Source organism: Megascapheus bottae, chromosome 13, assembly GCF_031878675.1.
Source record: "Megascapheus bottae isolate mThoBot1 chromosome 13, mThoBot2.hap1, whole genome shotgun sequence".
Classification (NCBI taxonomy): Eukaryota; Metazoa; Chordata; class Mammalia; order Rodentia; family Geomyidae; genus Megascapheus; species Megascapheus bottae.
The window spans coordinates 21,881,281-21,953,369 of record NC_143521.1 but is presented as its reverse complement, the minus strand read 5'-3'; the positions used below and the strand labels follow the sequence as shown (position 1 = coordinate 21,953,369).

At 36.6% G+C, this 72,089-nt stretch overlaps 1 protein-coding gene across 1 annotated transcript; it reads right to left on the bottom strand.

The window, feature by feature from the left end:
• Positions 1 to 21,119: 21,119 nt before the first annotated feature.
• Positions 21,120 to 69,616, bottom strand: Tmprss11a (transmembrane serine protease 11A). The gene is made up of 11 exons (XM_090343151.1): positions 69,609 to 69,616; positions 67,339 to 67,460; positions 63,772 to 63,890; positions 53,838 to 53,905; positions 51,652 to 51,809; positions 45,936 to 45,970; positions 38,402 to 38,405; positions 38,134 to 38,305; positions 34,884 to 35,143; positions 23,892 to 24,034; positions 21,120 to 21,317 (listed from the first exon to the last, which is right to left on the bottom strand). Exons 1-11 carry the CDS (start codon positions 69,614 to 69,616, stop codon positions 21,156 to 21,158), a joined length of 1,251 nt encoding a protein of 416 aa, XP_090199277.1. The 3' UTR covers positions 21,120 to 21,155.
• Between the last annotated feature and the right edge of the window lie 2,473 nt (positions 69,617 to 72,089).

The following is a 72,089-nucleotide window of genomic DNA, read 5'->3' as shown; positions in this document are numbered from 1 at the left end:
AAAATGTTCAGTTAGATTCATCTGCTTCACTAGCTACATTTTGATGGGAAATTTTATTGCACTACATGAATTTATCACACAATGTTGAAGTCATTTTTCTAAAGAAAAGAACTTGGACATTTTCTACTTTATACAGATGTGTATAACTCCTCAGGGCACTCCATTAACACAGTTGATCGCACTGCTGAAGTTTTATTCACAATACATGGAAGAGTCTTATTGGGCCAAATTATTTGTATCTCTAAAATTTTATTTTGTAATACTTTTTCTAGATATTGAAATACTGTCTTCTTGGTTTTTGTTTTGTTTTGTCTCCAGGATGTCTCCTGGAGTACAAAAGCTGTTATTCTCTCAGCTTTACATTTCCTGGAGAAGTTAGTCTCCTCCTTTTCACCAAGTAGATGCTTACTCAATATGTACTGCTCAAACGTCTAATCTATGAGTTCAGATCTATTATTATTTTTATTCCCAAAGAACCTGAAAATGAGTCAAGGGTGTAGTGTGGGGAAAGTTGAATTTAATCTGAAAGTGACTTCCTGCATGACTATGAGCTTAACACAGCAAGGGAGGTGGGGTAGAAATTGTGCCTTGAAAGGCAAAGGAATTGCCTTTTATCTTCAGATCTTCAGGGGGTGGCAGAATCAGCTTTGATCAAGTCTAATTTTAAGGGGCAGTTATTATAAGAAGAAAAGGAATGTAGACTCATATTATACAAAAAATATGGGAATTTGCCTTGACTATTACCGACTTGCTTTTTCCCGAAGACAACTCAGTCTAGGAAGACTGACTGGATTATCTATAAGAAGATAGTAGTGATCACTTACTTTAAAGGAAGGTGAATCTTGCTATATAAGGACAGAGGGAAAGTGGGAGAGAAATATGGGAGGAGTAACAGTGTTTGAGAAGAAATCTACTCACTACCTTATGTATGTAGTTGTAACCCCTCTGTATGTCACCCTGACAATAAAATTAATTAAAAAATAATGTACAAATCACAGGAATATACAAATATAGAACATCTATCAATCAGCTATTAACAACTGACACCTTGATATTGGTGAAGAAGTGAGCACCTCCAAACTCTTAAATCTTACACTCTGGAATATTTATCAGTAAATATATATTAGAAATTCTGTCTTAGAAGGAAGTATGAATCATTCAATGGAGCTTGTCATAACTATATGACTAAAAAACACAACTGAAAAACAGATGATCTAAGAAGGGGTGGATCTAGAGTGTTTTCTTCAGTTTTGAACTCTGTTTATCAATTCCAGGGCAGAACAGGTGTATGGCTACAGTTAGGGATTAATAATTTATTACTTTATAGAGTTAATGTAGAAATGAAAGAATTAATATAGACAGAAAGAGAAAAAAATAATGGATACACTCACTAATAAAAACAGGTATGATGTTTAACTATATATATTTGCTATAAATACAAACTTTAAAATTAGGTAATAAGTGCCCAATATAATTTTCTGGATTATGACTTTTAGGAGACAAGGAATGAACACATGCTACTATATCGCAAAGACTTTGTTCAGAAAATTTAATACAGAAAAAAACTATAAAATTTGTGGCAGTAGAATTTGTCTTGCCCAGAAAGGCTTAAAAATATTATCAACTGGGAGAAAGTGAGGGAAGGGGTGACATTGCTCAAAAAGAAATATGCCCTTCATTTAGGACTCTCCTAGCAGATGATTATGATAGCTCAAAACCTAGGTCCATAAGGTCATATAGGATGAGACTAAATGAAGAGACATTACCCTGACAATAGAAAAAAGAAATATACTGTTTATCTAACTTATGTAACCGTAACTCCTCTGTACATCACCCTTACGATAACAATAAATAAAATTTAAGTGTTAGCTTGGTGGTTTTCTTCTTTCTTTCTTCCTTCCTTTCTTCTTTCTTTCCTTTTTTCTTTCTTTCTTTCTTTCTTTTTCTTTCTATCTTTCCTTCTTTCTTTCTTTCGTGGGTCATGGCGCTTGAACTGAGCCTGGGCGCTGTCCTTGAACTCTTCAGCTCAAAACTACTGCCTTACCCTTGAGCCAAGCCTCACTTCCTGTTTTCTATAGGTTAACTGGAAAAAGGAGTGTCAGGTCCTTTTGTGCCTGGGCTGGCTTTGAACCTTGATCCTCAGATCTCAGCCTCCTAAATAGCTAAGATTACAGGTGTGAGCCACTGCGCCCTGATTGGCGGGTTTTCTTAAAGTATAAAAATATTTTTCATTCTATGTCTTGGTTATTCTTGTCTCTTCCTCCTCCTCCTCTTCCTCCTCTTTCTCCTCTTTCTCCTCTTCCACTTCTTCCTTCTCTTTCTCCTCTTTCTCCTCCTCCTCTTCCATTTCCTTTTCATCCTACTCCTGTTCCTTTCCTGCCCCCCTCCTCCTTTTCCTCTCCCCTTCTCTCCTTACTCCTCTTTTTTCTCTTTTTTTCTCCTCCTCTTCTCCTCTTTTCTTCCTCCTCCTCATTCATCTTATTCTTTTCCACTTTTTTTTGACAGTTCTAGAGTTTGAACAAAGGGTATCTTAACATTTTAAGGCATATGTTCTACACATAAGTCATGCTTCTAGACATCTTTTGCTTGGTTATTTTTCTGATAAGGATATACATTTGTACATTTTCCTCTGGGGCTCTATTTAAACTGTGATTCTTCTAGCTATGACTCCCTGAAGTGGAGATCATAGATGTGCATCACCATAACATGATTATCAGTTGTAAAGTCTCACTATGGTTTTTTCTTCTCTGGCCTAGAATCTCAAAGAACTATGAAAATCAAATTCAGTCAAATAACGTAAAATGAGAAGTAAAAAGCATCGGATGTATTCAGCCATTTGCAAAGTAGTTATTCCTTTAGTACTTATTTTGAAAGTTGTGTGTGCATATATGTTTGGAAGTGTATATATAAGTGGGTGTATGTACATGCATGCATGCAAGTGGATATGAGTGTGTATATGTGAAGGTTTACAGGTCAAAGTTACTGGGAGTGCAGAGCTGCTGTACTGGATATTTCATAAGTGTCACCCCCGTAAAGCTGCATGTCATTTTGCTGCTCAAGCCAGTCTATTTCTCAAGTATTCATACAACATTTGTAAGAATCTGTGATGGCTTCCATGTTGGCAATCAGCTATTTTCTTTTTTAAAAAATAGTTTTATTATAATTAATAGAAGGGTTACATTGTATTTGCCAGATAGAAGGTGCATTACCTCACAAATATTGCTACCCTTTCTCATGTTTTTGTCCTCATTCCCCTCTCTCACTCCTCCCCTCATCTTGCTTCCCTATCCTATTTCAAATAACCAAATAAACATATATACAATATATCAGATAATAAGGTAAAATACTAGAACAATATGCGATAACCAAGGGATAATAAGAGATGAGAGATAACATAATACATTAAGAACAATAATCACAGATTGTATAGCTCTTGTTTCTATATCCTGCAGGTCCTATCATTTAGCCTCATCCTATATGGCCTTATGTAGGTTTTGCCCTATTGTAAACCTCTGCTAGGAGAGTCCAAGGTTTATACTAATTATAACAAATGAGGAAAACCATTGAGCCTATGTTCCTTTGAGTCTGGCTTACTTCAATTCATAAGATTTTTTCTAAGTCTTTCCATTTCCTTACAAATGGGGTGATGCCATTCTTTCTGATGGAAGCATAGAATTCCATTGTGTATAAATACCACATCTGGTTGATCCACTCATCAACTGAGGGGCATCTGGGTTGGTTCCATATCTTTGCTATGGTAAATAGTACTGCAATGAAGATCGTTGTGCTAGTGGCTTTAGTATGTCCTTGTTTCTGGATGATTGGGTAAATGCCAAGTAGTGGAATTGCTGGGTCATAGGGGAGCTATATGTTTAGTCTTTTGAGGAACTGCCATACTGCTTTCCATAGTGGTTGAATGAGTTTACACTCCCACCAACAGTGTAGTAGTGATCTCTCCTGGACACATCCACTCCAGCATCTGTTGTTATTAGATTTCTTGATACTGGCCATTCTACCTGGAGTGAGGTGGAATCTTAGAGTTGTTTTGATTTGCATTTCTTTTATGGCCAGAGATGTCAAGTATTTCTTCATGTGTCTAGAGGCCACTTTTATTTCTTCTTCAGAGAAGACTCTCTTTAATTCTCTGGCCCATCTTTTAATGGGATGGTTGCTTCTTTGAAGATTAGTTTTGGAGAGATTAAATTTTTTGAGCTGCTGACACATTTTAGATGTGAGGCCTTTGTCTGTTGCATGTCTCCCACTCTGTTGGCTTCCTATTTAACTTGCTAGCTATGCCATTTGCAATATAGAAGCTCTGCATTTTAATGTAGTCCCATTTGTCCAAACTTTCTTTAACATTCTGTGTTTCTGGGTCTTTATTAAGAAAGTTTCAACCGGTGCCAAGGAAACCTACTGTATCTCTTATTTCTTCTTGTAAAGTTTTCAGGGTATCTGATTTTACCACGAGGTCTTTGATCCATTTGGAGTTAATCCTAGTGCAGAGTGATATAGAAGGATCCAACATTAGTTTTTTGCAGGTGCTTAACCAGTTCTGCCAACACCACTTGTTGAAGGGGCTGTTTTTTTTCCATTCTATTTTTTTGGCTTTCCTATCAAAAATTAGGTGGACATAGGTCTGTGGGTTGATTTCTGGGTCTTCAGTTCTATTCCATTGGATTTCATGTTGGGAGCTGGCAATTTTCTTTGTGCTTTTTTTTTTTGCCAGTTCTGGGCCTTGAATTCAGTGTCCTTGGGCTTTCTCAAGGCTAGAGCTCTACCACTTGAGGCACAGCATCACTTTTGGCTTTTTCTATCTATGTGGTACCGAGGAATTGAACCCAGGTCTTCGTGCATGCTACGCAAGCACTCTACGACTAGGCCAAACTCCCAGACTCTCTTTGTGCTTTGTTTGTTTGGATTTTAAAACTAGTTTTTCACAATAGGAAATAAAATGGCATCTTGGTTACAGGCCCCTTTTTGTCTTGTTAACATAAATGTCTACTCTTTACTCCACTTCAGATTCTCTTTGAGCTGCAGTTATTTTTTTCTAGAGAGTAGCTTCCACTTTGCTGCATATAGGCTGAGGTGTGATTTTTATATTTTTCATATCCAGAAAAGGGATCAGAGAAAGTGAATATAACACATTTAAAATGTAACACAATAAGATACCTCACCCAATTAAAGATATGATAAATCTAATTCCTGAAAATTTCTAGTATATCCACAAAATGCTGTTAAGTGATCTTTTGTTCGGCCATTGATGAGGGTTTTATAAGCAATAGGAGGTTGTTAAAAGCATATCATATTGAGTGAGATAAATCAAGACCAAAGGAACAACGGGCGCCTGGTATCCTTAATATGTGGATATTAGATCCAAACAGTACTAGAGAGATGACAATACTTGGGTACTCAAGATTATTGACATGAACTTGGAGATATAAATATGAGATATAAATCTATGATGGTATATATACCCTAGACATAATGTTTTATTATATAGATTAATATGATAAACAAACCCTCAGCTTAATTTTAATTATGTCCTAAAATCTAAGTTCCAGTGATTGTATATAGAGATTCCCTTCTTGTTTGTTAAAAATGACATTTAAAATATGATGTAAAAATTAATGTTAAATTCTTTTTTTTTTTGCCAGTCCTGGGCTTAAGCTCAGGGGCTGAGCACTGTCCTTGGATTTTTCTCAAGGCTAGAGCTCTACCACTTGAGCCTCAGCACCATGTCCGGCTTTTTCTAAGTATGTGTTACCAAGGAATCGAACCCGGGTCTTCGTGCATGCTAGGCAAGCACTCTACCACTAGGCCAAACTCCCGGCCCCGGTAAATTCTTTTATTAAGAAAGTAGAACTTTAAAAAATATTGATTTCATTAAAAATGTGTGAGTGTTGGTCAATCTGGCTCTTCGATTTGCATAGCAATTCAACTAGATTTCCATGGTTAGCACCTGGCTTAGTGCTTATGAAAAGCACTCTAAATCTTTTCTCTTCTTCCTCAAGCATTTATTTCCATCCAATTATATATATATATATATATATATATATATATATATATATATATATGACTTTAGGATAAAACAGGACAGAAGACTTGAGATGGACACACCTTCAGTTCCCTATTATCCTGTCTTCACATCTGTACTATATCTGCCCACCTCTTCTTGTTACATTAGAGGAGACTTTCCTGGTTCCATGGGCGGCCATTCCTTTCACCTGTGCTGGGAAGGCACTTCTTCCTTCTTTGTGAACCTGCTTTTTGATGAGTGACCTCTCATTCACCCAGCCTTCCTTGATGCCACTCCTTTGCTCAATGCTCTATGTGTCTTAATGCTTATTTCTTTCCTTGTTTGTATTCCCATCATCCCCCGTGGCCTGACTACAATCCACTGTGCAATCCACAGCCAGATTACTGCCCAGCTCTCATCCACATTATCTCCACTCTGGTTCATCATTCACATCTACATAAGTTATTGCTGTAAATTGAGTGATGTGATTATTCTTTTAAAAACTCCAACAACAACAACAACAACACACACACACACATTACTGCACTTCATGTCAAATTTTTCCTCCTTTGTGTACTTGGCAAAGTCCTATTTCATTTTCTTCTAGACTACCTTTAACTCTTTTCCTTTCCTACTTGTTTCCCAAATGCTACACTCAACCCATTGAACTTCTATCACTTAATAGGATATACCCTTTTTTGGTTCTTGCAGGTCTCTTCACTCAACTAGAATCATCTTTGTTTACATCTTTTAATTAATGTCTTCTTAGTTGCTAAATCATAATCTTTTTGGATTTTTTCTTTTTCAATTTTTTATTAAAATGTATAGAGGGGTTACAGTTTATTCACCATGTTGTAGGTGCATCACTTCTCACACATTGATACCCCTTCTCATGTTTTTGTCCCCATTTCCCTCCTCCACCTCCTCCCGATCATCTTGTTTTCTCCCTTCCCTTTCCTATTTCAAATAAACAAATAAACATATATACAATATGCCAGGTAACAAAGTCAGATACTGTAATAATGTGAGATTAACCAAAGGGCAACAAAACAGAAGAGAAATAACATAGTACATTAAGAACAACAATCACATGATATAAAGTGCTTGTTTCCATATCCTGGAGATCCTTTCATTTAGCCTTATCATGTATGGCCTTATGTATGTAGGTTTTGCACTATTGTAATCCTCTGCTAGGGGAGTCCTAGATATGTACTAATTATTACAAATGAGAGAAAACATTGAGCCAATGTTCCTTTGGGCCTGGCTTACAAATCTTCAAAGAAACAACCATCCCGTTAAAAGATGGGCCAAAGATATAAAGAGAGACTTCTCTGAAGAAATAAGAATGACCTATAGACACATGAAGAAATGCTTGACATCTTTGGCCGTAAAAGAAATGCAAATCAAAAACTCAAAGATTACACCTCATTTCAGTTAGAATAGCCAGTATGAAGAAATGTAATAACAACAGATGCTGGAGGGGATGTGGCCTGAAGGGAACACTACTATACTGTTGGTGGGAGTGTAAACTTGTTCAACATGGTGGAAAGCAGTATAGCAGTTCCTCAAAAAACTAAACATAGAGCTCCCCTATGACCCAGCAATTCCATTGCTTGACATTTACCCAATCATCCAGAAACAAGGACATACTAAATCCACTAGCACAACGATGTTAATTGCAGCACTATTTACCATAGCAAAGATATGGAACCAACCCAGATGTCCCTCAGTTGGTCAAGACGTGGTACTTAAACACAATGGATTTCTATGCTGCCATCAGAAAGAATGACATCAACCCATTTGTAAGGAAATGGAAAGACTTGGAAAATACCAAATCACAATCTTTAAAAAAAATTGGCTTATAGTCTTCTTCCCTTCTGAGGGCTTCTGATTATTCGGATGGACTGCTTGCTCTGCAATGTGACCCCATGTCAGTCTATTTTACCTCTCATTATGTTGCTTGGCATATGGTTTTGAAATTATGACAAAATAGAGGACTGGGGTGTAACTCAGTAAAACAGTGTTCACCTAGCATGCAGGAGACCCTGGGCTTACCCTCAGCAAAGCAAAGAAAAAAGAAAGAATGAATGAAAAGAAAAAAGAGAAAGAGGAGGAGAAAAAAAGGAAAGAAATATAAGAAATTCTTATTCAGAAGAAAATACAATCTATGGGGGAAAGGATGTTTATTTAATTTTCAAAGCCTGTCCATAAGATACACTTAAGTAATTTTGAAATGTTGATGGAGTGAATAAGAATCTACTGTTTTCTGCAGAACTGCAAGGGTGTTTCAACTGTGTGTATGTGTGTGTGTGCGTGTGTGTGCGTGTGTGTGTGTGTGTGTGTGTCTGTCTGTCTGTTTGCAGTGACCCTGGGGCTTGAACCCAGAGATTGGCACTATCCCTCAGCTTTGCATTAGGATAGTTTGAATACTTTCAGAGGATTTAAGGTGGAAGAACTATCCCTAGTTCCTAGATGCCTGATCCTACGGGTGATGAGAGGTGGAATAGTGGCCTTAGTTATGAGAGTTTTGAATAGGTGGTAATTGGGGTTTGAGCTGTCAGTTAGTTGGTTTGCCTGTGAAAGGCTTACTAAGGGGAGTAATTTACCTTTAGGAATTAGTTCTGGGAGAGACAGTGCTCCTAGGATACAAAATGCCCACACAATATATAAAAGTATCAGGTTAAAAAATGGGTCTACCACAGCTTATCTATCTGTTAGATTCTTCCGTCAGGTCTCAAAGTTCTCTGGGTAGTTTGCAACCAGTGATTAAGCAAGGTGGTGACACAAGCCATTTCCACATCTTGTGGGTTTTTCTAGTAGGCAATGTTTATTAACAAACTCATTGTTACTGTGGCAGACATGTTGTCAGACTGGCAGTGTCATCTGACAGCAACTCTGACTAATACCATTTCCTTCCTTCTCCTTTAACAGCTATTACTCCTCAATCAATTTATGGGCTTATTTTGTTTACAAGTTTATGCTCATAAAACCACATTTTTTTGTTTTTTGTTTTTTTGCCAGTCCTGGGCGTGGGCTCAGGGCCTGAGCACTCTCCTTGGACTTTCTCAAGGCTAGAGCTCTACCACTTGAGCCTCAGCACCACTTCTGGCTTTTTTTTTTCTATGTATGTGGTACTGAGGAATCGAACTCCGGTCTTCGTGTATGCTAGGCAAGCTCTCTACCACTAGGCCAAACTCCCGGCCCCTACATGTGTTGTTTTTGGATTTGGTACTCTCTGTCTTATATATAAGTTCATAAGGGCAGAAACCATGGGACAAAGGGTGAACCAAGGCAATACAGATATTCACTAGACACTGTGTTGGGAATTCACAACTTGTTAGGGCAAGGTAGGGATCTCAGAGGGAGGGAAAGTGGGAGAAAACAAGTGAAGGGGTAACACTTTTTAAAAAGAAATGTACTCATTACCTTACTTACATAGCCATAACCCCTTTGTACATCATCTTTAAAATTCAAGAAATTAAACTAAAAAATATAATCTCAAAAAGCCATTCTTGTGGTTATTGTTACCAAGAAAATACAACGGAAACAAACATCAGGTAGATTTAGAGGCTGGATCACTCACTGTCTTCCTGGGAATGATAACCTGGTGAAAGGTGTCATGTCAACAACATCTAGCACAGAATGGTAGAACTTTCCCTTGTGCTGTGTTGGAATACAGTGCTTATTGGACAATGTGATTACAATTGACATATTTGAGAGACGTGATGGATGGAGATGCTAAATACAAAAAAGTAAAATTATATAGTGGCCAGTGGGCTGCCGTTATGCCAAACATATAAAAAAGGAAAACTCCAGGGCAATGAACATGGTTGAAAAATATGAATAGAAGATCCAGAGGCTTTTTATTAGTTATTTAAAAGCCTTCATTTTGTTTAGTGGGAAAACTGAAAAAGCTGAAAACCAAGGACAGGACTGGCTCGAGTAGCTGGACTCTGATGAGAGCTGAATGTCAAATGAGATAGATCAATTGTTCTAAAGTCAGGACTCTAGTTTGAAGACCTGATATCTGATGTGCTGGGTGTCAAAACCTCTCTAGATGTCTTCAAAGGTTTTCACTTGGCAGGCTTCTCATAAATGTTCTGGTCTTGCAGAATTACCCTTCTCTCATTGAAAACTATCAATCAGAGAAGATTACAGAAACCTTTCTCTCCAAAAGGAAAAAGCTGACTTTTTCAGGAGCTAAGTTTCTCTGCTTCTGACTGTGAGGCCTATTATCCAAGTTAAGTCAGGGCATAACCAACTTCTGTAAACTTGTGGGAGTGGCTCCTATAAGCCTGGAAAATGATGCACCATGTCAAGGAAAGTTGAACTGCCAGAATTATTATAGGACTCAGTAGAGAAAGGGATTAAAAAGTTCCCCCAAAGTAGGTATGAGGAAATAGCTGTGCAAAGCCAGAAGACACATTGGAAAATTATTCTCATGGGAATATCCAGATAATAAGTCGCTCTCCAAGATCAGTGGAAGCATAATGATCAGGGAGGCATTAGGGTGACTCCACTGTGCCCACTGGATTATCTTGCTCCCTACCAGCTACTTAGTTGACAGCAAGCTCACTGCATTGGGCATCCTACATTCTAGAAAGACCAGCCTTTCCCCCCTCAATCGCATAGACCTATATTCCAGATAGGGGTTGGTCTTTCATGATTACCCAGCTTCACTAACTACATTATGTGGTTACTTGGGAATATCCTAAGTTCTTTTGACCAAGAACAGTCTCTTCCTCCTTTGTAACTTTTAGAATAACTGATCCTATTGTGATTGTTACAGTCACTAAAGACATTTCCCATTATATTATTAACTTAAAAGTAGAAGGAGAATACCATTGCACATTTTTGTTGTTGTTGTCATTGTTGGTAGTCTTGGGATCTGCACTCACGGCCTGGGCACTGTCTCTGAGCCTCTTTGTGCTCAATGCTAGTGTTATATCACTTGAGCCATGGCACCACTTCTGATTTTTTCTCAGTGTTAATTGGAGATAAGAGACTCACAGCTTTTCCTGCCGGAGCTGCATATGAACCTCAATCCTCAGATCTTAGCCTCCTGAGTAGCTAGGATTACAAGTGTAAACCACCAACACCTGGCTTCATCACACATTTATTTTCATGTATTTAACAATGAGGAGACAAAAATCAGAGAAGTTATGACTTTAGTCGTTGCTAAAAAGTATGTTCTGTTGATTTGATTGCCTCGTGCTTTGTCTTTTGTATTTATCTTTTTCATTTTAAAGAAATCAGTAATAAGACTGAGATATTTATGAAACTATTAGTCATATCACAGACAAATATAAAAATCCCATAAGTACTTAGTCATGAATTTTGCTCAATTTAAAGAAAGTCTCGTTAGGGTATTATATTCTAATATTAATAATGCATGAATCATAGCAGAGATGATGATTAAATTGAAAGAACTATCTTCTTTAAGCTGGAAACAATGCCTTATATTTACTTGAAGTATGGAAATAGTTTAATGTAGCTGATTTTGAAAAATACATCTATAGCTATACAGCATTATAATTTAAATGACTTAGAACCTATGATCTGAATTGCCTGGGTGAATTCTTTTCTTTATACCCTAATAAAACCAACTGTGGGTGTCTGGAAGAACATTAGTAGGTAAAGAAAAGGCTTCACTGGAGAGGAGAGGTAAGTGTAGGTGTTTTGGAAATAAAATTAAATTTTGGTGTGAAAACTTTGTCTTTGAGCAAGTGTGTGGTACTATATCCCTGTAATCACAGTTGGTGGAAAACATCATCTTTTAAACAAACCAACTTGCTAAACAAATAAACTCTTTGTTTTTGCTTTTATATACTTTATGATAAACAGCCTGTAGTTGTTAGCAGAGGGATTAGATCAATATGAATGGGGATAGAAAATTTCCCACCACAGAAAGGACTAACTTGTAAATTTTTTAACAAGTTGTCAATTGGTCTGGTTATGGATATGGGTCTGGAGAATGTGATGAAGATAATTAAGATATAGGATATTCTTAATATTGAATTCTTATAGGAAACAAATTATAGAAAGAATGAAGTTAGTGGAAGTTATAGGAATGTAAATTTTATTATGCCAATACATGTGAACTATTTCAACATATTTAGTAAAAGTCATAGTCTCTGCTAATGGTTTTAGAGAAAAATACCATCTTATCAACTATTCATATAGACACACACACATACACACATATGTATATTTACTTGCTAAAAGTATTTAACTAAAAATCTGCAGAAAATACAAATAGTTGGAATTTATTTAAAAAGCAGGAAAAATAGGAAAATATCCATAGAAATTAAGTCTTATATCTTAACTCTTGGTAAATATAAAACATGTTGAAATCCATTTAATTTTTTTACTGTTGACATTATAGAACTTGAGTAGACTTATCTCCTTTTCAGAGATTATTAAGTATACTTGACTAAATATACTCCTGAACCTGTGTTCTCCAAAGCAAACTGTCTTATGACTGCATATAAATATGACAAATTGGACACTCACAGTTTTTAAAATTTTTGTAAAGGTGATGTACAGAGGGTGTACAGTTACATAAGTCAGGTAATGAGTACATTTCTTTTTGAACAGTGTTACCCCATCCTTCATTTTCTCCCACTTTTTTTTCTCCTTGTCCTCCTTCCCCTCCAGTTGTATAGTTCATTTCAAACATAACCATTCACAGGTTAAAATGTTTACTTTTAAATTTCTGTCTTGAGCTTACATTTGTAAATATGCATTTGTAAATATTTCATAACATGTTCTACCTGACTTTTAGTTACTCTAAACCCTTTTCATTCAGTTGGATGTTTCCTGCTCTGGACCTTAGGATCAGTAGGTAAATTCCACATATGCTTAGCAGGCTTTACATGAAACAAATGAGCATTTTTCAACATTAGTGAAAATTGGTTTAGTTAACCTTGATTCTTAAGGATTTGTGCTTATTATGTTGGAACCATTAAATAATTCAGAATTGTCTTAGTTACATATGAATACTTAAAAACCTTGATTCTGTCTGCACAGGTCACCTTCTACATTGTGTGATGTGTTTATAGGCATAGATAGTATTAGTGATTGAGAAGGGAGGCTGAAAGGGTGTGAGAATTCTGCCCACAATATATGGTAATGCATTTTTAAAGGAAATAGAATGTCCTGGGGGTGTTTGGGATTGATATTCAATTTTAGGTATGATAATAGAGGAATCTTTGAGAAAGTGATTCTGGACTAGAGATCTGAAGGAGGCAAGAAAAAAATAGTCCATATGTAAAGAGATTTTCTTTAATTTTTTAAATTTTATTGTAAAGGTTATGTGCAGAGGGGTTATAGTTACATAGTAAGGTAAAGTTCACATTTCTTTTCAAAAGGTGTTACCCCTCCCTCATTTTCTTCCACTTTCCTTCCCCCACAACTTTTCTCTCTCCCCCAGTTATGGAGTTCATTTCCAACATAGTGAGTATTGCTGTTGCATTGGTTGATCTTTTGTTCTATCTTTTGTGATTCCCCTTACTTTCCTCAAATCAGATGAATTTATGTACAAGACAAAGGATAAGAAAATCAGATAAAGTGACCACAAGAAATAAACCAGAGGAGAAAAAAAATGAAGGACAAAAGAAATAACTACAAATGATGCGCCAAAACAAAGAGAAAAAAAAAAGAAAAAGAAACATAAAACAACCACAAAATAAACCAACTTGCTTCCAAATCGTGGAGATTATTTCGATTAACATCATTTTATATGATCATGTGTACATAGCTATTGGGCTATTGTAGACCTCTGCTAGGACTATCCCAGATGTATACTAATTATTACTAATGAGAGGAACCATGGAGCCTATATTTCTTTGGGTCTGGCTTATTTCACTTAATATGATTTTTTTCCAAATCTTCTCATTTCCTTTTGAATGGTGCAATGCCATTCTGTACGATGGAAGAAGCATAGAGTTCCATACCACATTTTTCTTGATCTATTCATCTACTGAGGGACATCTGAGTTGATTCCATATCTTAGTTATTGTAAATAATGCTGCGATGAACATAGTTGTGTGGGAGCTTTTGTGTGGTTTTGTGATGTCTTGAGTAAAATGCCCAAGGGTAGGTTGGGAAGGTCTATGTTTAGTCTTCTGAGTCTTTCCTGAGTGGCTGAGCCAGTTGACACTCCCACCAACAGTATTCCCTTTTGGCCACATCCCTGCCAGCATCAGTTATTATTTGTTTTCTTGATAATGACCATTCTAACTGGGGTGAGGTGGAATCTCAATGTAGTTTTGATCTATTTCTCTTATAGCCAGAGATGTTGAATATTTCTTCATATATCCACTGGCCATTCTTATTTCCTCTCCAGAGAAGCTCTCCTTAAGACTTCAGCCCATACATTAATGGGGTGGTTGTTTGTTTGAGGATTTGTTTTTGGTGGGTTTAATTTTTGAGCTCTAATTAATTTTTGATATGAGGCCCTCATCTGTTGTATAGCTAATGAAGATCATCTTCCAATCTGTGAACTTTCTGCTAAGCTTGCTAGCTATGTCCTTTGCCATGCAGAAGCTTTGCATGAATCCCATTTATCTAGCTTTTCTTAGATTTGTTGTGTTTCAGGATTTTTAGGAAGTTTCAACCTGTGTCAAGAAGCCCTAGCACTCCACCTATCCCTGTAATATTTTCAGGATAAGAAGCATGAAATTCAAAGCCCCACAGCATGAACACAAAGGAGACAGTAACAAGGGAACCCTGTGTGCTGAACCGAGAGGGGCGAGTAAGACAACAGAAAATTAAATTTTAGATTTCTAAGTGATGAGAAGCTATTGCAGTTTCTATGAAGAGTAATGGTATCATGTAGTACCTTTAATACTATGACTCTGGCTTCTGTGAATGGGGCAAGGACAGAAGCAGGGAAAGCAATTAGGAGAACAATAGTCTCTTTCTCTTATATTTCTCAGCTGAGCCACGAGCAAATCTCTTAAGCTATATTTATAGAAAACCAGACTCTTCTCACTCTCTTCACTCCACCACTGCTGCAGCCCTGGTACATGGCATCATCATTCAGATTATTGAAATGACAGCTGCCTGGTCTCCTTGCTTCTTCACCTGTTTCCTCTGCTTTGGTTAATAAACCTGTCTCATCTTGGTGAAGGGCAGTGGAAGAGTAAAGCTCAGGGTTCCTTGCCCAGGCCTAGAAAAGAATGGTCTATATGAAGGAATGTAAGTCAGCACACAGTGCAGACCCGTCACTCCCATGTTTATAGTAGCACTATTGACAATAACTAAACTAGGGAAATTGACTTGTTGATCTGAAACCCACTTGTACAACTACTTAGAGGTAAATAAAAAGTTTTAAAAGGAAAAGTGAAGATACTCCTTTTTATAACTTAGAAAATATTGTACATATGCACAATGGTATACAATTCAGCCATGAAAACCAATGAAGTTAAATGTCTTTTTCAGGAAAATAGATGGAACTGTGTAAATCATCAGTTTATACTGAGTGACTAGGCAAAATCCAGAAAGACAATGGCTGCTGCTTTTCACTCACATGCAGAATCTAGACCTAAAAAAAACCCCATAAGAACAAAATGACATGGCATCAAAGCAGGAAAGGTGGGGTGAAAAGGTGGGGTGATGCACTATGTAGATACATGAAAACATTGGAATGAAACCCATTAGTCTGTAATGAAATGAAAAGAATAAGAAAGAATAATATCAGGATTGAATATGATCAAAGTAAACCATAACACATTCATTGAAATGATGCAAGGAAACCCATTTATATAATTCATAAACACTAATAAAACAGGCAAGGATTAGTATCAAAATATTGTTTATAATGAACAAATGGTCAAACACCCATGCTTCACGCCTTAGGAGCAGGAGATCTGGAGGTTTTTCTGTCAGACCTGGGTAGAAAAGTAAATGAGACCCCAAATGACAAGCAAAACTACAGGCTGAACATGCAGTTTAAGGGGATAGAGCGCCTGCTCTGAGTAACAAAGCTGAGCAGGTGTGAGGTCCTGAGTCAAACCCCTGAAATAACAAACCAAAAAGAGTAAGAAACTTTCTTCTTATTGAGAAGATATCTATTATTAGTTCTTGTCAGGTCTTCAAGTCTTCAACTGGATTGGATGAGGCCCAACCATATTATGGAGGGTGATCTGTTTACTTTCAAAGTCTATGGATTTAAATAGTATGGGTGTGTCATTGCAGAATTCAAATGTTAGAATCTTAATCCTCAGATTCAGAGGTTAGTGGCATTTGGAGGTAGGGCTTTACAGAGAAGTAAAACTAGATGAGATCATGTGGGTGGGACCAAAGAAGGCATTAGCAGGCTTAGGAAAAGAAATCTCAGGTAGTGTGCTGAGTGTCTCCACCTGAGAACGCTCTTAGCTTGTTGTGATGCCATAGGCTCTTTGCTGTTGTTTCTGTTAATGTACTGTGTGAAGTTCTTTTTTTTCATCTTTCCTTCTTTCTTCCTTCCCTCCCTCCCTCCCTCCTTTCCTTCCTTCCTTCCTTCTTTCCTTTTCTCCCTTTCTTTCTTCCTTCCTTTCTCTTTGGTTTATACCTTGCTGTCACTGTTTTTGATTTTGGTACCTGTGTCTTGTATCTATGTTTCTTTGATGTGAGGAGAGGAAGGAGAATAACAAAATGGTGAGATAAAGGATGAAGGGTGAATCAATCAATGCAACAGCCATAACAAGAGAAATAGAACTATACAATTTGGGAGGGATTTTGAGGGGAGGGAAAGCAGGAGAAAAATAAGGGAGGGGGTAACAATGTTCAATAAGAACTGTACTCATTATGGTCCGGGAGTTTGGTCTAGTGGTAGAGTGCTTGCATGCATGAAGACCTGAGTTCATTTCTCGGTACCACATACGTAGAAAAAAGCCAGAAGTGGTGCTGTGGCCCAAGTGGTAGAGCTCTAGCCTTGGAAAACCCAAGGACAGTGCTCAGACCCTGAGTTCAAGCTCCAGGACTGGCCAAGGAAAAAAAAAATGAAGAACCGTACTTTTACATATGTAATCCTTCAGATTTCTGCTCAGTTAGGAGCATGGGCATGAACCACCACCACTGTGTAACTTATTCTTTCATTTATAACTTACTTAAAACCTTTTTTTTGCCAGTTTTGAGGCTTGAACTCAGGTCCTGAGCACTGTCCTTGGGCTTTCTCAAGGCTACAACTCTACCACTTGAGCCACAGCACCACTTTTGGCTTTTTCTATGTATGTGGTACTGAAGAATAGTGCATGCTAGGCAAGCACTCTACCATTAGACCATGCTCCTGGCCACTAACACTTGTTGAGTATTGTTGTAAATATTGTAGGAAACAAAAAGGCAAATTTCTTTCTTTTTTTTTTTTTGAGCAGAGCGGGATGGGGGTGCTGGGATTTGCATTGAAAGTTGAATTGAAGGCTATACAGTTGTTAGGTTCAATAATGTGAGACATGCCCCTAGACCCTTTGCTTTATTTTTCACATAGAGCCTAGTGTTTTTGCCTGGGACTGGTTTTGAACTGCATACCTCTTACTCCTCCATAAGTAGCTGGTAATACAGGCACTACCATGCCTAGGCTTCATAAAAGTCTTTAACCTTGTAGGAGTTAAACTATTTTAAGAGCCAATACACTCTCTCTTCTATTCCCTCCTCTCTCTGTCTCTCTGTCTCTGTCTCTGTCTCTGTCTCTCTGTCTCTGTCTCTCTGTCTCTCTGTCTCTCTGTCTCTCTCTCTCTGTCTCTCTCTCTCTCTCTCTCTCTCTCTCTTTCTCTCTCTCTCTCTCTCTCTCTCACACACACACACACACACACACACACACACACACGATGCAATGTAGAAGTAGTGTTATGGAGCTAGGCGCCGGTTGCTCACACCTGTAATCCTAGCTACTCTGGAAACTGAGAACTGAGGATTGTGATTCAAAGCCAGCCTGAGCATAAAAAAAAAAAAAACCTGGGACTCTTATCTCCAATTAACCATCAGAAAACTGGAAACGGCAAGGTAGCTTAAGCTGAAGAGCTCAGAGACAGCACCCAGGTCCAGAGTTCAAGTCCCATGACAGACAAAAAAAAAGAAAGAAAGAAAGAAAAGAAGAGAAAAACACAAAAGAAATAGTGTTATAGGTCATGGGGTACAACAAAATGAATAATCTACTTCTTTTTGTGGCTCTTAAAAGAGCCTTATGTGCAATAGGGATGTTGATTCAGGCAGAGGGAAAATCAGTGGAGATTTGAGAATACGGGAATGAAAATATCAAACAATACTATAATGTGGCAGCAATTTGCTAAGTGAATCTAGTACAGTGAAACTGAAGGCAGAGAAGATGGTGATGCCATAATAATACAACATTAATTATAGTGAATGATTGGGTAGTCTTGAGTCTAGTAGTTGTGGACCTAATCACAAAAGCAATTGATATGATATGCTTTGATGGCATGCTTTTTAAAAGAGAAGACTAGAATGGAGTCATAATATGAGATTTAATTACATTTAGGAATAGAATTGTTTTCAGGGAACTTTTGTTTCAGATTTTATTATGTCCACATTTTGTTATCTATAAATGACCTATGAATCAAAATATACTGTGTATTGTGGTCGAGGGAGTGAAACTTCATGAAAGGATGATTTTTATAAAACTCCCTTTCAAAGTAAAGTTTAGGGGCTCTATGACAGTTTAAACAGCCTAAGAGACATTGATTGATTGTAGTGCTAAGGATTGAACATCAATGTCTTATGCATGCTGGGCAGATAGAAATGTTAGAAACACGTTATGTCGAGCTGTCACTCTGTACTTGAAGTCATTCATGCTACTATTTCTTATAAGGACTGAATAGTGAAGGTTGAGCTTGATCAGTATAATTTTTCATTACTCAAGGTTATTTTTTTGGTCTCAATTTCTAAAATTGACATCAACTTCCTTCAAAATAGTTATTCTCAATAGGAATAATTTGGTTCCCTAAGACACATTTATAATATCTTGTGTTATTTTTAATGATCATAATTTAGGGGAAGAGGGATGTTGTAGCATTTAGTGGACATTACTTAACACTTGACAATGAACAGGGAAGCCCCTTAAAACAACAAGGCTTTCTGACTTGTTAAGAAGCCTGACTTCAGAATGATGCAAACTAATTGTTTAAAAGGAATGTAATTCTTCACCACAATTAAATGCTTGCACTATTAGACTAACAGACTCAGTAATATTTTTTATAGAATGCTCTTACCACCAACTTTATTAGATTTGAAATGATGTATCATGTTTGCTTACATATGACCCAAAATGAAATGCTATACAAGACAGTTTACAAGTTCATAGTTTGTGACTCTAAAACCATTTCCTAATTCTTAGCATTCAAAGTCAATATTTCACCTCACCACCACAAGACAGAATAATTTATATGGCTACAGTTCAGAAAATTGGCAGCCAGCTGCCTAAGTGAATCATTTAAAATCATAAATTACCTGAAGAATTTCCTAATTAAAACTGATTTAATACCATTTACTGACATTCACAAACCTACTGATTTAATCAATACAGGCCATCATAAAGATAGTAAGGAAAAGGTCATGTGAAAATTGACACACAGGAATACCAGCCACGAACAGCTTCAGTTTATTGGTTTGTATGACTTGTGGGATCTTTCTTAAACTTTAAAATTCTATTAGTCTAAATTATCAATTGTTAGTGAACAAATTATAAATCCTATTTAGATTATACATCTTATAGTTTGTACTAGGATTATTTATGTGTTCTCAATAGCACATGGTGAAATTAGTATAAAATAATTCCATTGTTCCAATAATTTTAGCTAATTTGGACTACCCGAAACTCCCTAGCACAAAAATGCTGAGTTTTCGCAGTCTCTGCTAAGCAGGATGCCACTTCTACAAAACTTTCATCTACTTGTGTTACACAATGCAGCAGCCTAACTCTCCTATTACCTTCATGAAAACACTTAACTGACCAGGTTAATTTAGACCACTTTGTCCATGCACCTTATGTGGTAAATGTTTTTATAATTAATGAGACAGAGGTCCTCCTCCACCACCACTACCCACTCCTCCTCCATTTTAAGATATTAGGGGTCCAGGATGGTGGCACGGTAAACTCTGAATTGTTTTCTGGCATGCCACATTAAAATAATCATAGAGAAAAACCTCCCCCTAGTGATCAAAATATGCAACTGCATCTTTAAAATTTCCAATTATAACCAAATACGCATATATCCAATATATCAGATAACAATTTGTTATTTGAAATTGGATAGGAAAGGGGGGAAAACAAATGAGCGTAGGGGTGGGGGGGAGGGAAATGGGGACCAAGACATTAGAAAGGATATCAATGTATGTGAAGTAATGCACCTTCCATCTGGCGAATGTAATGTAACCCTTCTATTAATTACAATAAAAAATATATGGAAAAAATGTCCAATTATTGAACCCTTGTCCTGGAATTGCTGATTTTATTGTGATCTTCTCAAAGTTTTTTACAACAAAAATAAGCTCCAATTAAAAGATTGTATCTATTATTTATTAGTCAGGATTTCGTTGCACAATAGGGATCTGTGTGTGTGTGTTAAAAAAAAACAACACAAAAACGTTAGTGAGGTTTCACAGCTAAAGATTGGAAAGTCATTAGACTTTCCAAAAAAACCTCACATGCATTTAGAAGTAGGAAGCTATTTCCTGTGGTAGAAGAATTCTAGAAAATCAGGAAGAAAAGGAAATGAAAATTACTATTATTCCTGAAGTCTGGAGAAATCCTAGGGGATTTAATGATTCTTCTGAACTCAAGAGTTCAAGAAATTTCTCATTTAAGGGACACCATTGATAAAGGCACTCTAAAATCTCAAGGCTAACAGAATTTGCATTTGTCTTCTTCAACCTCCAACTTAATGACTTAAAGAGCTGAATATCTTTGCTATATTTTTCAAGTTAAAATAAATTGACATTCATTTACAAATAAAAAAGTCCTTTTGTCTTGGCTATGGATCACTGACTGAGTAACCCATTGTGAAATAAATCATGGCTTTGGGTCTCAGGCTTCTGGTCATTCAATCTGACATTGCTATGCAGATGCCTGTTGGATGGCTGAGTCTTCACATATGTGTATCCTGTATGCAGCTTGTCTTTGATTAACTTTGATTACAGAAAGTTAGATGCCTGTTCTTGAAGCAATCCAGCGTCGGTAATAGGTCACTTGTGTATAGACTCCAGGCTTATTCTTTTGGCCACAGTTATCACCCCAGCTCACAATGCCCATGAGATACCAGGTATTGTTAGGATCTCTTATAACTAATGGTCCTCCAGAATCACCCTGAGAGTAAAAAGAGAAAGGAAAGGAAAAAAGAAAGCCAATTAGAGAAACATAACTTTTGTGATTTAAGATGTTTAGAGGATATCTCTATTTGCATTAGTAGATGCTCTATGTATAGATTCTATCAGATAGATTATATCAATATAGAATAATTAAATAAAGTATGGACTTCAAAACTATCATAAAGATTAATTTTCCACATTTCACATCAAATTTATTCTTGTTAAAATAAAAAAAGTATTTAGAAGGAAGAAAATACATTTCCATATTACATTTTTGGGAGCAGAACTGGGACTTAAACTCAGGGTCTGCACTTGTAAGACTGACACAGGACCATGGAGCCACATAACAAGATTTTGCTTTTGCTCATCATTTTTAGAATAAGGACTTGCTTCCCGCTGATGCATTCCTAAGCTTTATTACCCCTATATTTAAGCTTCCTGGTACTCCCGAAGTCACAGGAGTACACCACCACATTTGTCTTCTATTTGGCTGGTCTCCAAATCAGAATCCATCCATTCTCAGCTACCCAAAGAACTAGGATGATAGCTGTGGTTATTGGCATCTTGCATATCCCACATTTCTTTTCTCATTTGACAACTCATGCTACCTTTATGATTTCTTGTTTAACCTAACTTCTTGTCATTAAATGATATGATCAAATGATATGGTCCATTGCTTGATATAATCAAACAAAATCTTGATTTATTTTTATTTTTATTTGGCAGACATTGGTTTCTTATCAATTATAATTTCTCATCATTAATCATTTTCATTGGGCTAATTTTCCATGTACCTATGGCAAATGTTGAATATTCCAAAAATTTTGACATGATCAAACAATAATTGTTACTCATACCCAAGAACATCAGATGACATGTCAGTTTTTTATTCCCTCTGACTGTATTTCTGTCTATGCCTCTGTCCCTCTCATGCATGCATGCACACATCATTCTCTTGTGCTGGATTCACAGTGGATTAGAGTCTTTCTATTTTCTTAATACTCAATTCCATTTTACTGAGTAACCCATTTCTCTACTATGAAAGACACTATAAAGATGTACTTTTTGGAGTTACTGTGTCTCAAAATCATTGTTCTGTTCTCATAGTTGTAGATTTCATGGTAAAGAATTCTGAATGAAATAACCGTCTTTTTGAGATTTGAATGTATTTTCTACTTTCTTCAGTCTTTCAGGATTATTGGGATTCTTCTATGAGAGTGTGATGCCCATTCCTTCAAAACACTCAAGTTTTCTTTATTATTCCTGGAATCCTAATATTTTGTGATGATGCAGCTTTGAATACTTAGGTCTTTGCTTCAGTGGGAGACATATAAGCTGCACAATTAAAAAGCTGATCATTTCTTTGATAATGGACTTCCATGATTCCGGTTTTAGAGGTGATAACATTTTTCATTGTACTTCCTAATTTGATCATCTAATGTGAGTGGCTGGACTTCTGTCTTAGCAGATAGATTAAGGCCCTCATTGTGTGTATCAGCTGCACAGGTTCTTATGCCTGAGTCACTTTCCTGATAACTTTCCCCATTTTCCCATGAGTATACATTTGCAAAATGAGGCAGGAATCTTACCTCAGCTCCCCAATTCAATGAAGATTCTCTATGGCCACGAATGCTTCCTGAAGCTTATCATTGATCTCACTGAATCATAATACCCTATCTGCTCCAAGCCTCCAGACCCTAACTTTGCTTGCTTCCCACGGCACAGACATCTGTCAGCATTACTCCAATTCTGGCTGCCTCCCTCCACATTCTCCTCCACTGAAATTAGACCTTATTCAACCTCAGTTATAGGGAATTCACTACTTTCCTGTCAAATGTTGCCCATAGTCATAGAACTCTGGCAAGAGCTTCCTGTCACGTCATATACTTATTTATTCCCTTCCTTTCGAAAATCCCATATTACAAAGCAAATGCCTGGAGAAGACACACACTTGTACCTCTGTTAAAAAAAGAAAAAGAGACAAGGGAGGTAGATTTTGGAGGCTGGGAAAGGACTGGGAAGAACTTTAGGACATTGACAAATATTCTGAGCTCACCTACATTGTTCCTCATGCTGAGACTCAACAACTCATCACTTTAACCATGCTTCCTCTTTTAAAATATTATATTCCATAGTTGGGCCTATTTAACTTTGGGCTTTACTGAAATGCCTTTCTCTAATACTTGTTCAAAGAGATATTCCCTTCAAGGAAAATATATTCGCTATCCATTGTGGTACTAATAGTGTCATTTCACAGTTCCTTGTGCATTCTTGGTTCCTCCTTGGAATTGGAGCTCTTTGAGGACAGGGACTCTGCTTTTTCTAGAGTTTATGCTCATTAAGAAACTTTAATTTTGTTTGTTAGCTTGATAGCCCCAGAGAAACTCTTCGCTTATTTCTTATTACCTAGTAAAACACATAAAATATGTATGCATTATGCAATTTACATTTAGAAACCTTTTCAAGCTGACATGAAATATGTATTTTATAGTACATAAAAACAAAATATTTCCAAGGACATATAAAAATTTAGAATTACAGATATTTAGGTTATTTTCTCCCTCCATCCTACCCTGCAGGCATCATAAATTCCTTCCAGAAATCCAGCACAAAACATTCCAAATTTTATGTCATTGCCATACACATGTGGTTGCTTGCACACAGCATTGCTTATGATCTTCACTCTGGCTTCTCGGAGATTATTTTGAGATTCCCCTTTAGAAAAAGAAAAGGAATTTTAGTTCGGTAATCAGTATTCTTATCTAAAATGAAACAAGTAAATTTTTCTAATCTTTTTCATCAGAAAATTGTCTCTACAGTAGATTAGCATAAAAGCAGTCCTAGAGAAAAAAATCTGATTGAAATCTGATACATTTAATGATGCTTACTGTGTTTCATATTTTTATAAATACCTTAAGAAAATCCATTTAAGGGGGAGATCGGTGGAAGAAGGCGGCGGTTCAGGGTGAGATGTACTGAGCCAAGATTCATGTACTGGCAGTGCAGGAGACAGTCCTCTAACAGAAATTGATCCTAAGTAAGCTTTAGGACCACAGAGAACTCAGGCAGAGAGGAAAAAAAGGGGAAAAAAGGAAGAATACCAGCAAGAAAAGAGAGCATGGATCTCTGCCGTGGAGCGGCCTGGGAGACAAAGGCTCTTATGAATCAGAGCAGAGAAAGCGCTCCACAGCAGCGCAGAGCCACCGGCTGCAGACAGAGCCACACGGACCCTATGCGAGCCCAGAGCCGACACCCGGCCATGCACGGACCTGCCAGCTTCACAGAACCGGAGAATCCAGCAATTTAAACACAGTGACAGCTCTGGGTACAGTCTGAATAAAAACGATACCATATTGATACAGTCACCTGATTATTAAACTCCTGGTTCTCAATCCTAGTATCTCTTGTGTAAGAACTCAGAACAGTGAGAAATCTCCCCGCACCTTTTCTTTTCTTTCTCTTTTTCTTTTTTTTTTGTGTGTGTGTTCTTTTCTTTTCTTTTGTTGCTGTTTTGTTTCTTTTTTTCTTTTCTTTCTTAAATTGATATCATTGAAATCTCATATATCAACCTCTCTCTTTTCTCTATATATTCTTCTTATTACTCTTCTTATTTTGATGTTTTATCTAAGTTCACCTAAACTTTCTACACAAATACTCTACCTGTCTATCACCTTAGGTCAGTTATCCTTACACGATACCCTTTCTTCATTACTATAATATTCTTACACTCCTGTCTTATTCTTTTCCTACCTCCCTTGTCGTCGTTCATATTATTTTTCTATCTCTGGTCCTCTGTTCATCCTTCAACTCTTATAATGCATAGATCTACATTTAATGGTTCTTGAGCAATGTTGTCTATCTAGGTGTTCAATTATACTCTAGGTCCAGAGGGACTTAAATACAATAGAGATTGGATTGAAGGGCTTATTGTTTTGGTCATAAATTGGTCATCTGTGATTGTATTAGATTTGTATGTAAGTGTACAAAAAGAAAGAGAAAGTGTTATTACCAATCTAAAAGAGCCAACTAAAAAGGTCTAGGTTGGTTATATCTGAAAAATTATAATCTTAGTATTAATCTTGCTCCCATCTTCAAATGGGCAGAACAAGAAACTCAAGAAAAATGTCAAATCAAGGAATAGCATCCCCCACCCAACATAAACAGGGAATGGAGCAGGCAAATCTGCAGGAGAGCCTTCCAAGTGCTATACAAATGCAACTGATAAACATCATTAATGAAAAATGTGAAAACATAAAGAAAGAGATAAGGGAGGAAGCCACAGCTAAACAAGAGGAAACCATAAACAAGGTGATATGTGAAAAAGGGGAAGCCATAAAGGAGGCCATAATGAAGGTTTTTCAAAGAAAAATGGACGAATTCATAGAATCCACAAACAAAAATGTGACTGAGCTCCAACAAATGTCCAAAGAGAATAAAGCTGCTGAGCTAACCACTCAAATGGAAATCAAGGAACTAAAGAAATCCATACATGATCTAAAACAAGAGACGCAAGGCATCAGAAATGAGCAATTAGAAGCAAGGGAGATGAAGAATAAAGTAGATAGCTTTGATAGCAGGTTAGACAATGCAGAAGAGAGAATTTCCGGGGCTGAAGATAATTTAGTTGTTACGGAAAAAGAACATAAAATGAGTCAACTCAAATCTAGGAAATATGAGAAAACACTACAGGAGGTCCAAGATACAATTAGGAAGCCTAATTTAAGGCTAACTGGTATTGAGAAGGGCCTGGAGAAAGAGGTCAATGGTATTGGAAATATACTTCAGGGAATCATCTCAGAGAACTTCCCAAATATCCAGAAGGGCAGGCCCATCCAGATACAAGAAGCTTTTAGAACCCCAAACAGACCTGACCAGAAAAGGACATGCCACCACCACATTATAATCCAAACTGGATCAATAGAGGCCAAAGATAGGATCCTAAAAGCAGCCAGGGAGAAGAGAACAATCACCTATAAAGGTAAACCAATCAGAATTACCCCAGATTTCTCAGCAGAGACCATGCAAGCAAGAAGAGATTGGAACGATATATGCCATGCCCTGAAGTCAAATAACTACAAACCAAGAATACTGTACCCAGCTAAGCTCTCATTCATAACTGAGGGAACAATAAAAACATTCCATTCCAAGGAAAAGCTTCAACATTATGCACCAACAAAACCAAAATTACAGAAAATTCTCAAAGATGTTCTACACATAGAAAACCAACACAAATGTAACACGGAGAAAGACATGGCACCTAAAACTTATAACATCTAAGTACCACAAAAATTATCAAGACATAGGCCCTAATGAAAGCTGTTAAAAATTGCAGGAACTAATAAATATTTCTCAATCCTGACTCTCAATATCAATGGACTTAACTCTCTAATTAAATGACAAAGATTATCTAGTTGGATCAAAAAACATGATCCATCGTTCTGCTGTCTTCAAGAGACACATCTTACCCCAAAAAACAAACACCTTTTGGAATAAACTCTATCAAGCTAATGGCCCCCATAAACAGGCTGGAGTTGCCATCCTCATATCAGATAAAATCAACTTCAAACTAAAATTAGTGAGAAAAGACAAAGAAGGTTACTACATCCTACTTAAGGGATCTTTCCTCCAGGAGGACATAACCATCCTAAATATCTACACACTGAATCCCAGAGCTCTGAACTTCATCAACAAACTTTACTTTCACTGAAAACATACATAGATCGAAACACAGTGATTGTTGGTGACTTTAACACAACACTCTCACCTTTGGACAGATCAACAAGGCAAAAACTCAACAGAGAAACCTTAGAATTGAACAACTATATAGACCAACTAGATCTAACAGACATCTGCAGATTATTCTACCCAGCAACAACACAATATACGTTTTTCTCAGCAGCACATGGAACCTTTTCCAAAATAGACCACATTTTAGGCCATAAAACAAAACTGGACAGATTCAGAAACACTGAAATTATTCCCTAAACTCTCTGAGACCACAAGTGCATCAAATTGGAACTAAACACCCATCTCCACCAACAAATACTCTGTAACTCATGGAGATTGAACAACACATTGTTGAATCACCAATGGGTCACCAAAGAGATCAGAACAGAAATCCAACACTTCATGAAATTTAACAGTAAGGAGCACACAAACTACCAGCTCCTTTGAGACACGGCAAAGGCAGTACTCAGAGGAAAATGTATAGCTCTGAGTGCCTACAATAACAAATTGGAAAAATTGCAAACCAACAAGTTAATGTGTCACCTTAAGCCCCTGGAAAAAGAGCAACAAACCAACCCTAATCCCACTAGAAGGAAGCAAATTATTAAAATTAAAGCAGAATTAAATGAATTAGAATCCAAAAAAACTATAGAAAGAATCAACAAAACAAGGAGTTGGTTCTTTGAAAGAATTAACAAAATTGACAAACCCTTAGCAAATCTTACCAAAAAAAGAAGGGAGCATACCGAAATAAACAAAATCACAGACGAAAATGGTAATATCACGACAGAAATTACCAAGATCCAGAGTATCATGAGTGAGTACTTCTCAAACCTTTATGCCAACAAATTTGAGAATCTAGATGAAATGGATGAATTCCTAGCCAATATTAACATACCCACACTGAACCAAGAAGAACTAAGCCAACTCAACAGGCCCATTTCAAGCTCTGAAATAGAAATGGCAATTAGAGAACTTCCACCTAAGAAAAGCCCAGGGCCAGATGGATTCAGAGCTGAATTCTATAAGGTCTTCAAAGCAGAGCTCACACCAATAATCCTCAAACACTTCAACGAATTTGGAAATGAAGGCTTTTTACCAAACTCATTCTGTGTAGCCAGTATAACCCTCATCCCCAAACCAGACAGAGATTCATCAAAGAAAGAACTATAGACCTATTTCTTTGATGAACATCGATGCAAAATTTCTCAACAAAATACTGGCCAACCGTCTACAACAACTCATCCAAAAAATTATACACTATGATCAAACAGTTTCATCACAGGGAGGCAAAGCTGGTTCAACATATGCAAATCAATTAATATAGTTCAACACATCAACAGGAGCAGGGACAAAAATCACATGACTGTCTCAATGAATGCAGAAAAGGCATTTGACAAGATCCAACACCCTTTTATGCTAAAAGCTCTGGAGAAATTAGGAATCCATGGAACATTCCTCAATATAAAAAAGTCTGTGTATGACAAACCCACAGCTAGTATTATACTTAATGGCGAAAAGCTAAAGCCATTCCCTCAGGAATGAGACAAGGATGCCCACTCTCTCCACTCCTCTTTAACATAGTATTAGAATTCCTAGCCAGTGCAATAAGGCAAGAAGCAAGCATAAAGGGGATCCAAATAGGGAAAGAGGAAGTAAAACTTTCCCTCTTTGCAAATGACATGATTCTGCATTTAAAGAATCCTACAGATTCTACTCCCAAGCTCCTTGAGCTGATTCAAAACTTTGGAAGGGTAGCAGGGTATAAAATAAACCCTCAAAAATCAACTGCCTTCCTCTATGCCAACAGTGAGAAGAATGAGGTAACAATCAGGAAGCAACTCCTTTTGCAAGAGCCTCAAAGAAAATAAAGTACCTAGGAATTATCTTAACTAAGAATGTAAAGGACCTTTTTGATGAAAACTTTAAAACCCCAAAAAAGGAAATTAAAGCAGAACTGAGGAAATGGAAAAACCTCCCATGCTCCTGAATTGGAAGAATCAATATCGTGAAAATGACAATCTTGCCAAGGGTTATCTACAAATTCAACGCAATACCCATCAATATCCCCATGGCATTCTTTAAAGAAATAGAAGAGGCAATCCAAAATTTCATATGGAATAATAAAAGACCCCGAATAGGAAAAACACTTCTTAGCAGAAAGAACAGCGCAGGAGGAATTTCAATACCAAACTATAGACTCTATTACAGAGCTATAATTATCAAACCAGCTTGGTACTGGCACAAGAACAGGCCTGAAGATCAATGGAATAGAACTGAGGAGCCAGATACTAAACCACAGACCTATGGCCACCTAATCTTTGACAAGGGATCCAAAAAAATAGAATGGAAGAAAGATAGCCTCTTCAACAAGTGGTGCTGGCAGAACTGGTTAAGCACATGCAGAAAACTAAAATTGGATCCTTCTTTGTCACCCTGCACTGGAATTAACTCCAAATGGATCAAAGACCTCGAGGTAAAAGCTGACACACCGAAAACTTTACAAGAAGTAATAGGAGATACATTAGATCTCCTTGGCACAGGTTGAAACTTTCTTAATAAGTACCAAGAATCACAACAAATCAGAGAAAGGCTGGATAAGTGGGACTGCATTAAACTGCAGAGCTTTTGTATGGCAAAGGACATAGCTAGTAAACTAATTAGGAAGCCTACAGAGTGGGAGATCTTCACCAACCATACAACGGACAAAGACCTCATATCTAAAATATATCAACAGCTCAAAAAATTAAATCAATCCAAAACTAATCTCCAAAATAACAATCATCCCATTAAAAGATGGTCCAAAGACTTAAAGAGAGTCTTCTCTGAAGAAGAAACAAAAATGGCCTATAGACACATGAAGAAATGCTCAACATCTCTGGTCATAAAAGAAATGCAAATCAAAACAACGCTAAGATTCCACCTCACTCCAGTTAGAATGGCCAGGATCAAGAAATCTAATAACAACAGATACTGGAGGGGATATGGCCAGGAGGAATCACTACTACACTGTTGGTGGGAGTGCAAACTCATTCAACCACTATGAAAAGCAGTATGGCAGCTCCTCAAAAGACTAAACATAGAGTTCCCCTGTGATCCAGCAATTCCACTACTTGGCATTTACTCAATCATCCAGAAACAAGGACATACTAAATCCACCAGCACAACAATGTTCATTGCAGCACTATTTACCATAGCAAAGATATGGAACCAACCTAGATGTCCCTCAGTTGATGAGTGGATCAACAAGATGTGGTATTTGTACACAATGGAATTCTATGCTGCTGTCAGAACGACATTGCCCCATTTGTTAGGAAATGGAAAGACTTAGAAAAAATCATATTAAGTGAAGTAAGCCAGACTCAAAGGAACTTAGGCTCAATGGTTTCCCTCAATTGTCATAATCAGTAGAAACCTTGGGCTCTTGTAGCAGAGATTTGCAATGGAGCAATACCTTGATACAAAAGGCTATGTAGTATGACACTAAATGAAAGCATCTCTAGGATATAGAATCATAAGCCATATAATGAATGATTGTTGTTCTTAAGGTACTATGTTATCTCTCATCTCTTTTGCTCTCCCTTGGTTATCTCATATTGTTACTGTATCTCACTTTGTTACCTGATATATCGGATATATTTGCATTTGGTTATTTGAAATTGGGTAGGGAAGGGGGGAAAACAAGATGAGGGGTTGGGGTGGGGGAGAGGGAAATGGGGACCAAGACATGTGAAAGGGTATCAATGTATGAGAATTAGTGCACCATCTATCTGGCAAATATCATGTAACCCTTCTATTAATTACAATAATAAATATATGAAAAAAAGGATATTGATTGCCAAAAAATGAGAAAATCCATTTAACCATTTCTTTTTTTTGGAAAGACTATCTTTAAACCATGATAATAACACATGAAGGGATAGGGGAAACATTAGAACTCTTTACCATAGGACAAAACTTATTAAATGAAGATCCAGAAACACAACAAATCAAAGAAAGCCTGGATAAATGAGATTGAATTAAACTGCAGAACAGTATGGCAAAGAACATAGCAAGTAGAAAGCTCACAGGTTGGGAGAAAATTTAGCTATGTAACAGACAAAATCATATCAAAAATATAAATAGAGCTTGAAAAACTAAATCCCCCTAAAACAAATTGAAACTATCACCCATTTTAATAAATGAGCAAAAGAATTAAAAAGAAACTTCTTTGGACAGGAAATACAAATAGCCAATACACACATGAAGATATGTTCAACATCTCTGGCCACAGAAGAAATGCAAATCAAAACTACATTGAGATTCCATCTCATCCCAGTTACCAATTAGAATGGCCATTATCAAGAATACAAATAATAATTGATGCTGGCAGGAATGTAGACAAATGTGATTGCTACTACACTGCTTGTTGGAATGAAAATTGGTTCAACCACTCCAGAAAACAGCATGGAGATTCCTCAAAAGACTAAATATAAAGTTTCCCTATGACCCAGAATTCCTACTCCTGGGCATTTACTCAAATGACCAGAAACAAGGCCATTCTAATGCTACCAACACAACTATGTTCATTGCAGCATTATTTGCAGTAAGCTAAGGTATGAGCCAACCCTGATGAATGGATCAAGAAAATATGTTATGGAATTCTTTACTTCCATCAGAAAGAATAACATTGCCCCATTAACAAGGAAACGGAAAAACTTAAAAAAATCATAATAAGTAAAATAAGCCAGATCCAAAGAAACATATGCTCCATGGTTTCCCTCATTTTTAATAATTATATATCCTTAGGATAGTCTTGGCAGAGAATCACAATAGCTTGATAGCTATAATCATGCTAATCGAAATGAACTCCAAGATGTGGAAACAAGAGGGATTTTGTTTTTGTTTTTGTTTTTTACTATACTGTTTAAAATTGTCATTTTCTCTCTTTTTCCTCCTTTGGTTTATTCCCTGTTGTCACTGTTTTTTATTTTGGTACCTTTAAAAAGGGAAGAGGAATAACAAAATAGTGAGAAAAACGTCAAAGGGTGAACCAATGCAACAGTGATTCTCACACGATACTGTTAGAATACCAACATGGTTTCCAAGAGAGCCTTATCCCAATTATATTGTTAGAATTAGATAATTACATTTTTAGAATTAGAATTAGAATTTTCAGATGTAATAAAGTTCTTTATCAGATTTATTTTTAGATTATAAAAACAGATTTTTCCAAGGTGGTACTATTCAAGTAAGTTGACTTTTACATATGGGCTTAGAATTTTGCTGAATTCAGAGACAATTTCTTTTAAGGAAGCGAGATGCTCTGAGCTCTTCGGCTGAAACAGACTTCTTCCACCACTCAGCATAGACTCGAATCCAGAGTCAAAGACAACACCCTCGTCTATCCCTTGATAGCAATTTTGTGAAAGACCTAAGTGGCTGGGATTTGAACTTTTGCTCCCCCCAAAAATCAAATCAAATAAATAAATAAATAAATAAATAAATAAATGGATGCTATTTTAAGCATCCATTTGTTTGTGGTAATTTGTTGCATTCTAATAGAAGTAGCCATTTCAAGAATATCAACAGGACCATTTCAAAATTTCTTTCTAATGAGGCAACTGCAAGACATGTGTAAAGTGCTAAGAAAATATTTGTGCAAAGTTTAGAAAATGTAAGTACAAAATATAGAGGAAGAAAATTTTAAAGTTATTCTGTCTTTTGAATATATTTGTTTCTTTTAGAGCAAAATTTTCCCTACAGGCCTAAAAGAATAGTTGGGAATAAAACAAAGAAAAAAAATGACTGATGAAAAGGGGAAAAAAAGAATTGAAAATCGTATACCTTTTTTTAAAAAAAACTTCTTCCTTCCTTTCTTGAAAGCATCATTCTATATGATCCTATACACATAGCTATTGAGCTGTTGTGATCCTCTCCTAAGAATATCCTCCTTTGTTTTCATTGTGTGAACGCTTCGATTGCTGTTTAATTAATAATTCCCAGGTGTAGTTATTTTTTCTATCCATTGGGTTTACTTTTAGATTCACAGGAACATTCTAGATATTACAAATGAGGGAAACCATACAGTGTATATTTTTGTGGGGGGGGGTCTGGCTTACTTTCCCAAGTCTTTCCATTTCTTTAGTAATGGGACATCATTCTTTTTGATAGAAATATAGAATTCACACACACACACATATGGCTATGGTAAACAATATTACAATGCAGATGGTCGTGCTGATGGCTTTAGTGTTGCTGTTTGATTTTTTTAATTTTATGTATCCTTCATCTTGTAAAAAGTTTATCTGAGGGCCGGGAGTTTGGCCTAGTGGTAGAGTGCCTGCCTAGCATGCACGAAGACCCAGGTTCGATTCCTTGGCACCACATACATAGAAAAAAGCTGGAAGTGGTGCTGAGGCTCAAGTGGTAGAGCTCTAACCTTGAGAAAGTCCAAGAACAGTGTTTAGGCCCTGAGTTCAAGCCCAGGACTGGCAAAAAAAAAAGTTTATCTGATTTTGAGGAAGTAAAAGGGAAGCACAGAAATGGTGGGACAAAGAGTGAGCCAATTTAGCAGTGAAATCCACTAGCCACTATGTTGAAAATAAACTATCCAACATTTGGGGGATTGCAGTCTGGATGGGAAAAACTGGGAGAGAATGAGGAAGGGATGACACTGTTTAAAAGAAAAGGTACTTGTTACCTGAGTCATGTAATTGTAAACCTTCTGTTCATCACCTTTACAATAATCTATTAAGTAATAATAATTAAGAAAAAAAAGAATAGTTGGTCCATCAGTCGAAATCACTTGGCCATTTCTGCCACTCTGTGGAGCTTGAGACCCTAAAATGAAGATAATGGGCAGAGCCTCCCCTCCCCCCAAAGGAGATTCAGAGGTAAATAGCATGGCATCCTATATATAAATCCTGATTCTAGATATGTTGAAGTCTTACTTCTCACTCACATTTACTTCCACTTTATAAAGGTTTTCTATTTTAATTATCTTTCTTTGTTTCTGTGTTAGCCAAGTTCAGTTAAAATTTTTTTTCTTTTCTTGTGTGTGTGTATGTGTGTGTGTGTGTGGTTTCTGGACTTTCAACTTAGGGGCTAGGTGCTGTCTATGAAACTATTTTGCTGAATCTTAACACGTTAAGGTTGACGTTCCATTACTTGAGCCACAGTGCCACTTCTGGCTTTTTCTGAGTAGCTTATTGTAGGTAAGAGTCTCAAGGACTTTAACCTCAGTCCTCAGATCTCAGCCTCCTGAGTAGCTTGGATTACAAGCATGAGCCACCAGTGCCTGCTTTGAGTTTATCTAAAAAATAAAGTGATAGATAGATAATACATACACATATGAACTTAACTTTAAATAGTACAAAGGAGGTGCCACTCAACAAAGCATTGATGATGATGATGATGATGATGATGATGATGATGATGGTAATGCCAGTCCTGAGGCTTGAACTCAAGGCCTGGGCACTGTCCTTGAGCTTTCTCAAGGCTACCACTCTACCACTTCTCTTCCATTCCTCCCAACATTCCCTCCCATCTCTCCCAACTTACCCCTTTCCTCACTTGATTTTGGGGAATATGCATTGATCTTTTTGCAGAGTAACAAAGCAGTTTATGAATACAATGCATTTTAATCTGTTTCACCACTTTCAACATTTTCGTCACCCTTCCCCTCACCCCTTCCCTTATCTTTTCAAATTTAGTGGCATATCCAATTTCACTTGTAAAATAAGAGTCCCCCCCAAAACCTGAAATAAGCTGTGGGCATGGCTGGCAGGATAGTGCTGGAGATGATACCACACAGCTAAATAGCCCTTAGCATTGCGCGCGCTCCTGTGATACGCACCGCCATAGTACAGCGCCCCGAACCCTGTGATGTAGACAGTGGAATTGGATCGCAGGGTTGCAGAGGCTCCTGGCAAGCAGATGGGGCGGACGTCATCTGAAAAGGTGAGCCTGGGAGTGATCTGCAGAACTGCAATGTCGTACTCTCTGGAGGGGGAGCGATACCTCTCGTGGACGATGATTCTTCTGACCTCTCTTTTCATGAGAGGAGGTTTTATTGTGGTTCCAAAACTCACAGTCCATTGCCGTGGGTTAGCATTGCTGGCAAAGGTTAGAAATTCACAGAACATATGAACGCCATAGAATATACGAGCTACACTGATTGCATTTAGGCTAAGAAAAGAAGGGCGGGGGTAGGGGGAATCTCAACCTGAGAATCTTTGGTCAATGATAACTTTCTCTGGCCACTTATAGTCTACTGTGAGAATATTGAAAAATAACCTATTTTTAAGAGCTGAAATTCAATATCAAATTTGTGATTTTAGTGGTGTGGGGCACAGGGAATAATAGTATTCGTTTGTCCCATCAGCTAATAGTTACTGAGTGTCTAAATCATTTATATCATCAAAATACTGGGACTGGAGAGAGAATAAAACATAGGTTTCTACTTTAAAAGATTATTAGACCCGGGGAAGAACAAAGATCAAAACAAATTAAAAAAAAAGTAGATGATTGCAATGGTAGAGGCAAAAAATAGGATTATGCACTAGTCCCTTAATATTCTTAATATTCTGGGGACCAAGACATGAGAAAGGGTATCAGTGTATGTGAAGTAATACACCTTCTATCTGGTGAATATAATGTAACCCTTCTATTAATTACAATAAAATATGTGAAAAATATTCTTAATATTCTTTGTTTGCTGTTATTATTTTTTATTGTAATTAATAGAGGGGTTCCAGTTATATTCACCCAATAGGAGCATTACTTCACACACATTGATACCCCTTCTCATGATTTATCCCCATTTGCCTTCCCTGCCCACTCTCCTATTCTTAATATTCTTAAGGACCTAGTCAGGGAAGGCTCTTTTTCTCAAACATAGTTAGATAGAAGATGGGGAGGGAAGTTTCCAGGTAAAAATCCCAAGGTTGTAGGCCAGATGGGTTTAAATTTAGGAGGTGAAGGGAAGAATAATTGGGGATGATTAAATGGGAGACATAAGAAGGGACCAGCTATTTGGGACTAAAAATGTAAAAGTTAGATGTTGAATTGCATTTACTTATGTGCAAATGTTCATTCCAAAATCCCTCAAAAATGACCCAATATGTTTAGTGCAGGTTGTATTTTACTGTACTATAAACATTAAAACATGCATAATTGAAGAAATGCTAGGTAAGGTTTAGGTTTCTAAACTTTTAACCAGGGCCCAAATCAGTTAGGTAAAATTAATAATGTTAAACATAGATCCATAGGAACAATAATAATAAAAAGTTATCCCTAAGGAAGAGGGATTTGGAGATATTGTTGATTATTATTTTCCAAATAATAAGTTGATATCCATTTTAATGTAAAAGTAATAAATTATATATATCATATGTATGATCTATGTCATATGTGTGTCACATATTCATATGTATGTCTGAAGACATATGCATTATGGTATTCACATGTTACTTGTGTGTCTTATATAATACATAATCTATAAGATAAATTATGTATGATATATATCTTATAGATTGTGTATTATATATCATATATAAAATTGGACTAATGATAACAAATCGATTAGTCCTCTCACTGATCCTCCATCTGTGAAAGATGTTTGTCCTAGCTTTGAATTTCACCATCTCCAAACGTTAGTGTAGGCAAGCATCTTCACTTTTCTTATTACTGTCGATGAATAATGGCTTACCAAGCAAGACTTTGTTCAATGGACACAAGGATTATATACACAAGAAAAAATGTAAATATCTGACCAAATGTCTTTAGCATAAGCAAAGCTTAATAACTGGCTCTAGTCATCATTACAAAAACACTGCCATGCTTGAGCTCTTCTGCATGGTGTCTTAGAATACTTTTTCTGTAGCTGGGAATCCATTTTATCTTTGAGCAGCTCTGCCTGATAGAAAATTCCTTTTTGATTTTCTAATTCTTTTCCACATGACAGAATTTTGGATCTATGAATGTAAGGGTTGTCTGTACTATCAAGATTATCCAGAAAATTTTTTTTAGCTCTCAGGACATTTATCAAATTTTAATATGCATACAGATAATTAGGAGATTTTATTAAAATATGGCTTCTGATTCTGTGGATTTTGGCTAAAACACTTTTTAAAAACAATTTCTTTCACATTTCATAGTGCTACATGTACCTACTTTGAGTGAAAAGGCTGTATAGATATACATTCTCTCTTTTTTTCCTTTTTATTTTTTTTGTCAGAAATTGATTTCAGAGAGTCTTTCTTCCTCCGCAGGTGCTCTATCACTCGTGCCACATATCTAGCCCCTTTCTACATTTGCTATTTTAAAGATAAAGACATATGCACAGCACACAGATGGTATCTTTCAAGCTTCTTTTCGCCTGGACTGACCTCAGACTATGATTATCTGATATCTAGCTCCCAAGTACTAAGCCTGAGCTACTATGCCTGGCTGAGAATCTTTTTTCTCAAGACTCCACGAGCCAGACCTCTTATTTTGCCCAGACCTCTTGAAGTATGTTGTCCAGCACAGAATTAATACTCTAGACATGATCTAATCAACCAACATCCAGAAATCTCATATACTCTGGGCTCTGATTTTTAAGAATGCAACATAAATCACAATAGAACTGTACGGATAACTGATTCTAAGTGAGATAGCTTCTGACAGATATCTCTGCATAATTTTCACATGTCAAATCACATTTCTGCTTTCATTTTTTGTAAAAAAAAAATAGACTAGTACTAAATGTAGAACATTGTATGACATGGGACTGATTTCATAAGTTCTTTGTGAATGTTTTATGCTAGGAATATCTCTGCTCTTTTACAATTTCTTGAATAAAGCTTTGAGGACTTGATTAATGAATACTGGGATACTGATTAGTATCAAGATAATATTAGGATAATGATATTAACGGTTATCCTACCTTTCTTCCCAATGGACTTTCCAAATGAATATGTGAAGAGACCGATTTTTAGAAAAGAACCTAAAAGCTCTCATTTTACTTCAGCAACATTGAGAACATTTGATTATTCCCCCTAAAAGGATAAAGACAAGCTTTTTCACCTCCAGTAGTGGTATCTGACCTGAGATTAATAGCTTACCTTTTAAAGCAATGAGCCGCAGTGACAAGCCACATATTACTAATCAAAGTGGCTCCACACTGATGGATATTCCCCCGTTGGAGGGAGGCTTGCCACGGCCAGGCGCCTTTAGCTGCAAGTTCCCCAGACATTATTCTGTTGACTATTAATGGGGCAACTCGTTTGCCACAGCCTGAAAGAGATGGGATGATTCAGTTATAAAAAATGTCTAATTTGTCTCTATTACAGAGCAATAATTATCAAAACAGCTTGGTACGGGCACAAGAACAGGCCTGAAGACCAATGGAATAGAACTGAGGACCCAGATATTAAACCACAGACCTATGGCTACCTAATCTTTGACAAGGGATCCAAACAAATAGAATGGAAGAAAGATAGCCTCTTCAACAAGTTGTGCTGGCAGAACTGGTTAAGCACCTGCAGAAAACTAAAGTTGGATCCTTCTTTGTCACCCTGCACTAGAATTAACTCCAAATGGATCAAAGACCTCGAGGTAAAAGCTGACACACTGAAAACTTTACAAGAAGGAGTAGGAGATACACTAGACCTCCTTGGCACAGGTCGAAACTTTCTTAATAAAGACCAAGAATCACAACAAATCAGAGAAAGGCTGGATAAGTGGGACTGCATTAAACTGCAGAGCTTTTGTAGTGCAAAGGACATAGCTAGTAAATTAGTTAGGAAGCCTACAGAGTGGGAGAAGATCTTCACCAACCACACAACGGACAAAGGCCTCATATCTAAAATATATCAACAGCTCAAAAAATTAAATCACTCCAAAACTAACCTCCAAAGTAACAACCATCCCATTAAAATATGGTCCAAAGACTTAAAGAGAGTCTTCTCTGAAGAAGAAACAAAAATGGCCTATAGACACATGAAGAAATGCTCAACATCTCTGGTCATAAAAGAAATGCAAATCAAAACAACTCTAAGATTCCACCTCACTCCAGTTAGAATGGCCAGGATCAAGAAAACTAATAACAACAGATGCTGGAGGGGATGTGGCCAGCAGGAATCACTACTACACTGTTGGTGGGAGTGCAAACTCATTCAACCACTATGAAAAGCAATATGGCAGTGCCTCAAAAGACTAAACATAGAGCTCCCCTATGACCCAGCAATTCCACTACTTGGCATTTACCCAACCATCCAGAAACTAGGGCATACTAAATCCACTAGCACATCAATGTTCATTGCAGCACTATTCACCATAGCAAAGATATGGAACCAACCTAGATGTCCCTCAGTTGATGAATGGTCCACAAGATGTGGTATTTGTACACAATGGAATTCTATGCTGCTGTCAGAAAAAAATGACATTGCCCCATTTATTAGGAAATGGAAAGACTTAGAAAAAATCATATTAAGTGAAGTAAGCCAGACTCAAAGGAACTCAGGCTCAATGGTTTCCCTCATTCATCATAACCAGTAGAAACCTTGGGCTCTAATAGCTAAGATTTGCAATAGAGCAAAACCTTGATACATAAGGCCGTATAGTATGAAGCTAATTGAATGGACCTCTAGGATATAGAAACATAAGCCATATAATGAATGATTGCTGTCCTTAAGTTGCTAAGTTATCTCTCATCTCTTTTGCTGTTCCTTTGTTATCTCATATTGTCACAATATCTCAGTTTGTTATCTGATATGTTGGATATATTTGTATTTGGTTACTTGAAATTGGACAGGGAAGGGGGGAAAACCAAGAGGGGGGGTGGGGGAGGGTAATGGGGACCAAGACATGTGGAAGGGTATCAATGTATGTGAATTAATGCACCTTCTATCTGGCAAATATCATGTAATCCTTCTATTAATTACAATAAAAAATATATGAAAAAAAGAAATGTCTAATTTGATACAATGACCCCGGTAAGTACTATAATGGCACTTATCATTACATCATAATTCATTCCCTGTATGTCTCAAATGCATTGACATTTTGCTCAATCTTTCTCTTTGTAGATGCAAAGGTATGTGGCCTACTGAAGCTCTGTTAAAGATTGATATACCACAGTGCAAGCCAGCCTGTGGGCTTTCAGTGCCAGTTGGGTTGTTATTCTGAGAGGTCCCAGTTATTGTCTGTATCCTGTCACTGATTTTGATAATGCAACCATGTTACCTTGACATGAAAACCTCACCAGAGAAATTATTTAGTAATTGCCTGTCTGGTGGAAACCCTCTGCTATCTTCTCTATAAGTGATTACATCCTTGTGTGTGCATTGATTCATGACCTTGCTGCTTAGACTTCTTTCAAAGGAAGCAGGAGTATTGTTTGATACAGAAAATACAATGGGTTTTGTTCTTGTTCTAGCTAGTTACCTATCAGGAAGGTAAACTCATGTAGCTACTGTTGATTATACTCCAAACACTGCTAGCTATTTTAAAAATCATCACTCTGCCATGGTTTTTCATCAAGCAACCCCCTTCTCCTCGTCTTAAGGATTTCAACAACTTGCTACTTCATCCTTCTGTTTCCAGGCTGGTGCTCTCAATTTATTTACCACTCTAGAATCTGAGAGATCATTTTTCAGTGTGTGAATCCTTCCCTGACAATTCATGTCCCTTTGAACAAGTCAAAATGTTTCAGTGTGATCCTGGCCCTTGTCTATATTAACTGTACCCAGCTCTTACACATCCTATGTTCCAGCCATGATGACATTTTTCATTTACAAGAAATGACTTTAGGGATGGGTGTTTGGCCTAGTGGTAGAGTGCTTGCCTAGCATGCAGGAAGCCCTGGGTTAATTTCCTTGGTACCACATACCCAGAAAAAAGCTGGAAGTGGAGGTGTGAGTCAAGTGGTAAAATGATAGTCTTGAGAAAGGTCAAGGACAGTGCCCAGGACATGAGTTCAAGCCCCAGGACTGGCAAAAATAAAAAGAAATGAGTATATTCTGATTTGTTTCATGACATTATTTCATAACACTCCCTTCCCAGGACATTTAGGATCCATCAGCTCTTTTTGTTGTTCTTTTTTCTTTTTTGCCAGTCTTGGGGCTAGAATTCAGGGTCTGGGTACTGTCTTTAGGCTTTCTCAAGACTAGAATTCTACTGCTTGAGCCACAGCACCACTTCGGGCTTTTTTGTGCATGTGTATGTGGCAATGAGGAATTGAACCCAGGGCTCCATGCATGCTAGGTGAGTACTCTACCTAAGTCATACTCCCAGCCCCTTCCCTTACTTTTTTTTTATGAGACCAGACACATTTATTAACCACTTTCTTGGAGAACGGTGAAGTGCTAAGCACTGGCATGCTAACATTATCCCTAAGTCCTCATGACAACTCTGCCACATGTACTTTCCCCACGTAACGAATTAAGAAGCTTGGATCACAGTGGTCAGAAAAGTTATCCAAGAACCTTTATCAGAGAGAGATAAAGATAACAGGTTAAGAATCCACAGCTCCACCATTGCTTAATTCAGTAAATCAAAGACATGTCCCACTTTATTCTACTCATAGTCCTTGGCATGTTCAGAAGGGTGAGATCTTTCTGTGAAAAAGAACTAGTCTTCTGTTACTGGTACTGCTATAAAGAAAAGGGTGAAAGCAATTTTTTTTCCAGCAAGGATATAGTAGATTTCATTTGGTGCTACAGCTCATGGAAGTCAGGACTGCAGAGTTGCCATAACAACAGAGTACAGCTATGTAGAAATTCATTTCCTGTTTACTAATAAGCACTTCTTTCTAGTTTTAGCTGGGAAAAAATCTGGTAAAACTTGTTATGATGTGTCTGTCACCAATACAATTGATTCTATTTCGACTTACAGCTGCTGTTTTATTTTTCATAGGCCTATTTAGATCTTTATCTGACTTCACTTGTCTCTTTCTTTTTAAAAATATGTTAACCATATTACAGAAAATTAGGAAGAAATAATTCATAGTCCCTCAACTCAACATCACTGAAATTCATACTTTAAATATTGACATACAATTCACATGAAATAAATGTATTGTTTTAAACTTTATAGTATGTTAAGCATATCTACAAGGTTGTGGGGTGATGAGCAAGATCTAATTGTAGAATATGCTAACCGTACCAAAGGGAAATTCCACATTTAACGAGAAATCACTTCCTATTCCTCACTTCCTATAGCTCCCTACCATCAGGAACCTATTTGGGGGATCTATATGTTTGTCTAGTCTAGACTTTCACCCTTCCCTTACTTTTGAAGTAAACTTTTGAATTTGATTGTGTATAACACATAATAGTATCACCAGCTGCTGAAATGCTTGGTAGATGTCAAAATCTTTTTGGTTGAATGAACAAATAAATGGATAAAAATACCGGGCTGTTTGTGAAACACAAAAGGAAATATATGAGTCCCACCACTTAGGTTTTCCATCACCATTGTCCAATTTTTTAGTTTAATCACTGCCAGTTCTGAAGGTAAGTTACTACTTATATTTTGCATAACTGGTGTCAAATCATAAGGGTTTATTTCTTCAACATGCATTGCTTTCCCATTATTTTGTTTCTCAGCAGAGAGCACATTTCACAGATGTTTAAAAGAACTAGAAAAGCAAAATCACCTATTACAAACCAGAAATATATACTTTCTCAAAATTTCTCCACAATTTTTATTAGGCAAAGTTTAAAAATAAAACAAGCTTAAGCTGGGTGCAGTGGCTCTCCCCTGTAATCCTAGCTACTCAGAAGGTGGAGACCTGAAGATCGTGGTTCAAAGCCAGCCCAGGCACTAAAGTCTGTGTGGCTTTTCTTTCCAATTAACTACTAGAAAACCAGAAGTGGCACTGTGGCTCAAGGGGTAGGATGGTAATCTTGAGCTGAAGAGCTCAGGGACAATTTCCAAGCCCCATGATTGACAAATAAATAAATAAATAAATATGCTTTAAAAAATAATGTAAGATGGGGGCCAATGGCTCACATTTGTAATCCAAGCTGCTCTGGAGGTTGAGATCTGAGGATCACAGTTTGAAGGTAATGCTGGGGCAGGGGAGTCTGTGAAACCCTTATATCCAATTGACTACTAGAAAATGGAGAGTGGCTCTCTACCCCTCTTTAAGATAATATTAGAATTCCTAGCCAGAGCAATAAGGCAAGAAGAAAGCATAAAGGTTGTCCAAACAGGGAAAGAGGAACTGAAATTTTCCCTCTTTGCAGATGACAGGATTCTGTATTTAAAGAACCCTATAGACTCCACTCCCAAGCTTCTTGAGCTGATTCAAAACTTTGGCAAGATAGCAGGGTATAAAATTAACCGTCAAAAATCAACTGCCTTCCTATATGCCAACAATGAGAGGAATAAGGCAACAATTAGGAAAGCAACTCCTTTGCAATAGCCTCAAAGAAAATAAAGTACCTAGGAATTAAATAAGAATGGAAAGGACTTTTTTGATGAAAACTTTAAAACTCTGAAAAAGGAAATTAAAGAGAATTGAGGAAATGGAAAAACCTCCCATGCTCCTGAATTGAAAGAATCAACATTGTGAAAATGGCAATCTTGCCAAGGGCTATCTACAAATTCAATGCAATACCCATCAATATCCCAATGTCATTTTATATGGAATAATAAAAGACCCCGTATAGAAAAAAACAATTCTTAGCAGAAAGAACAGTGCAGGAGGAATTTCAATACCAAACTTTAGACTCTATTACAGAGCTATAATTATCAAACTGGCTTGGTACTGGCACAAGACTAGGCCTGAAGACCAGTAGAATAGAACTGAGGACCCACATATTAACCCACAGACCTATGGCTACCTAATCTTTGATAAGGGAGCCAAAAAAATAGAAAGGAAGAAAGACAGCCTCTTCAACAGTGGTGCTGGCAGAACTGGTTAAGCACCTGCAGAAAACTAAAGTTAGATCTTTGTCACCCTGTACCAGGATTAACTTCAAATGGATCAAAGACCTCGAGGTAAAAGCAGATATACTGAAAACTTTACAAGAAGGAATAGGAGATACTCTAGGTCTGCTGGGCACAGGTCAAATAAGGACCCAGAAACACAACAAATCAGAGAAAGCCTGGATAAGTGGGACTGCATTAAACTGCAGAGCTTCTATATGGAAAAAGAGATAGCTAGCAAACTAACTAGAAAGCTTACAGAGTGGGAGAAGACCTTCTCTAACCATACAACAGCAAAGACCTCATATCTAAAATATATCAACAGCTCAAAAAATTGAAACACTCCAAAACTTATCTCCAAAGAAACAACCATCCCATTAAAAGATGGACCAGAGAATTAAAGAGAGTCTTCTCTGAAGAAGAAATAAAAATGGCCTATAGACACATGAAGAAATGCTCAACATCTCTGGCCATAAAAGAAATGCAAATCAAAACAACTCTAAGATTCCACCTCACTCCAGTTAGAATGGCCAGTATCAAGAAATCTAGTAACAACAGATGCTAGCAGGGATGTGGCCAGAAGGGATCACTACTACACTGTTGGTGGAAGTGTAAACTCATTCAACCACTATGGAAAGCAGTATGGCAGTTCCTCAAAAGACTAAACATAGAGCTCCCCTGTGACCCAGGAATTCCACTTCTTGGCATTTGCCCAATCATCCAGAAACTAGGACATACTAAATCCACTAGCACAATGATGTTCATTGCAGCTCTATTTATTATAGCAAAGATATGGAACCACCCAGATGGCCCTCAGTTGATGAGTGGGTTAACAAGATGTGGTATTTATACACAATGGAATTCTATGCTGCTGTCACAAGAATGACCTCACCCCATTTCTAAGGAAATGGAAAAACTTAGAAAAAATCATATTAAATGAAGTAAGTGAGACTCAAAGGAACATAGGCTCAATAATTTCCCTCATTTGTCATAGTCAGTAGAAACCTTGGTCTCTTCTAGCAGAAATTTACAATAGAGCAAAACCTAGACACATAAGGCCATACAAAATGATGCTAAATGAATGGACCTCCAGGATATAAAAACAAAAGCCTTGTAATGAGTGATTGTTGTCCTCAATATATTATGTTATCTCTCATCTCTTTTGCTGTCCCTTGGTTATCTCATATTGTTACAGTATTTTACCTTGTTATCTGATATATTGTATATATGCTTCTTTGGTTATTTGAAATCGGATAGCGAAGGGGATGGGGGGAGGGAAATGGGGACCAAGACTTGAGAAAAGATGTAAATATTTGTGAAGTAATGCACTTACTATTTGGTGAATATAATGTAACCCTTCTATTAATTACAATAAAAATATGAAAAAGAAAAGAAAATGGAGAGTGGAACTGTGGCTCAAAGTGGTAGAGTGCTAGATTTGCACAAAAGAACTCAAGGACAATGCCCAGGCCCTGGGTTCAAGCCCCCAAACGGACTCCCCCCAAAACATAACCTGTATGCTGGTGGCCTGTAATCCTACCTACACAGTGTACTTAACTGTGATCTGAGGATCACTCTTCAAAGCCAGCCTGAGCAGGGAAAGTCCATGAGGCTTTTATTTTCTATTAGCTACCAAAAAACTAAAAGTGGAGCTGTGGCTCAAGTCGCAGAAAACTAGGCTTGAGTAAGAGGCTAGTAAAAGGTTCTGTGGATTAACAACCAGGCCTGGGTGCACAGACCAAAAAGTAGTTGAGATCAAACCCAGTGCCACATATTTGCAAGCCAAGTTCTACACTCCAGGGCCAATTGTGCCTCAACCCTAGACATGACATCAGTCTTAGAGTTAAATAAATCACTGTCTATTGCCTAATTGTTATTCTTTCCAAAAGAAAATGTGAAATAGTGATGGAAATTGTGAGCTAATATTTGAAGGTATCTTTACTAATGTGGCAATGAGCCTTGTTTGTCTAAGCTAACTAGACATTCTTGCCTGGATGCTTAGCTTCCCCACTGAGAAACTCATTCCTGAAGAACATACAGATTATCCTGGCCTCTAAACATTCACACATGAGAGTGAAGTAGGATAATCTGAGAAGATCACAAAGGCACAATAGTTATGTGTGTATGATTACATAAAGTGATGGCTACCAAAATAAGCTCCAAGAAACAGAAGCAAGGTTTTTTTTGTTATTTTGTTTCTTTCTTTCTCCCCTTTGTTGCTGTTTTTTTAATTTCTGTACTTTTTGTCGTGTATGTAAGTTTATCTATTTTAGAGAGGGTTAGAGGGAGCACAGAAATGTTGGACAAAGGGTGAACTAATGTAGCAGTGTTACTTACTAGACACCATGAGGAAAATGAACTATACAATGTGTGGGGAAGGGGGTTAGGGAGGAAAAACTGGGAGGAAATGAGGGAAAAAAAGAAAATGGAATATAGAAGTGGGCTCATTACCTGACTTATAAAAAAGTAAACCGCCTGCACATCACCTTTACATAGCAATAGCAATAGCAATGTTTTTTTGGTTTTAAAGAACACAACAAAACAATGCATGATCATTTGATATTCTCTTGGATGGTCTCAGACACCAAGAATTATCAAGGACATTGGCTACCTGAGGATTCTAGACAGTTGAGCACATAGAACAATCAGGAAAATAGCTCTGTGGTATAACAATACATCTGTTACACATTTGTAGAAATTTACACACAACTTCTAGTTGGTGAATAGTATTCTCTAGTTAGATGTGGAATATTGTTTAAGACACAAATAGTGGATAGCTTAAAATCCATAAATAGTTTCTATTAATAGAGCAGCAAGGGAAATCCTCTTTAGATTCTACTTCAGGAGATGCAACAAGGCAGTAAGTAGATGACAGGACCTTTCATTTCAACCCTGCCTCAACCAGGAAGGATATGTCTTGTTTTTATCTCTTACTTTTAATTGAAGCTCCCCTTTCCCCAAAATAATTGTGTTTAAAACATTCTACACGTAGCTCCTAAATGGTCAAATGCGTTTTCTTAAATATAAATATAAAGGATAATTATTGGTTCCAATTCAGTGTTCAATTCTGTTTATTTCTAACATAAATACTTAATATGTGCATGTGTATAAAGATTGTGTGATCATGGAAGTACATGTATATGGTTTTTATTGGTTATTGGTTATTATTTCAGTAGCATTGGGAAAAGCAAGTTGGTGGAAGACTGCACAAACACTTGTGATTTTCAGGGTTGAGGAATGGCTAGGGTGGAATTGAGAGTACCATATTAAAGCCAAAAGGCAAACAAAAACAAAACAATAAGAAATATTTTGAAAATTCAGTGAAAAGCAAAAAAGGCATTATAATTTTAAATTAAAAAGGCTTAATGAGCAATGACAATAAATGATTTCATTTTTTGTACTAGTGCCAGTTTTCTCAGACTTAGGCTCTTAGCCTTCTATTTCCCATAGTATAAAATAATAATGCTTTGTTTTACTTTTTCTGAGTTATGTCTTTGTACTCTACAAAGTGAGAACATTTTTCAAAAATATATGTGAAAGAATGATGTTCATTGCAGCACTATTTATCATAGCAAAGATATGGAACAAACCCAGATGTCCCTCAGTTGATGAGTGGATCAACAAGATGTGGTATTTATACACAATGGAATTCTATACTGCTGTCAGAAAGAATGACATTGCCCCATTTGTTAGGAAATGGAAAGACTTAGAAAAAATCATATTAAGTGAAGTAAGCCAGACTCAAAGGAACATAGGCCCAATGGTCTTCCTCATTTGTCATAATCAATAGAAACCTTGGGCTCTCCTAACAGAGATTTACAATAAAACAAAATCTAGAGACATTAGGCCAAATAGTATGACCTCCAGGAGAAGGAAACAAAAACCATATAATGAGTGACTGCTGTATTTAATGTACTATGTTATCTGTCATTTCTTTTGCCATCCCTTGGTTATCTCATATTGTTACAATATTTCACCTTGTTATCTGATATATTTTATATGTGCTTAATTGGTTATTTGAAATTGGATGGGGAAGGGGGAAATCAAGATAAGTTGGGGGAGGGGGGGAGGGAAATGGGGACCGAGACCTGAGAAAGGGTATCAATGTTTGCGAAGTTATGCACCTTCTATCTGGTGAATATAATGTAACCCTTCTATTAATCACAATAAAAAATATATGTGAAAGCCACAAATTACTCCATGGTGAAGAATCAAATGATCAGAACAGATTTGGTTCTGCTTGGTGTGTGGAGGAATGCGATATTCTATCAAATATAATGTAAGGTAGCACATTTCTTGCTTATATAAAAACAGTTCAGGGCCGGGAGTTTGGCCTAGTGGTTAAAGTGCTTGCCTAGCATGCATGAAGACCCGGGTTCAATTCCTTGGTACCACATACATAGAAAAAAGCCAGAAGTGGTGCTGAGGCTCAAGTGGTAGAGCTCTAGCCTTGAGAAAGTCCAAGGACATTGCTCAGAGCCTGAACTCAAGCCCAGGACTGGCAAAAAAAAAAAAACAGTTCATTTTGTCCACAGTAGTGTATTAAAATGGAAAGCAGTATAATTGTTGCATTTTAGTTGATTTTCACTGGTTTGTCTAATTCATGGATTAAAGATTGTTGTCCTAGAGCCTAGCATGGTGGAACAGTTATTTGGGAAGCAGAGACAAGAATATAAACAGTTTATGTTACCTTGTTATTTGATATGTTGCATATATGTTTATTCATTTATTTGAAATAGGATAGGGAAGAGGGGAAAACCAGATGAGGAGAGGGACTGAGGGGAAGAAAATGGGGTCATGAGAAGGGGTAGCAATGTTTGTTAGGTAATGCACATTCTATCTGGAGAATATACTGTCACCTATTAATTACTATAAAATATATTACAATAAAATATATATTTAAAAAAGAATATAAACAGTTTAAAAGACAGTATTGGAAAAAATTAGTAGGAGTCTATCTCAAAAACAAAATAAGAAAAAAACAAAAGAAAACATGGAGAGGCAAGAAGCATAGCTCAAGTGGTAGATGCTTGAATGTGAGGTTTTGTGTTTTTGCCCCACTACCACAGAGCATATACCCATAAATACACACACACACACACACACACACACACACACACACACACACACTATTCTCTAGAGAATGTTTTCTCTTATTTTCCTTCAGAGGAAAATTTCAATCCTCAGTGTTGTGTGAACCACGAGGACAAGTAGACATTTGTTTTGTTCTCTTTTCTGCAGGGAAAAAGACACCCTTTGTGTCCTAATAATTAACACTGATTTACCCATTCCTGGGGAAACCAACTAAAAAGATATGTGTTTCTATCAGTAACGAAGTTTCCAATCAGTAACTTTTCCTTAGATTTACATAACTCAGAATATCCAGTGAGCAAAAAAACAACAACAAAAAAAAAAAACGGCAATCCTCGAGAGCATCAGAAAAACAGACCGGACCTCGTGAAACTTGTCACTACTGTGATAACAATCCTATGTTATGTATGTCTCACAACTTTTTACATAAACTTTGGGTCTACAACCCTAAAAAAAGGGTGATTTTTTTCTTGATGAGAGCCTATCTCAAGATAATAAACTGGGTGCCTGATGGATCACCTTGTATTTTCTGCTTCTTATATATTCTCATGATCTCTTTATGGTTCAGGAAGAACAAATGTTGTCACTGTAATTTTAGATAAGGAAATGGACAAGGTATGGGACAAGTACTTGAGTCTTCATGACTCAGTGGAGCTACAACAGTCAGGTTCTCTATCTGTATAACCTAACCTCTTAATCCAGTACAGTCAATAAGATAAAGATCCAAGAAGTTCCCATAGCCAGTGACTATTTAATGATTCATTTCTGGTTTCAGAGAATTCAGACAAATTCCTGGCAAATGAACACATTAATGGAAAAGAAATACAATCCAGCACAGCAGAATGGCTACTGTTTCACAACCTGCATACCTACCTGGGCCTTCCCACCTAACAAAGAAAGCAGATTAAGCATTTGACAGTTCCTTCTTTCTGCCTGGGAGAGGTCTATAACCTAATTAATTCCCTAATTAGCTCATCCTCAGTCATACCATGAAACTTCTGCTCATTCTCTTATCTCAGATTTTCACTTGCAGATGAGGAATCCCTCTACAAGAGTTAGCTAGAGTCTTATAAGGTAGGACATCCCATCTCATGTGTATTACAAATTACTTGTTCTGATTCTCTTAACTCGTATCCAGTGGAATTTGTAGGAAAAATCCATACTTGTCTGCTGAAAGTAAATGCTATGGAACTACATTACTATACAAGAGGAAACAAGTTTCTGTGTATTTGGACTTCGCAAAGTCTTGAATATCCTAACATAAAAAAGGAATTTCTAAGGGACAAATATAGAGGTTTTTTTTGGGGGGGGGTGGGGGGTGGTGGTGCTTAAACTCAGGGCCTGAGCTCCTTTTGATCAAGGCTAATGTTCTATCACTTTGAGTCACAGCTCCATGTCCAGTTTTTTTTTTTATTGTCAGGGTAATGTATAGAGATAGGTAGTAAGTAGTTGCATTACTTCTTCCATGTCCAGTTTTTAAGTGGTTAGTCTCATGAGGACTTTTCTGCCTGGCTAACTTATATTCACAGATCTAAGCCCTATGAGTAGCTAGGATTAAAGGCATGTGCCACTGGTGCCAGGTGAGATATTGTTTTTAAATGTGTTCAAACAGAGAGCTCCTTCTGGCTCCTTCTAATTATGAGAGCCCTTTTTGTTTTTGTCTAACTTTTACATCTGGAAAATTGAGCTTCCCTAATTCACTGTAATACAGTAATGAGATACAGAAGAAAGGCCTTGGTAAATGTTTCTTCTCTCAAATTCAGGGACATGATGGCATTGTAAATAGCTGAAAGCAAACCAAAAGAAGAAATTAAATAATGTATAAATTCTTCCAGTGAAGTTTTTGTTTTCTGTTTTGTGATCTTTTTAATTTAGTTTTTGCAGTCGGATTCTGGGGTTTGAACTCAGGACCCGAGCACTGTCCCTGAGATTTTGTACTCAATGCTAGCACTCTACCACATGAGCCACAGCTCTACTTCTGGCTTTTTGATGATTACTTGAAGATAAAAGTTTCATGGACCTTCTTTCTTGGGCTAGTTTCCATCTCCAATTCTGAGATTTCATCTTCCCAAGTAACTAGGTTTGTAGGCATGAGCTACTGACACCTGGCTTTTTAGTAAATGTATAGCATTTTTAAAATCAGATGGCTTTAGTGGATCCCAAATTGGTTTGTAACTATTTCTTCAAATGCTCATAAGATAAAAACTTTATAACATCAACATATACAGACCTATCCATACTTTTAAAAGATGACAATCAATGAGTTTGTGTTTTGGGAAGTTCTTATACAAAAGCACAATTACTGCTTAACCCTGGGTATTTTTCATGTGCTTAGTCATACAGGCAGTGGCTGCTCAGATTAACTCTGTTTGCTGTATATAAAACTTTTATTTTGGAGTGACTACCAATAAATTACTTTCAGGAAAACCACTGGCTGACTAAGTTCAGACATCCTTTCGTAAGAGAATGATAAAAACCTTGACATATACTTAAATCAAATTATCTTACATAGGAATTCTAAGTGATTTGAAGCGGAAACCACAAGTAAGTTCATGGTGATACAAGACATCAGCTCAAGTGGGAAGCTGATATCACATAGAAAGGGACCTACTTACCATTAGCTTGAACTGAGGAGACATTTGCCGGCAGTGCTCTTGTTTTTCTAATCTTCTGATGTAAGTTGCTGGGGATTTTCTTCTCTCTTGCTATCACAATCACAGTAGAGGGGATCTGGAAGGCTGTAACACTATCTACTTTCACCTCATCTTCTGGGCTATGACACGTACAACAAAAGGTGCATATTCAAAAGATGCATCTGGTGCTGCCCTGTGATCTTTCCTGTATCTTCTGTTCTGATTTATGTTTCAATTGCGGACTGCCAAGGGTGAGTGCTTTCTTATTTACATCCTTGTGTATGTCATCCTTGATGTATTTTTGACCTGAGGCTATTTCATATGTTCCTCCTCCCAGCTTTTATTATGTTTTAAGGATGTTTCCCCTATTCCTTTGGCGGCTGGGTACAGCAGTTGGGTAACTTGTAGTCATAAAAGATCACCATCAATATAAAGAACTCTGAGGACTGGAAGAAAGCTTCATGTTCTTTTGGGACAATGAATCACAATCTGATATTTGAATCATTGCTGTAGCATTCCTTAGAAGTGGTCCTTTACTCTAAAGCAGTCATTAAAATGACAGGACATTTGATTCCTTAAAAGGCTGGTTTATCTTTCATCAGCCCTGGTTTTAAGACATTGTTTATTTCAGAATGAAATATTGCTCCCTTTGTTTTCCATTCCACAAAGGTTAAAACTACATACATAAAGTATCGATTTCCTCTTTCCCGTATTAGAATGCAGCAAGGTGTAGGTCTTTATTCCTATCCAAGTTACACAGCCAGTTTCTTGTTTTCCATCTACACAGGTTCAATCCTGACATCCATGGTACTTATTTTTAATGTTTTTTAGGTTCCTAAATTAAGAAACTACAATAAAACTTGGGGTCTTTTTAGAAGTTGAAATTAATATATATTAATATATATATATCATATTTGCTAATTTTTACTATAACTTATTTAAACATGAAAAAATGGGCCTATTTTCCTGAACCTTTAGCTAAAAAATATAATATAATATAGATTCGAAGACACTTAATGTGTTATGTTCCTTTTGGTTACTGGAATAGGAAAGTACAATCACTCAGAATTTTAGATCAAATTGGGAATTTGGCGTCCAAGTAAATTTTCATCTTAAGTAGGAGAAATTAACACTGTCCATCAGGCAGAATTTTTCTAGACTCACACAAAACAAATTACATACTGATAATAAAGGCAAACATGAAAGGTTTCCTCAAACCATAAGAATATTTCTAGAATGCCATGAATATCAGAATTTGAAAGAAAACATGACATGAAATTAGAAAGTACCATTGTTTATATGCTTTTCAGCTCGTAAATTATCCAATTCATACTACAATATTCTCATGAAAATCCTCAGTTACTAAAAATGGTATAAGAATTTGGAATAAGTAAATCCAATAAGATATTAGCCTATTGGTTAGAAAGTCTGTTGGTGATTATTTCTTCTAAATAAATCCACATAGGAATATAACCACTTTCATTTCCTTTAAGAAGATGAATCATACATACTCATGGGTTTGTGCCTGTGTATTCTGTGTTCTGTGATTTTTCAAATTAAGGCAACTGAATCCTCTGAGCAATTTCTGCAACTGATCTGAGTCTTCTTCCACACACACACACACACACACACACACACACACACACACACACACACACACACAAAACCAACAAAAAAAACAGAACAGTTTTTACAATAGAAACATCATTTTGTTTGGACATGTCTCCCATGACTAGATTTTTGTTACTGGTAAAATTCTGTAGTTAACTTTATCTTCTTAAGTCTTTTGAAGTGACACATCTGTCAAAAGCATAGTACTTAGTGCATGCAGAAACAGGCAGCTGAGTTATCCAAAGGCTGTGGGATTTAGGTAGATTATAGACCCAATGATCAGTTGATAAACTTTGAGTCTTGCTTCTGTCACTTGGGGTCACTTTCTCCTGAAGAAATATGAGTATATCACTGCCCCTTCACCCCTCCATCTTACTTTTCTATTACAAAATGGTGACTAGCTCTGTATTGCAGATATAGATAATTTGAAAGATAGTTATCTATGAGCATCCTTGTAAGGGCTTAATCCACAGAGGCACCCAGTATATGAATGATCCCAAGTATATTGCCCTTTGACCCTCCAGGCTGTGATTATACTTTAGCCCCAACATACGTACATAGGCCTGACTTCTTGATTGTTGATATAGTGCTTGTTCAAGGTGGAATCTATGAACATCTCATCCACCTGTTATTTCAAGAGAAACAAATGTTAACAAGATGTGTTTCAGTAAAACTATATTCTAGATTAAGAAAAATACAGGAATAATATCATTTCTGTTTCAATTAGAAATTCTCAATTTTCACAGCATGGCAGAATTACTTGCTGAATTACAAATACCAGATACTGGGGCTCCTCTCTCAGAATTTCACTTGGGCTTATAGTGACCTGGCCACTCATGTTTGAAGGCATCTCTCCAGATGATCCTAATGTCTAGTGTACATGTTTGAAATAGAAGATATTCTAAGACTCAAAAAATGAGTAGTAGAAAGATACAGAACAGATATAAGAAATAAAACAAGGTTTTAAAATGTTTACTTTTTAAGTTATCTTTAAGTAGTTGTACAGAGGAGTTAGCATTAATAAAGCAGTTTATGAGCACAAAACATCTTGATCAATGCCACCCTTTTATACATTCTCACACATCCCTCCCAATCCACTCCTTCCCTCTTCTTAATTTTATAGGAAATGCATTGGGTTCTTGACTGCATTCTCCTTCTCTTCTCCTCTTCTGGAATGAAGCTTTGAAAAGTCATGGAGGAACCCTAGTTTGTTTCTGCTGCCCATGTACTGGCCAATTTTGGAAAATATACTAAATCAAGTGGAACCTCAATTTTGTAACTTATAAGACAAAGATACGAATGTTACTCTTTAGGCTAGGAATATTAAAAACATATTAAGTACTGGGAATGTTTTGGCAGGTAATTTTTGGGTGGCCCTCTAGCTCCCATATTGGCACTGCAGATTTTAGTCATTTCTGCAGGACTTTGGTTGTCAGATATAATGAAATGAAGGGACATTCAGCAATAAGGTGGCAGCCAATAGTTTCTAAATCAATGATTGCGGAAGAAAGAATAAGGTAATATTTAAACATTAGGTCAAAAGTGTATTGCTTACTTCGTGTCATGGAGGAAGAAGAAGAAAAAGTAATTGTTTGGTGTCAATACAGAGTTGCCACAGGATAGTACTGCGGTATATTTGGTTTAGTCTTCCCAAGTAACTACTTGATGGCCCATAATGTCAACTGAATGTTTTAAGAACTGATGCATTCAATTCATAGAGATGAACTCACTGAGTTTATCTGCTCATTCAAATGGGAAGGGGGAGCGATCTGAAGAAAAGGCTAAGAAAACCAACTCTTCTTTGAAAATCACAAAAATAAAAAGGAAAGTTCTTTTAGGGATCAGGTCATGACTCCTCTATCACCAATGGGAAATATTAGGTGCTTCATTTGGAATCCTTGTATTCTGTTGCTTTTCTGAGCTCTGACCTTTACAATTCCTCATGAAAAAATTATTATTTTGATTCCTGCTTTTACTAAAATAGAAAACTGTTACTCAGAGATACTATGTGAATTACCCCCCTGGGATTTATGTATATAATGACAAACTGGGACTTAAATCTATGTTTTGTATCTACAGGATCTATATGCCTATCTAAACAATAATACAGCTTCCTCGTTAAATGTGATGCACATTTAACTTCAGTTTATTTCCCCTAGAGCACATGCATATAGGTTTTCAAATAAATACTTAAATGACCTAAAGACAATTCATTTTAATATTTCTAAAGAGGCATATTTGGTACTAGTTTTAAATACAAGATCAAGGGAAGCATTTAAATATTGATAAATTGTTACTCTCCAAAATATGCCGTCATTTGTATTTAAATAAGGAAATCCTAAATTTGGTGGCTGGGGATTTCTATGAAAAAACCCAAAGTATTTTGTAAGGTGTATTTTTCTGAGAATGACATTGTTCTGGTCATTATTTATGACTGCCAGTCTTATTACTCAATACCTGGCAAGGAAGTCCCAGAAGAAAATAAAAGGCAAACTAAAGAAAGGGGGAAATGTGGTGAATTTTAAAAGGAAGGAAAGTTGATAGCAGTTGGATATTTCAGAAAGTTTAGTTTGGCATCATCCTTTGAATCCACTCCACCCATCATTGATTCTTAGTCATTTGGAACTACGTGAAGGCACTGGAGCAGGTTTTTGACTCTGGATGACACATTCAAGTCTGGCAGTGTGCCCACTGAAAATGGCCAACCCTAACCTCAATTTCATCTTTTTGAATGATAATGTTCTTTGGGAAAATAGGAGCGAAAAGACCATAATAAGTCTAGGTAGAAGAAACTTATGATGTGATGACAATAATAGAAAGGATCTTCTTTATGATTCAGATTTCAGGATCCTATATGTAGAAAGTCTCATGAGTCAAGTTGGGATCTCTGGGTACTACAGGCTGTCTATGAACAACACGTTGAGAATGTATGTTCCAGGATTGGTAAAAAAAAATACTACCAAATTTATAATGGGGAAACCCATGTAAATTCACATATGAATGTCATTACTGAAATGAGTTTATATTGAAATGAGCTTTCCAGATACCTTGAAATTTTGCCTTGAAATTTTGAGATTTAAGGATTACCTCAACAAAAATATACTTTTTTGCCAAAATTAGGGTGTTCCAGTTGCCCCAACGTTTAGGAAGACACTTCTTTGTTTCAAAGCTGTACACATTTTTTCCACAAATGTATTGCTACTTATACAACTTAATAGAATTAGTGATTTTCAAATCCCTATAGCCTCATTCTTCAGGGGCATTTGTAGAGTTGTGTAGTTGGAGTTGGTTTGGGAATGTTAGAAATTATGCTAGGATTAAGGTCTCTGGGCAATAGAAAGTTAGTCTGGGGTTTAATGAAAGAGTTAGGGAGAGGTTGACAACTCAAACAAACATGTACGCCCAGACATTCATCTTTCATTCCTGAACTAGCTGTTCTTACATGTCACCACTGCTTTTGTTACAACAATCTTTATATAAGGGTTGTTTTGGTCTCAAAGTGCAAAATTTAGATGCCTATGTCACTGAAGATTGGAAAATGGAATTTGCAATCTCTTTTTTCCAATATGATAAAATAAACTAAAGACACCCTTAATCTTAAATGAATCTTAACTGAATCCCAACAAGGGATGAATTCAACATAGAAAATAGAATTCAATTGCATTTGAAGTTGTGCTCATATCATTAGACATCTGAGATTCTTACCATCTGTCACTAGCCTGCCTGTTCAGTTTTCTAACCACCAGTATTTTGCAGGTATTTTCCCATGTACTTGACCTTTGCCCTCCAGGCACGCTCTGCTTTTCTGAATCACAATTATCTATCTTTCCAGACCTATGTCAGTTGCTACCTCCTCTGGCATTTCCTTCATTCTCAGACTAATCCTTCTTTCTGTCTCAGATTTTCTTATCCCCTTCACATCTTCTCTTCATTCACATAGTTACTTATGTAAATATGTTATTTCCTTTACTAGAGTGCTAAGTATTTTTTATTTTATTTTTTATTGTTACAGTTAGTTAGTAGGTGCATAACTTCTCACACATAAAGTGCTAAGTATTTTGCATAGGCATTTATGTTGTTATATCCTGCTGTGATTTTTGTACGATAACTCTATAAAATGAGTTTGTTGTTTTTGGTGCACAAAAAGAAGACATGAAGAATTCCTATAACAGCAAGTCTTGCATTGATTAGGACACTTTATGAAGGTTTTGAAAACACTTTATACATCTGACTGAGATCAGTGTTCCAAAAACAATACTCATGAATTATTTGAAGAGATTGTTTTTCTCCTCGTGGACATCTTTTTGTCAATCATTTCTTTGTGGAAAACTCCTTCGTTATGAGACTACAGACTTTATAAAATCACAGATTTCTTCCATATGTGTGCCAAGTACAATCTCTTACATTTCAGGTCAGTTGCTTTCCACATCAGCCTCTAAAGTTAATACTGCCATTATCTACATTATATGGATGAAGTAGTGACTTGCTCAAGTTGACACTTCAGTGAGCCGCAGAACCAGAATTGAGCTCAGGCCATCCAGCCTCAGAGTCTGCTAATGTCCGCATAGTGCTGAGCTCAGGCAAGCACACAGGTGAGTTCTAAGTGCTCCTGACCAACGACTCAGACAGCCAGTGGTCCCTAAGTGGACCAGCAACTAAGAAGGTTCCTGTAAAAATAAGGATTGTGATCTTGACACTTTTTACTGCAGCACATTATGGTCTCCATTTCAAATGCCAGTTCTGTTTTGTTTTTCAAATTGAAGACATCAACTGTTAAGTCATTCTCTTCAACCTAGCGAGAACAGTGTCAGCCTGCGCATGAAGGGATTATCCCAAGGGTTTTGAGGTTTATTGACTTCTGAGAATCAGGTCTATCTCCCACAGCTTCATCTGACTTGGACAGCATGTCACCTGATGTGCCTGGGCAGGGGTGGAGTAACATGGGAGTGTGGCTTTCTTCTTGCTCTAAACTAGAAGATAATGAGGTCACTAATGGGGTGTCATTCTGCGATGTTATCAGCCATTTGTTTGATTGTACCAGTGTGATTTCAATATCTCTTTGTGGAATGCAGAAGGAAACAGATATCAAGGATGAAGTAATTGCACACAGTCACAATGCACTAGAAAACAATACTCCAAATTAAATATTACAAAGGATAAAGTATTCATTTTTTAGTGTGTCACAAGATATAGGGCTGCAAATTCCCCTTTAAGGAAAACCTAATTTAGAGCTACTTAAAAATTGAACAAAATGGAATTAAAAGTAGAATATCTAAAGCAAAGAACTCTCATGTATGTTGAAATTTTGATTATTCTATTAGAAAAAGTGAGGAAATAGGTAGGTAGGTAGGTAGGTAGGTAGATAGATACATAGATAGATAGATACATAGACAGATGGAAATAGAGATAAACTGAACATTATTTCACTTAGCCTCTCTTTTAGTGCCTGGTGAGGTGCTGAATTTGGTGAGTGGTATGTGACATTCTAGGCAATCTGACATAATGAAGACTGTGTTCATATTTATAAACTTAAAACATTTTCCTATACTGAGGATTGAATATGTCTACAAGTTTAATCAAGTTTAAAGATGTCTCATGATATTTGTTTTTTTTTTCAGAAAACACTCAAAGAGCATAACAATTCACACATGTTCTCCAACTATAGACTTTTTAAAATTTTTCAGTTTTTTGCCAGTCCTGGGACTACTCAGGAGGCTGGGATCTAAGGATCATGATTTGAAGCCAGTCCAGGCAAGAAAAGTCCATTAAGACTTTTATTTCCAATGAAGCACCAAAACATATGAAATTGGAGCTATGGCTCAAGTGGTTAATGGCTGTTCAGCCCTAGGACAAGCACACACACTCTCACATTTTCTCTCTCTCTCTCTCTCTCTCTCTCTCATAGACACACACAGCATATATTTAAAAATATTTATAATTACACTATAATGAATGATTTGTATCTTACAGATTTGAAAACTTAAATGAGACAATTTATATAGATTGTAATCATTTTATCCTCCTTTTTCATTGAATTTGTTCTTGACACAGAATAATTTAGTTGAGCAGCGCATGTTTGCTGTTACTTAGCTTCAAACTTCCCATCCATCTTCTGTAAGCAATGGACATTAAATTCAGAGACTTAGTTCTCTCATCTGTAAGGAGAGGACAATAACATCTCCCTTGCAATACTGAAGGATCTATATGGAATATACAATCAGCATTTTTTTTGCCAGGATACAAGTTAAATGCTGATACATACCTTTTTTTCTAGTAATGTCTAATCTGTAATTACAGAATAAATGCAAGTCTGAAATCTCAAGAACGCATTCACAAGCTGGGAGTGGAGGTCCATAACTGTAATTCTTGCCTTTGGGAGGTTGATGCAGGTGGATAAAGAATTCAAGGCCAAATTAGATTACATAGTAAATTCAAAGCCAACCTGAATTGTATGATAAGATTTTATCTTAAAATACTTAGGGATGGGGCCGGGAGTTTGGCCTAGTGTTAGAGTGCTTGAGAAAGTCCAAGGACAGTGCTCAGGCCCTGAGTTCAAGCCCCAGGACTTGAAAAAGAAAATAAGGGCTAGAGAGACATCTTAGTTGTGGAACATTGGCCTTCATGCAAAAGACTCTATCATCACCCTTTTCCCCCAACAATAATTTAAAAAATGTAGCCAGGCACCGTGGCTCATGCCTATAATCCTAGCTACTCAGGAGGCTGAGAGCTGAGAATCATGGTTCAAAGCCAGCCTGGGCATAAAAGGAGATTCTTAGCTCCAATTAACCTCTAGAAAAACAGGGGCTCAAGGGTGGGGCAGTACCCTTGGGCTGAAGAGTTCAGGGACAGCACCCAGGCCAATTTCAAGCCCCATGACCTCCCCTGCTCCTGCCACACACACAAAATAATGTAACTCAGTCATTGTCTATTGTTATGAATTTCAAGTGTTTCTCTTGTCAATGCACATTATGGCTTCTGTCTCAGAACCTTTCACATCCTAATTGTATCATTTAATAGGTATACGACCTTGAGCAAATTAACCTTTCTGCACCAAGACTTGAAAATTATACTGACTTTACCTCCTTTTATAAGGTTGTTATTGAGGATAAGGTGAAAATAATGCACATAAGATGTGCAGCATGGTACTAGGTTGACATTTACTATTATTATGGTACTGTAAGGTTAAAACTCTCACATAGGTAGTGATGCTGTGATCTTAAGTGCTTTTCCTCTAAGTGAAACATTCCTATCAGTAAGTAGTAACTCTACTCAAACTCCTAAAATCTGAGTGACAATGAAAGTGATCTAGCTGTTTGGAAGTATTACTAATTATGGACTGAATCCAGGTTCCCATGACTGGTTTGATGTTTGCAAGATGCAAAAGTTAGATATTCCACAGAAATTGTGGTTTACAGGATGGCTTTACTCTCAGCAGAACTTGTACTTTGAATTGTAAATTCCTTTTGTGAATATGGATATTTAATGAACTATATGAGCCATCTAATATTTTATTATAAAGCCAGTTTTGAGTTATACTTACACCATACACTTTAATGTGTTTTGGTTACAGGTAAGCTAAGATAGGCTGACCGATTGAGGTTTAGTAACTTAAATGTATTGGATGCATTATTTTTAGTTTATTGTATTTTCAATTTATGATGAGTTTATCAGGAAGTAGTCTGATCTTAAATGGAGAGACTGGTATCTGGCTATTTGAGTCATCTCTATGAGAGAAGGCATTATGTCATGGAACTAGACTGAGTTTTAGTAGAGTCTGAACATGAACTCATTTTACTTTTACATCTCCATCCAAATTTAAATCAGGAGATCCTAAGTTATGAAGACAAACAGGAACTACAACTTGCCTTTCTGAGAAATGTAATTAGTCCCGATACAGGAGAGAGAGAAGAATCTGAAGTTATTCATTAGGATTTAGCAACAATAGACAGGAGTGGCTAAGTATCAGGCACCAGCTCTTCCTGTAATTTCTCTAAAACAAACTTGATGGAGAAGGGGTAGGATTGGGGAGTAAAGAACACCTGTCTCATTTAAACAAGCGTAAAAATAATATAAAGCTTTTCCTTTGAGACTCTTTACTGATCTCCTTTTCCTGTGAAATTCTCTGTACCTATTGCCCTTAAAATCCAATTTAACCCAAAATTATATCATGCTACGCTGTTCAATTTCACATGTATTATGCACATCACTGCAAAGAAATTGGTAACAATTTGAGAAGATGGATTACATCTCCTTTTCTGTAAAATCCAGGTGCCAAGAAATACAGTGAACTCAATGGCCCTTAAGCTTATATTTATTGAGGAAAGGTTTTGTTAGTCAAATGGTCATATTTGAAATCTGTCTGATTATTTAATGTCTAGAAAATTAGTTCATAATTAATAGTACTTTTTAGAAGGGTTCTTCAGATGCATTGAAGACTTAATATAAAGATCTATTAAAAACATCAAAAATACGGTAAGAAAATTTTATGACTTAGAAGGGAAGGAGCTCCCTCCAAAATAGTTATAAAGCAAAAAAAATCAATTAATCTGATTATTTCAAGTTATAGATCTAGGTGTATAATCACAATTAATAAAACACAGAATGTAGAAGTAGACTATCTACAATTAATATCTATTCGTATCTAGAATTAAGAAACTCCTGCAAAGATGCATGAATAAACACAAAAAACCTGAGGCAAAGAACATGTTTACAGAAATGGAAACCCAGTAAGCTACTATGTATAGGAAATGACATACAAGTTCATTATTACTTAGGAAATTGAAAATTAAGTAATGAGTGACATGCTTCCATTTTTGCTTATTAGACTGTCAAATGGTATCAAAAGGGAGAAAGAAAGTCACATAACTCCAGGTGCTGTGAGATGAGTTTTATGTAACCCCCAAATGCATATCTTGACATACTAACCCACAGGTGATGGCATTAGGAAATGGGGTTTGGGGGAGATAATTTGTCTATAAAGATGGGCCACCATGAAAGATAAAAGTGTCTTCTTGCTTCTTATCCAATGTGAGGACATAGAAGTAATTTGAATCAAAAAGGAAGCCCTCACCTGACACCAAATCTTCTGGTTAATTGATCTTAGACTCCTAAAGCTTTCCTTTGGAAATAAAGATTTGTTGTTTAATTCATCCAATGTATGGTACTTTTGTTATAGCAGCTAGAACCAACTAAGACACAATATGTTAGCAAAGCTGTAGGAACTTAAGTACACTTGTGAACATGGATATTGATCAGCCATTATGAAGAGCTATCTTATAACAATTAGTCAAATGAAATATATGCATGCCCAAAGACACAGTAATTTTACTTCCAGAAGTACTTGCATTAACGCAAAGTGGATACATAGGTGAGTGTTTATGGTAGCAGTTACTGGGGTTACTGGCAAGAACCCAGGGAACATATGGCAGAAATAAAGTATGAATTGTCATGTGGTAGCTAATAGCAATTAATTCAGTGTACATCAGCATCATGTAAAGTTTAGACAAATTACTTATAAAACAAAGTTTTCTTTTAGAGAATACAAACAAATTACTCATGAATGACAGAATGGAGTGGTGATATGTGCTTATGGGAATAAAGGATATTAAGTAAGCAATGATGATTGACAACTAGAAAGGGACTATACATATAATCCTGATGAGAATGTGTCATTATTTAACTTTGTCTTTGTCCCTGAGAGGCCGGTCAGCATTTAAAAATTTTAATTAGGCTAATTAGAGATGGAGATTTGAAGACTTTTCTGCCAGAGTTGGTTTCAAAACAAAGTCTTTTAGGTCTTGGCTTCCTGAGTAGCTAGAACTATAGATTTGAGCCACTAACATCCATTGAGGCATGCATATTTTTGCCTTTAATAATATAGTAGTGAAGTAAACTGAATATATTTGGTTGTCCTTATTTGTATCATTTTACAATTATAAAGCAAAACAAAACACTCTAAAGCCCAGCATTGGTGGCACACGCCTGTAATCCTAGCTACCCAGGAGACTGATATTTGAGGATCATGATTCTAAGCCAACCCACCAATTAACTTCCAAAAAATTTGGAAGTGGAGTGTGGCTCAAGTGGTGGAAAGCCTAGCACACACACTCTCTCTCTCTCTCCCTCTTAAAATGAGGTCTTAAAAAGGGTATAAAATTATAACTAACCAGTTCTGATTCGGTTAGACTTTCTAATTAGGGAAACATTGTGGTGAAGTTGTTAGAGCAATTGTCTCAATATTGACATCTTTAGATAAAATGATTGAGTTAGGGACAATGGTTTTCAGAAATACCCATATGTTGGACAGAGGATTCCTTACTGCTCTCTCTACCTTCTTATCCATCATATCCTAATGGATGCGATATGGGAAGATCTAGAAAATCTACAAGATGATTCTGATGGAGATGATCTGAAACCCTTACATTTCAAAATACTGGAAACAAAATTCTTTCCACATACATAATTTTTCAAGAATGAGTTCTATGAACTTACCAAATGCTCACTTGTCCCTTGTAATTCCTTCAATTGATATGAGCTCCTTTTCCCAGTATTCCTATGGACTTGAGGTTGTGAAATTTTAAAGATGCCATAGTAGTATTCCATTTGCTGACCTGCAAAGCAAATGTAAAGTTTGAAATTAAGTGATTTTGGAAAGGTTCCATGATGAAGATTTAATATAATAATAATACTCTATAATATAATACTCTAACAACTAATTTAAGATCCCTATGTAATATAAGATCTAATATAATAATATAATAATAACATATTAATGGCTTATGAAGTCTTAAATGTCATTTCTACCATATTGAGTTTCATAAGTATTATTTTACTGTTAGATGTTAATAATAAATAGTAGCTAGCATTTGTTGACTGTGTGCTGTGCATCCAGTACTATTATATGGGGTTAAAATGTATTATCTGATCACACTCACTTTCATTTCATAGAGGAGGAAGACAGTTGCAGAAGTATCTAGCTTTGTGTTATATAACAGTATAGCTAGTAGATGACTTATCCAAGGTTTGAAATCTACAACCTGGATCTGGAGCTTAAATATTCATTGCCCTTTGCTGAACTGATGTATAAACCACCATATACTCTACTGATTGGTAGTTGAGGTAAATAAATATTTTTACTTGCAGTGAGATAGTTAGAAACAAACAACTATAGGAAGGCCAGCAGATATGCTGTCTGAGGTAGAAAAAGATGTAATGGGAATAAATCAATCAGATCTTTGCAATAGAAAGTAATGGGTCTCCTGACAATGGACTCTGAAAAGAAAGAAAGGGTAATCACTCCAAATGGATTATCTGTGAACACTTGGATTTTGACTTATTTACTCCAATCCATATTATTATCAAACCTTGTTTTCACAGTTAAGAGGTTTTGTGCAATCTAATGAATTAACTTGAGAATCATTTGCCACTGTCACAAAGTACAATTGGGGTTTTCATATGAAAACTGGATTATGGACTTAAATCCTCTTAGTCTCCTATTAAAGGCATTATTCCCTCATCAAGTCTGAGGAAGATGACAACAGACATGACCACATTTGAGCTAATCATTTTAATCAACCACAGCAGATGAGAAAGATATGGAAGGAATTCATAAAAATGATATTTTGCTCTACGATGAGAGGAAAGAGAGGATTGGAGGTATGGCTCAGTTGGTAGTGCACTAGCCAATGAGTGAAAGCATCAGGTACAGAGTTTGAGTCCTGGTCTCAGATCAATAAATATAAAAAAGAGAGGGGAGACTTTTAAAATTACTTGTTTTATGATTTTAAATCTATTAGGCAATGGAAATATAATTCTTGAGTAGTATTTTGGGAAGAGTAAAATTTTCTCTAAAATTTCAATTTTCATAGTTTATTCATCATTATTTTGTTTGGGGAGTGGTTTCTTTATTGTATTTTATTGTTGGGATAATGTATAGAGTGGTTACAGTTACATTCATCAGGTAATGGGTATATTGTATTACTTCTCAAACTTGATACCAATTCTCATGCTTTTGTCCCTCTTTATCTCCCTCCACTCTCTTCCAATTATCTTTTTTCCCCTTCCCTTCCCTTTTTAAAATAAACAAGTAAATATATATACAATATACCAGGTAGAAAGTCAAATACAGTAACCAAATAAGATTAACCATAAATGGAAAAAAGAGAAAAGAAATAACTTCACATAATACATCAAGAATAACATCACAAAGATAACCCTCTGGTTTCCATATGCTAGAATTCATTTTGTTTAGTCTCATCTTGTATGACCATATGTACATATTGTAATCCTCTGCTGTGAGAGTCCTAAATGTGTACTAATTATTTCAAATGAGGGAGCCTACGCTCCTTTGAGTCTGGCTTATTTCACTTTATATGATTTTTTCCAAGTCTTTCCATTTCCTTACAAATGGGACCATGTCATTTTTTTGATGGCAGCATAGAAGTACCACATCTTCTTGGTCCATTCATCTACTGAGGGGCATCTGGGTTGGTTCCATGTCTTAACTATAGTAAATAGTGCTGCAGCGAACATTGTTGTGCTAGTAGCTTTAGTATGTCCATGCTTTTGGACATTTGGATAAATGCCAACCAGTGTGATTACAGATCATAGGGGAGCTCTATGTTTAGTCTTTTGAAGAACTGCCATACTGCTTTACAGTGGTTGAATGAGTTTATACTCCCACCAACACTGTAGTAGTGACCCCTCCTAGCCATATCCCCGCCAGGGGATTCTATGAAGCCAGCATGACCCTTATCCCCAAACCACACAGGAATTCATTAAAGAAAGAGAACTATAGACCCATTTCTTTGGTGAACTTTGATGCAAACCTTCTCAACAAAATACTGGCTAAACGACTTGAACAACTCATCAAAAAAATATACACTATGATCCAACAGGATTCATCACAGGGATGCGAAACTGGTTCAATTAATATAATTCACATCAACAGGAGCAAGGATAAGAACTACATGATCATCTTAATAGATTCAGAAAAAGCATCTGCCAAGATCCAACATCCCTTTATGCTAAAAGCTCTGGTGAAACTAGGAATCTATGGTATATTCCTGAGTATAATAAAGGCTATGACAAACCTACAACTAGCATTATACTTAATGGTGAAAACCTTAAAGCCATTTCCTCTAAAACCAAGAATGAGACAAGGATGCCAACTTCTCTTCAATATGGTGTATGTTTTTATTTGTCCTAGAAAAGTTGATGGCGGAAAACAATGGTCATGAATAAAAGAGACAAAAGTATAAATTATGTTTAAAAGTAACTGGGCTATCACAGTTTGTTATTGAAATATATAATGAACAATGAAAATTGTTTTGTATGTCTAAACAAACAGTTGGTATGTCTAGTACAATAACTTTTTTTCTGTCAGTTGTGGGACTAGAACTCTGGGCCTGGGCACTGTCCCTGAGTTCTTCAACTCAAGGCTACTGCCCTACCTCTTGAGCCGTAGTGCCACTTCTGGTTTTCTGGTGGTTAATTGGAGATAAGAGTCTCACGGACTTTAGTGCCTGGGATGGCTTTGAACTGTGATCCTCAGATTTCAGCCTCCTGAGTAGCTAGAATTACAGGTATGAGCCACTGCACCTGGCAATACAATTACTTTTCCAAAATATTGTATGTAGAATACTGGAGTAGAAGCTGTATGAAGTCAGAAAAGCTTCCTATTTTGCTTAATAATGTACGCTGGTGTTCCAGAAAAGTACTTGCCTGTGACAGACAAAATATATCAACTATTTGCTGAAAAAAAATGATCAGATACGTTCTAAAACACTGTAAATGTAAACATTTGCAGCTATTTCCTTCACCTCTATGCCAATAAATTGCAAAAAAAAAGGGATGACACTGTTTAAAAAGAAATGTACTCATCACCAGACTTACATAACTGTAACCCCTCTGTGCATCTCCTTTACAATAACAATTTTTCTATGTACGTGGTACCGAGGAATAGAATCCTGTCATTCGTGCAAGCTAGGTGAGCACTAGGCCAAAGTCCTGGCCCTATAATGACAATTTTTTAAAAATGAAATTCTTGGTTTGACCTACCAGAGATGAGGATGTGAGCCAGAAGAACGGCAGCCAGGGCCACCAGTATCAGTGACAACACAATGAGAAGGGCAAACAGCCATGGCTTCAGAGTTCTGTTCTTAGGGTCAAATCCTGATGCTCTGCAAAAAGAAAAGCCCTTCATGTTACTTTCACAAGGTTAAGGAAACAGTGTCTCAGGTTTCCCTGGAGAAGATTCAAGTCTCCTTTCATGATTTAAGTTTCCTTGGATACATGGAAGGCATTTGTCTTCCATTTTGGGTAAAATTATTCTGAGAAAAGAAACTAGGAGAAAATGTTCATAAAGAAATATTCTCGTTATCTGACTTATGTAACTGCAAACCCTCCTGTACATCATCTTTACAATAAGATTTAAATGATCATTTTAAAAAGATCATTCTGGCTTGAAAGTATGAATAATGAAAATCAGGATCTAGAAACTGTAATGTCATTCTTGATTCCTATGCTAAAGGCATTTTAAAGCTCCTCTTGGTGTCTAGGCTGGAATGTTTTTAGTAATGGGGTCAAAGTAGAATGTGTGCTTGCTCTTCCTTTTTCCAATGATTTGTTTTCCCTTTACCTACTCACACTGTTGGAGTTAGAAAGTGATTTCAAATATGCCATTTTATTTCTTTATTTTGTTTTTAATTCTCTATTCTGTACATTTTCAGACATATAGAAAAATTACAGTGATATAAATAAACATCCATATGTTTGTCATACGATTTTTATCATTTTTTAAAGATTAGTACTATATTTACTTTATACAATAAGACATGAGCTTTCACCAACTAGTTATTACAATTAAGATATTTTCATCAAGCAGTGCATTATTAGTATTTCTAAACACCTATATCTTTCAGTACTAAATCAATCTTCAAATTTCCTTTGCAGTTGTTTTATCCAAACATAATGTTATATTATGTTATCTCTGTTTTAGATAAGCAAAAACAGAGCCATGGTACATGTATTAAATTTGGCTGATAGGTCTTTTATGTCTGTTTCAATCAAAAGCATTCCTTAAGTTTTAATGGTACTACTTTGTTGAAGAGCCAAGGTCTTTAGGATGTTTCCATATTCTGGACTTAGATCATCCATTCTCTTGGTTGCAGTTCATTTAAATATTCTTTATTTTTTTAAGCTGGAATTTAGATCTAAAGCCTTTAATAGATTTTTGGTTAAAAGCATTTTCAAGAATACTTCTCATGTGGTACTGATAGTTCACATTGTATCACATAAGGACTGCAAGACTTCTCCCAAATTTTGTGAAAAAACTGGGTGTTTTTTGTTTTTTTGCCATTACTGGCATTTCAACCCAGGGCCTAGTCACTGTCCTTAAGCTTTCTCACTGCTAGCACTCTACCACTTGAGCCACAGCATCATTTCCAGCTTTTTCTGTATATGCAGTACTAAGGACTTGAACCCAGGGCTTCATGCATGCTAGGCAGGCATTGTAAAACTGGGCCACGATTGCAGCCCTTAGGTGGCTTTCTTCTAGTAGTTTTTGATCAACAATTGTGTTTTTACATTGCATTAAGTATTTGTTTGAATCAGTGTTCTCCTACATACAGTTAACTGGCACTCTATTAATGACTACACTACTTTTTTTTCATCTTTTACTAAAGCAAAGCTCTAGTGTTCTGTCTCTACAACTTGCAATGATAGTGATTTCTTTTACTTTATTGGTTTAATGATTTCATATATGTATATAAATAAAATTTAAAGATTTTCCTCATATTTCCTTCACAGACCACATGGCAATGCTTTCTGCTAAGTAAACATTTAATAAATAATGTTTGATTTATAAGAAAATTTTCTTTTGAACGTAAGAATCCTTTACATATACATGTCAGAAAAAATAAAAATTATTTCAGATTTAGGAAAATGATAGTTTGAGCATAAGTGCTGCCATTTTCCCAAAAGATACAGCGGACCTTAAGAGACCCTAATCAAATATACTGACCATGGAAGCACTGCCTCATTAAAAAGAGACTAAACTATGGATATGGAGCAAGCACTTACGCAAGAACCAAAACACCTGGCTGTCACAACAAATACAAGCTGCATGGGGTGAGATAATCTTTCACCTCTTAAGTGGATGCCATTGACAATGCAGAAATGAGAGAAATCTTAAGAGACTACTTAGCATACTTTAGTGCCTTCCTAAGGTTCAGAGACAGGAAATAATTTCTCTCATATCCTCGAACTTGTCTTCCCCAACACAAGTCTTCTAATCTCTAGGACAGATGCCTATTCCTAGCTAGACTTGCCTGTCCATTAATCGCAGGTCATTAGAAACAAAAGAGGAGCCAAGAAAAAATAAAAAGCTAAAACTCAAGACGCTGTATTTGCTTTGAAATGGATCTCCTTATGACAGTACAGTTCCTTTGACTAGAATAAATGGAAAATGTAGATTATAGAAAAATCCCAGCCTCATCACCCAGTCTACTAACTAATGTGGCCACTGATTGAACTGCTCCTGAGCAGAAGAGTGGCTCAATACCACTGACAAATAGTTGCTACTTTAAATTTCATGGGTGCTGTGAACATGTGAGTGAAATGGAGACCTCTAAAGTGAGATAGTGTCATTTAGTATTTATCCTTTTGTGAAAATATGAGGAATGTATCATGTATTGTATAAAATTGGAAAAGCAACAAGATCCAGAGGCCAAAGCTGCAGCTGCTTGTAAGCAATCTTCCAATTTCCCACTAGATTATAAACAATGCATGGAAGCAAATATCTATTACCTTTCTATTCTGAAGAGGTTGTGTTAGTCATATGTTCATTATTAATTTAGCTTTCAATTTGAAAATAAATATACTTAGGTCATGCCTTGTTGGCTACTCAGGAGGCTGTGTTCTAAGGATCATGGATTGAAGCCAGCTTGGGGAATAGTCTGTGAGACTCTTCTCTGGAATTAACTACCAAAAAAGCCAGAAGTAGGGCTATGGATTAAGTGGTAGAGCACTAGCCTTGAGCAGAAAATATCAAGGACAGAGCCTAAGCCCTGAGTTCAAGGCCCAGGACTGGCATCAAAAAGAAAAAAAAAATACACTTAGTAGAGTCTTTCAAAAGTCTTCTAGTATTTAGCGGAGATACACCATTTTGTTTGAGCATGCTTTTCTCCTACTTTATTTGTACTAAGCAAACACAAATGTAATAATTTTCCATTGCTGTGTCAACTAATTATCACAATGCCCCCTCACTAGTCTACAGCTCTGTAGGTGCCACATTTGATTCCTCTGCTTAAGATTTCATGGACTGAACTCAAGGAGTTGGCTGGAGTTGCTTTTCTCATCTGGGATTTGTGAGCATCTTCCAAGGTCACTCACTTCCTTGTTCTCTTAAAGCTTTAGTCAAATGATGCACTCAGCTCCTAAACACCCATCTCTTCCTTGCCAAATGGCTCATCCATCTTAAAAGAGAGCAATAGAGAATACCAGTAAATCTCTCCCTAACAAATTTCTGTGTAAAGCCCCTTCCTTTTATTTTTTCATATATTTTATTGTAATTAATAGAAGGGTTACATTATATTCACCAGATTGAGGGTACATTACTTCATATACATTGATACCCTTTCTCATGTCTTAGTCTCCATTTCTCTCCCCCCACCCCCGCCCCTCATCTTGTTTTCCCCCCTTCCCTATCTGATTTCAAATAACCAAATACGCATATATACAATATATCAAATAACCAGGTGAAATACTGTAACAATATGAGATAACCAAGGAACAGCAAAAATGACGAGAGATAACATAGTACATTAAGGACAACAATCACTCATTATATGGCTTTTGTTTCTATATCCTAGAGATCCCTTCATTTAGTGTCATAGTATATGGCCTTATGTATCTAGGTTTTGTTCTACTGTAAATCTCTGCTAGGAGAGCCCAAGGTTTCTACTGATTATGACAAATGAGGGAAACCATTGGGCCTATGTTCCTTTGAGTCTGACTTACTTCACATAATATGAGTTTTTCTAAGTCTTTCCATTTCCTTACAAATGAGTCCCTTCCTTTTAATCCATCACCTTGATTCATTAGGCCTCAAAGTTAACCTTCTCCTCTTGAAGAGGAGAGAGAACTTAATTACACTTTCACAATCATTTTAGACCAGTATCTACATGAACATCTTATTCAATAACTGGAGAAAGTATATGTACCCCAGAGGGTGATGATCTTGGGGACCACTGTAGGATGATACACACCACAACTAAAAATACTTTCACTTTCCCCCCACATGAAATTGAACAAGGTCTGCAGCCTTCAAAGAAGGCGTGTGATAGCCGGGAGTTTGGCCTAGTGATAGAGTGCTTGCCTAGCATGCACGAAGCCCTGGATTCAATTCCTCGGTATCACATACATAGAAAAAAGCCAGAAGTGGTGCTGAGGCTCAAGTGGTAGAGCTCTAGCCTTGAGAAAGTCCAAGGAAAGGGTTCATGCACTGAGCTCAAGCCCAGGACTGGCAAAAAAAAAAAAAGGCATGTGAGTTAAATTGTTAATTTTTGTCAAGGTTGTAGTTAGGAAACTATTCCATGCGGAGTGAATTTTTTGCCAGATATAGATTTTACTCAAGTAATAATTACAAGAATGTAAAGCAAACTTTTAGAAACTTAAATGAGAAGAGAGCTAAGGTAATCCCCATTAGCTAATCGGTTATTAACTAATTGGTATTCTACATAATTCAAAAGAATAAGCAGACACATGACCCTTATTCTGAATAATGCATCTATAATCTCTACAAACTCCAA

Excerpts from the sequence above, each read along its gene's own strand:
- Tmprss11a (XM_090343151.1), bottom strand. Across the intron at positions 53,906-63,771 it reads AAGGGACAAGTGAGCATTTG|GTGGATGAGATGTTCATAGA; the intron begins GTAAGTTCATAG and ends TTGAAATAACAG. Across the intron at positions 35,144-38,133 it reads GCGGCTCATTGCTTTAAAAG|CAATGCTAACCCACGGCAAT; the intron begins GTAAGCTATTAA and ends AACCTTTGCCAG.